We start from the raw sequence: 56,340 nt of genomic DNA, 5'->3' as shown, positions 1-56,340 counted from the left end.
CATGTGGTAGAGAGGTTTCTCCACATATGTTCCCCTTGTGGCTTACAAGACTGTGGTGGCTTGGAAGCACAAGCACCCAACTGCCTTTCTATAGAGCCAGGAAGCCAGGGCACTGTGACCTGGAAGAAGCCTAGAAAACAATAGCCAGACTTATGCCAGAGCTGAAATCCCCTGCAACCTCTTTTCAACATTGCCTTTGCTTGAGAACATTAACACCTACCCTGAAGTGGAAGCCAAAGGCACTTCATCTGTAGCATTGACAGTTCCTACAGGGTAAACACTCCCCCATGAGGAAACTGATCATTCAGGGAGGGTGAATGCTGGTTTTGAGTTATCAGTTGTTTAAAACAGCTAGTAAGGTTCCTGAGAGACTGGATATTGGCTCCGTTGGTAGAGTGCTTGCCTGGCATTCGTAAAACCCTGGCAGCACATAAACTGGGCATGGGGGCACATTCCTGTAGACGTTTATTTTCCCCAACCAGCTCTTTGTGAAACTCACAACACAAACAGAAAAAGACCCACTGTCTAGAACTGTAGTCAGGATAAGCTAGGTTGTGCTTTGATAACAAACAACCCCTTCAGTGGGAGTCAGGAAGCTAAATGAACATGCCGATGTTGGGGCATGGTTTCTGGACACATGTCCCTTGTTGCATTTGGCATTTGTAAAGATGTGAAAAGCCCACAGACACAGATTTGGGGCTTTGCCTGTATTTATAGGGTACAAACCAAAGTGATGATGAGGTCTGGACTAGGGTAACATTGATATCTGTGCAGTCCTTTCAGTCACGCCCACAAAGAAGGCAGTTTCCCTCAGAAGCCGGCTCCAGCAATGTGCTGTCCACTGAGCCCAAGACTGAGACCTGCGAAATATGACATCCATTCTGAATTCTGAGAGGGAGGGAACACTATAGCTGCAAACTGAGCTCTGACAAGTAGGTGAGATAAAGGACATGCCGCTCAGCCGGATCCAGCCATTCTCTGGACGCGTATTTCAAAGTACGTTGTACACCACGTTTTTGCCGAGCAAAAATAATTACCTAATTAAAAAGCTCATCTGGAGACTGTACATCTCTTTGCAAGCAATGGCTGCTTATTTGCAGTGAACACAGAGGAAAGATAGATTTCCTTTTGGAAAGATTACAGTGAGGTCAGATCCTACCCTGCCACATTGCTTACTGGTTTCCATTTGATGCCAAATTTGATCTCTCCAGCAATCCTAAAGGAATCGTTTTTGCTTCATGACTGTAAATATGGCAAATCCCATGATAATCTGACAACTGGTTATCTACCCAGGCCTGTCTGACTCCAAGTCCTGCATTTCATCCAGAGTCCTGTCTTCATGATCATTGGGATCGAAATTTATACAATTGTCTGCCAAGCATCCCACTATTATTATTATTATTCTTTCTCTTCCTCCTCCTCTTCCACCTCCCTTCTCTTTCTTGCTCTCTCTCGATGTGTATGTGCATGTGTGAGCAGGTGCATATATAGATCAGAGGTCAAGGTCAGTATCTTCCTTGATTGCTCTTCACCTTATTTTTGAGACAGTTTCAGACGCTGCATCTGAAGCTTGCCGTTTCAGCTAAACTGTTAATCCTCCCATCGCCGCATCCCCAGTGCCGGGGTGACAGGAGCAAACAGACATGCCCAGCTTTTTCCGTGACTGCTAGGGATCAGAACTCGGGAAGTCATGCTTGCCCAGCAAGCAATTTACCAACCAAGCCATCACCCCGGTCCTCCCCTTCTTTTCAAGGTAGCCATGTCAGAATGTGGTACCCCTGTCTGCTCCATCAATAGTTGTGATGCTCGATGTCATCGGCTATTACCAGCCCAAGCCCTTGGTGTCCTGAGTGTGTGGAGCTGTAATGCTGTTCTAGGAAGCTGAAATTCCCTTGCTTGGCCAAGTGTATTGTTCTGGTCACAACTTTACAAGTCAGCCCATAGTTGACCACAATCTTTCCAAAGCACTGAAGACATAAACTGCTTCTCCATCATGGACTCCCAAGTGATATTACCGATATGAAGCCAATACACAACCAACCCATCATGGATGTATAGCCTGGAGTCACGGATGGATAACTGTTTCCAGATGCTGAGAACTAGGGGCTGTTTGTTATACAGTACATGTAACCACCTAGTTGGTGCTCTACCCAGTGGGCATATGCTCTCCAGCTTGGGTTTGTAAAGCCAAACTATTTTGATATAGAAATCTTTAAAGTGGAACCCAACAGAATACATTTCTTAAAGGTGATTCTTACACAAAGCTCTGGGGGCTGCCCGTTTTTATAAGCTGGAGAGGAATTTAAAAGAAAGCCACTGAAAATAGACAGGAGAGACAAGGAGTGGAGAGGGAAGCCTTAGACTTGACGGCAATAGCAACACCTTGAGCTAACGTACTGCTCAACTCTCTGTCCTGTTTTCTGGAAAAACGGAGGCGCTAGCTATATAATTCTTTCTACTCGCCGAGGAATTCTTTATTGTTTTGATGAGCAAACTCCCAGGAAGGGCTTAAAATCATCCTGTATGAGTTTAAAGTCTCAACATATACTACCTTTGAATTTTCTTAACTCGTTCTTGTATCTAGGCATTTAGATTGTGCCCATTTTTTTCACTATTTTAAATTATTTTTGTAAAATAACGAACATTTGTAGTATTTGCTTTATCCCGAGGTCAGTGATTTCTTCTTTTGATTAACTCATGTATATTTTATGCATATGAGTGTTCTCCTTGCATGTGTACCCTGTACACAAAAGGCTCACAGGGGCCAGAAAAGGGCACCGCATCCCTTAGACCTGGAGCTGTTGACAGGAGCCACCATGTAGGTGCTGAGAACCACGGTCCTCTTCAAGAGCAGCAAATGCTCTTAATTCCCTGAGCTACATCTCCAGATCACTCCAAGGGTTTCCTTAGAAAAACTCCTGAAAATGTATTTGATTTATTATTATGAACAATGAGTACACAACTTGGCATTTGCTCAAAAACAGCTTTCTAGAAGTCCTGCACTAATTTACATTTTCATAAATGTATTCTCATTTATCTAAACCCTTTGTTAGCCCTGGATGTTGTCGATATTTTTAATTTTTCCAGCTTTACTTAAGCTTATTTTTCTATTTGTATTTCTTGCATCACCAGAGAGAATGATGGGTTGGACTTGTTGTGTAAGTTCTTTTGTTGCTAATTGCTTCCAGCTCTCTTCTACCCCTTTTCTGGCTGTGTGTGTGTGTTGGGGGTGGTCTTCTCTTTGTTTAATGATTAGATGACCTTTGAGAATTACGTTAAGATGTTATCCTATTAGGGCTGTCAGAGAAGATATAGGACCACCACCTTGACTTTTGAATACCCAGTGAGCCAAATTATTCACACTAAAAAGTAACTCATGGGAGGCAGGTGGTGGTGGCACACGTCTTTAATCCCAGCACTCGGGAGGCAGAGGCAGGTGGATCTCTGTGAGTTCGAGGCCAGCCTGGTCTACAAGAGCTAGTTCCAGGACAGGCTCCAAAGCTGCAGAGAAACCCTGTCTCGAAAACCAAAACCAAACAAACAAAAAAGTTTGTAATCCGAGCAAGCTGGAGGCTGAAACAGGAGGGTCATGATTTCAAGAAGAGCCTTAGGTAGCCAAGAAGTTCCAAGCCAGCCTGGGTCACCCACTGACGTCATGGGGCAAACAAATGAAAGTGGGGGACAGTTGTGAGGCTTGGGCAGTCTGTGGGGCCACTGGCAGTGGGAGCAGGATTTATCCCTAGTGCTTGAACTGACATCTTGGAGCACATTCTCTTTGCTCAGCCTAGATATGGCGGGGGTTGGGGGGGGGGGGCTTGCTCCTGCCTCAAAGTGAAGTGCCAGACTTTGTTGATTCCCCAACAAAGCCTTACCCTTTCTGAGGCGTGGATGGGGGTGGGGGAGAAAGGTATGACAGGGGGAGTGGGAATGGGGATAGCTATGTAGAATGAGAAAAGATTGTATTAAAAAAATTCTTAATAAAAAAATTAATGAATTATGGTATATCTGAACATCAAAATGAGCCAACGGTTTGCTTTTAAAATTAAATTTAGCAGCCCCCTACCACATGTATCGTAAATATTTTCCAGCTTATTCACTTTCCAATTCTGTTTACTATGTCTGTTTATATAGAAATCATTTGCACTCTGATGCTCATATCTATCGGCATTTTTCTTAATGGCTTTATGATGTATCAGAAAGGCTTTCAGAACCTCACATTTACGGTAAATACCAATATATTCATCACTTGGCTTCATGATTTTTCATTCATCATTTGAGTCATCTGTAACTTACTCTGCTCTAGGAACCACGTAGAAAGTCTATTCTTGCCCCGATTACGACTACAGTCATTCCTATATAATTTACTTTAAAGCCTACGTGTTCCACTCACAGTGCTACCTGAAACCCTGCATTTTCCCTGCTCTTCTCCTTGGGGCAGTGGATCTTGCCATGACATTGCAGTCACTGTTGCTCTGTGATGGTGACACAGAGGTTGAGATTCCACAGGCGTCAAATCCCTGGCTTCTCTTTTCTACCTGTGCGACCTCGGGCATACACTTCCGCTGCTTATCTACCTGGCTTCTCTTTTCTACCTGTGCGACCTCGGGCAAACACTTCCGCTGCTTACCTGTGAGTGGCGGCAGTGCTATTATCTGCTTCCTAGACGTGTGCGCTAATGCCTGTAAAGCCCTCCCGAGGCAGTAACACACATACCTCTTTGCTGTAACACCCTGCAGGGCTGCGTTCCCATCCTCTTCTGCACCCCCAGTGCGTTGATTGCTCCCCTTTCCCAACTGGGCCCTAAAATCACTGAGTCAATTTACAACAGCAAAACATTATTTGGAATTTGACGATAATTATGTTGGAAATGCAAACATGGAGGATATGACTGGGTGATAAGGTTTCTTTTTCTTGTCGAAGAATAAGGCTTGTATCTTAATAGAATCCAATACCTCTGTTCCTCCAATCAAAAATAGAAGGGTCCCCAGTATGAGGTATGTTCCCAGATAATGTTACTGAGGAAAGATGGGCCCTCTCTCAAGGTTCTTAGTACCATCTAAAAAAAAAAGAATTTTACGAATGCTTAGAGGAAAATGTGGGGACAACTTCATGGAGTTTAAAAGAAAAACCCCAGCGCAAGTCGGCTATAAATACCGTCAGCTGCCTTAGAGAAGGAAGATGGAGATGAGGAAGAGAGAAAGTCGTGTTATTTGTTAGAGGCCAAATGGCGGACAAGCAGCCGCATGGAAAGGGGTTACAACATGTCCCAGCTTTGTCCAGTACCAAGTAGAAAGAGTTAGAGAGAGGACATGTAAGAAATGAGGGTTTCTGAGTTCTGACTCAGAAAGGCAGACCTTAGCAGAGCCACAGGGCACATCTATGACTGTGAGCAACTCCCAGGGAATGCTCTCTGGGAAGGAAAAGCATACTATCTCCTTAAAGGGATGATTATTCCTCCCATGTCTTTAGCATGCCTTAAGGCGAGTTAGCCTTCCTGAGTGTGGTCCTTCTACCAGGCAACTGACTGATACTGCCTCTGGATCAACTCTCCTGTTTTGGATAGCTTGGAATGTAAGGTCTCCACCCAAAGCCATAGGCAGAGTCCATCCTTTTACCAGAGGGAAATAGCTTTCACTCAATAGGTCTCAACAGAGCCCTGAGCAAGACTACTATAGCAGGGAATTCCCATCTCCAGATATTTACGATTACTCTATTAGTGAAAAGAGGATTTATTATCCCTACTACTGACAATAACGCTATGTGTTTATGTCATGACCTGCCTGCTCATTTTTGTCTTTATTTTGAATTTACCTAAAGCAATCATGTCCCTGCAAACCGCAATTGTTTTCCACCTGGCTCCCAGCTTAAACTCATGGCACCCACAAAGACACGGTAATTTATACTTCATTGCTTTCTTTCTTCTTCTTTCTTGTGCCCAATTGCATCCAGCAGACTTCCTAAACAGGCCTCCCAATCTCATCCCTAACTTTAATGGGCATGTCTGTGTAGGTACTGAGAATAAGGCAGAGAGAGATCCTCACAGAAAAGCTTCACAGTTTGGAGTTCTGGTTTTTGCTTTTTCTCCTTAGAAAGGAGGGACTTTTGCAAAACCGGTACGCCCTCCCCTAGTCGAGGCGCTGCACTGGGGGCCGAAGTTTCTCCCTGCGTTTCCGCTTGAACAGCGTCCAAGCCTCGCCTTTAAAATGCCAGGGCAGCCTCAGCTGGGCTCACAGCCGCTCTCGGCGGCTGCCCGGGGCTCACCGCGCCGCCGCTGGGCGCTGACTCAGCCGCAGTCGGGCTGCTCCGCGGATCAGGACCTGGAGAGCGCGAGCCCTGGAGCCGCCGGGGAAGCACCGCAGCGCTTAAGACTCAGGTTTCCGGAGCTGGGGGGCTGACCCATTTGGGTCCCCGTGCGCACGGGACTCGCCTGGCCAGGTAGGACTGCGGGAACATTGCCCTGAGCATCCTTCCAGCGGGGAGGGCGAACAGCACCGTCCGCCCTGCGGGAGATCAGTACCAGTCCCAGGTAGCAGGAGCGGGATCTTGCTAATGCAGTGGGGCCTGGCCAAGCACTGGAGACCAGGAGACCTGACAGGACTAAACAACAGGACCCCTTGGCAGTCCAATGCCTATTACCTTAGCCATCGTCAACCTGGGGAGGGCCAGTCCGGAGCAGCCCTTAAGTGCAGAGCTTGGGGTGAAATGGCTCAGGGCTATGCTTAGCAGCAGACAGCTGCCTTGTGGGGCTTGGGTCTCAACACCCAGAGAGCTGATAATGCTGGGTTCAGACTCATCTCCCAGCGGGAAGACCTCCACTCTGGGCCTTTAAGAAATTCAAAGAGTGTGTGTTGAAACTGAATCAAAGTTACCAATTCCCTCTGGTCAAGTTCAGCGCCTAAAATTCTGTGTGCTTGTGACTGCCAGCAGCAGAGAGAACAGATTCTCATCAGTGTAGTTGATGAAGGTCATGATTGACGGGACTTCTGGGGAAAGTTCTGTCGGTGACAGTCTTTCTAAAGAAATGTCAAGTCTCAGGATTTTTGTGGTGATCTGTGTGAAAAGCCCAACCCAAGTTTTCAATATTTTCCCCCATGTCAGTGAAGGATGGTTTGTGTAGTGCTGCGAAAAGTCTGTTATGGTGCTAAATTTGATAGTAGTGTCTTTGATTGCCCGTGGGAAAAGTTCTGGAATGGGAACTCTGAGTCCACGGCTATGCATCTTCTCACTGGATGCACCCTGGGGTCCCAGTGTCATGGATCTGTCAAGACAGGGCTGTGTACCCAGAAAAGAAGCCTCACGCAGCCTCCCTGCCGCCTTCCTGGGAGAGGCTCCTTGTAATCATTTCCGTATCAGCTTGGAGGTTCTGTCCCCACATCCTCTGAGATTTCTCTGGTCTCCCAAATCTCATCTTCTGGTCTGACACTAGAAACACATGCAGTCTTGCTATTTCCCTCCAAGCATGCTGTCTAGTGAATCCTGGGTCCAGCACCACAGCCCCTAGGTTTCCCTCGGCCTCAGTAAGCTGCTTTCTGAGCAGGGCTATAATAATCTGATTCGTTGTAGTTAATGGTCTTCTTCTGCAAAGTGGGTTTAGGTGATCAGAAAGCCAAACACCAAGCCTTGGTGTGATTTGTACATTGGGCTTTGGTTATGGTTATATTTTTGGAGGTAGCTCATGGTATGATATTGCGCCAACTTTGAGAACACATGGAGGGTGTCGTGCAAGCAAACCCCCTCTTTAGGAAAGTACCCCGAAGCAAATGGCCTTACATTTACTCCGACAAGGAACATGAGTTAGCTAGTCATCTATTTCTCTGTACCGTTGCATTAAGAAACTCTGGTTCCCGGGAGTTAATTCCCTAATCACTCTTCCAGTTACGCCATTTATCATTTCTGAGCAAAGTGTAGATAACGCATGCGCTACAATATGTTTCTGAGACCCACCTACATGTGGAAAGTCGTGGCAACTTTCAGGCTGTGAAAGGACAAACATAAGTCTGCAATGAAACGAGGTCAGGGTGCAAAGGGGAGATATATACACATTGGTGAAAAGCAGCCATGTATGTGCCTGGGGAAAAAAAAATAACCAGAAATTCACTGGCTGCTGATAAACTGACTTAGTGAATGGTGTATCTTTCCAGTCTGTTTCCTGGCTGAGTTAATGAAAGATGCAGTCACTCTGAATCTAGTGCCTCCCTAGTTAATCTTCTCTTTGACAAATATTTACACAATGCGGGCCCCATATCATAGCACAGCCTCGCAATCGGCAGCGCCGTGGCGATCCACAGACGGTATGGCTCCGGCTCAACACTATTTCCAAGACTTAAATGGAAGCTGAAATGACATGAAGGAAAATGTCCTTACATTATCCCGCCTGGCCACAGGGGGAGGGACAGGGTTCCAAGTCTCTGAGGTTAATGCTTCTAATAAGTTCAGATGCGAAAGAGTGGTATAATGGCTCTGGACTCAGGCCCCGAAGGCTCTGGAACTACTCCATGCCTGGGAGGGTTTTGGGACACTGGAGTTTGCTTTTGGAAGTGACATTTTTGAGCGTTAGTTTTTGGAAGGAAATATTCCCAATGTGCCGTACTTGCCTCCTCCCGTCAGAGGGCTGGGGTTCCTGCTGACTCAGAGTGGCTGTCGTGAAAATCAGTCATCCCGGGCCCCTTGGGGAGAAAGCTCATGGGTGTGTGTATCAGAAAGAGTGGCCAGAGTTTTGTTTGGGGGTCTCTAACTAATCACACGACCTCAAACAAGTGACCTTTCTGGTTCCCTTGTTTATTAAGCCCTAGGATAATCAATATCAAGTCAGGTGCTCTTACTAAGGACCTGCCGCACACTAAGTATTTTGTCTATGTGTTCATGTAACTCTCACGGTCCCATTTTTATGTCTGTGTATGAGTAGCGTAGCAATATGTGTGCATGTGTCCGTGTGTGTGCAGGTGCGCCCATACATCGTGGAGTGCATACAGAGCCCAGAACTCCGCATCAGGTGTCTTCCGCCACCACTCCCCACCTCGCTTACTGGGGCAGAATCCTTCACCGAACCTGGCGTTCATTGATTTTGCGACCAGAAGGCCAGTGAGACCCAGAGATTCTCCTGCCTCTGCCTCACATCCTAGGATGAGCTCTTATATAGGTTCTTTACCAACAGATCCATCTCCCTGGCCCTTGGCATCAGATATTTAGCTCCATTTTCTGATGAGGGTTCCAATCTGGGATGCCTTCCTCCCTGAACTGGACTCATTGCATGAAGTTGCTTAAAGGGGGAAAAAAAAACCCTCTGATAAAAAAAAAAAAATCAGCACTCAAAAATGATGGAGCTACTGTTAGTGGTGATAACCAGTTCCACTTTCTGAAGACTGAATTGCATGAGATTTTCAGGTTTGGGTCCTATGGACGAGTCCTTTGTTACGGACTGTGACTTAGCCATTGTCTCCTGAGCTGCGCTCTGCCGCTAGGGTTCAGTTTCTATATTTACAGACTACTGGGGAAATGTGGGAACTGGAACTGGTGATTTATGTGAGTCTAGCACACAGCAGGTGTTTAACACACAGTGTTTGGAACCGGTTCTTCCTGGCAGGTCCCTCCCATAGTCTGCTCCTATCACTGCACAATGTCCTTCAACAGAGACTTGTGTAGATAGACGTTCCTCGGAGGGTCCCCTGATGTGCTCCCTGTTTACAGTGCGTCAAGCCTTCGCAGATAAAGTGTCCTTGTCAAGTTCATCCCTAGAGTCATGCAGGGAAGTAGTGTCACTGACTAGAAGGACTAAGGTTGGGATACCTAGTCCCAGAATCCCCCTAGAGCCCCAGGTTTAGAAGAGGTCCCTATAGCTCACAGAGACTGCGCAAACAAGCATCCTCCAGAGCTCATGTAACGTTGGACTGCGCCCCCTTTCATGGTACCCCCATCTGGTTGCTTGCCTAGGATTGCTTTTGAACCGCACTCCGGAGTGGAGAGCAGAGGAAGCCCTGAGTGGGTGTGAGATATTGACATAGGCGGGGCATCAGACCCGTGGGAAAACGGCAAAGCTTCCCAGCCCCTGGGATGAGGTCCATAGAGAAACCGCAAAGCTTTCCTCCGATCCACGTGTGAATGCTACTAATGGGTGCAGAAAATGGCCACCATAGCTTCCCCGCCACCACCACACCCCAGCTGGATGTTTATAGCCCGAAGACTGCTTCTCTACGGAGACTGCTCCTACCAAAAATAGTTAAACCTGTCTCCTTGGTCCAATTGTATACCATAAGCCCTGCCTCCTTGTTCAGTCTGGATCATAAAGATGCTGAATATCTGTAGTGCCACAGTGTCTCTAGCACAGAGCTGAGACCACCTCCCCCACGAAGCCCACTGTCTGTGTCTGTCTGTCTGTTCTTCCTTCATTCCCTCGACAACCCAGTCAGGTCAAATCCTGGTTGCGTAATGCTAACCTAAGTAAGACACCCCAGGTCTAGATTAAGAACTGTCCAAGTGCCTCCCTGGCCCTCTCTTCCGGGTCGAACCCCAACCTTGGCACTCAAGACTTTTTTAGAATTTTTAAAGTCTATTCTTTTGTTTTGCTTTTAAGTGACTCATAATAGCTCCACATATTTATAGAGAGACTTCCTAATGTTTACCATTGATGTGGCAAGGACAGGCCCAGGCAGAAGAACGAAAGGAAAGGGCACCTTAACCACTTAGACTCGAACCTGTCAGATGTCTCTACTGAAACCTACTCGTGACAGGAGACGCGAGCCTGGGTAGTCGGAAAATGGCCTCAACAGCATTTTGCTCCCGTGTGGAGCTTTGGCTCTGGCCTTTGGGAAATTGTGTATTCTGTCTCTAGCAGAGCTGACTCCTAGGGCTTGGCCCCATTAGAATCCCAAGGACTTCATCCCTGCCCTTGGGACAGAATGATGGGAGGTTGAAACAAGTCAGGATTGTGCCCCTGCTCCTGCAGTCCCGGCCGGAACAGACAAGGTGAATGAAGTGGGCAATCCTTCCCATGGGCGTGAATTTCCCTGCTCTGTAGGCATGATGTCGTGTGTTTGTCATCTGGAGATTGACAGCTGCCAAGTGACCTGATCCTGCATGTAACCATCACACCTCTCTCCTTCTGACAATGTGGGTTCTCCTTGGCACAAGTAGAACTTCTGGCATTCTAGAAGACCGTAAATAAATGGCTTGTGTTTGCCACACCTCCATGTGCCCAGAGCAAACATTGCTGGTTGATCGTGGTGCCGAATAACACCTTGGCATCCTTCTTAAGAGTTACTTAGAGTTGACTTGAGAAATGATCCCTAGTGGGGTTCCATGGCTGATGGGAAGCTGTGAGGAGTTTGAAGCCAGGGGAGCACCATGAAAGTGAAATTTCTGAAATGTTTTGCCCTTCCTGACATCCTTGCCTCTTCCAAGCCAAATGAGCATCCTACAAAATCTGCCCCTCCACAGTCCAGCATGTCCCAAGTGTCCACAGACAGACACATCCCTGCTAGGTTATTTGATGCTTTTCTGCTTGGCTTGATAGGCGACTGTGTCTGCCATGAGCTGTTTTAAATTACATGTGACTTATCTATCTAAGATATCTGAGAGGATGAGACTTAAGGCTCAGAATGTTTACCCTTGTGAGGAGGTCTGTATGCAGGCATAACAAGAAGGCTTCATGTACGAGAACAGGGACTTCTGGATCTCTGAAAGGCTAGGTGGTCCTGCCAGCCAGACCCTCATTAGCAGCATGGCCCTTATCTTCCAAGATGACCCCACTCCTGGAAAACTGTGTTGCCCTCTCTTATTAACTGAAGTCTCAGAGGGGCCCTTGTCTTCCCCGGGCCAATTGATTTGACAAATAGATATTCTGGGCCCAACTCCCAGGAAGGGAGTTCAATTCTATTGGCACCAACCCGATAGCAGCGTTGTTCAGTCGGCAGCAAAGCCTATGTCCCCTTCCCTGTGTCCCAGTTACAATATTAACATATTCATTCTCAGCTCTGCGGAAGAATGGAGGGAAGCTGCCACTTTTAGCAAGCAGAGCAATGAAAGCCGTGCTCTCCCCGGCGGCCACATCTTCAAGTGAACAAGGACATTATTGTTAATCAATATACACGCCCAGTGAAAGCCAGCACTCTGAGAATTCATGTTCTTCTTTAGCAATTCCCCTGATTTCCAGGAGAGCTAGAAGATTTTTACGCCATTGTGGAAAGGGGGGATGTGAGTACTGCTACTCCCACACTGTCCCCAGGATCCCTGTACTTCAACAAGTCAAAGGATGTCTTCCAAACCGTGATGCCAGCCTCCCTGAGAAACCAGCAGTCAAAGCCTAACTTAACTTAACCCTTTTTCTCTTCCAAAAGAGATGAGGTGTGCTTCTTAGAGGTCCCTCATGAGTTCCAGTCGCGAGGGGATAAGGGAGGGTCTAAGAGAATGTCCTACATGGGCACTGCTCTAAGATGGAAGGATCTATTGCAAAGACCCATCTTGGCATATTGCCCAAGTTCAGACTCCTGTGAGTAATTATCTTGGAGATGCCCGGGAACCTCTGTCGTCAAACTCTCCTGCTGTGACTTCAAGTCCTAACTCCACTTCCAAGTGAGTGGCCACACACACATCCCCCCTGATGCTCTGAGCACCTCTTCCCCCAGGATGAAATGGAGGTAAGGATATGGTCTCCTAAGCTTTAAGAGAAGCTTACAGAGAACAATGCCTGGCTAATCTAGCACCATGCCCAAGGAAATGTGTTTGGCAAACTAGCTTGATCGTAAGATAAGGCAGGAGAAGTGGTACCCAAAGAACCACCCAGAAGGCTCATTGTAGAATACAGTGAGGAGCCCAATCCCTATTCCCTAGACCAGAACTTCCTGGTACAGAAGCAGCAATGCACTTTTTTAACAAACTGATAGAATTTAAGAGTCAAGTACAAGAGTCACTGACCCAGCTTGGGCACCTGCATCAGGATGTCACGCTCTTGATGTCTGCAATTCAACATCTGGACAGAAAATCAAGTGCCCCATTCCCCCCTTCTACATGCACACATGCACATTAGTTCCCACCGCGGGCTTTGAAAGGGCATTTGTTAATTTTCCACTTTCTACAGAAGTCACGACACCATCAGTTGTCAGCTGTGCCGGGACTCAGAGTTTCCCGCTCCAGCGGATGCAGCCCCAATCTTCATTGCCCCTGCCTGGAAACAAAATCACAGGACCAAGACAAGACCTGGATCTGGAGAGAAACCACGGGGCTCTTAGCTTTGATGCTATTGTCTCTTTTAACAGTAGCTACTGTGCAAAAGCCCAGGGTTGCTCCAGATTCAATGTCCGAGTAGGGAGTCTGTCTTCATTGTAGGACTGGGGTGTGTGTGTGTGTGTGTGTGTGTGTGTTTTCATCTTTATATAAAATGAATTTTGGAGTTATAGACAGACAGCATTGCTTCTTTGGGAGAACAGGTATTCGAGTAGCTGAGTTCTGTGGATTCACATAGGAAGCATTTACCAGTTATATTTTGTGGCAGTCACGGTTAGGTTATGATGCTGGGGACTGAGCCCAGCGTCTTGTGAGGCTAAATGTGTACTCTATCCCTAAGTACATAACCAGTTCCCCGCTAGAATATTTTCTGAATTTTTTTTGGGAATATACAAGATGAGCCATGTGGTGCCTTCAAAATATTCTGGAGACTCTAAAAAGAGGAAATGACTACCTGTTATCCCAGACCCATGATTAGTATCTCAGTATTTCCTTTTTGCCTTCTTGCCTTTCTGTATCTTTGTGATGCTTTCATATTAAAAAGATCATATGATTGGGTTATGTAAAAAGGAAGCAGAGTAGACTGTGTTCCTAAGTGCTAAGACCCATGCGTCCTGCAGCAACATTGGGCAAGGACAGGCAGGACCCTGGAGAAGGGTCTATGCAGGGGGTGGGATATGGGTCCCAGGGCCGGGCACAGTGTTTCAGGTGGAGAGACCAGGGGTGAAAGGAACTAAGCTGAGTGCGGCTTCTTTTCAGTCACTCACCATGAGGTAGAGGAGTCTATCCCTCTCCCCCAGACACTGGGAGGATCACTGAGGCCGCCTCAATGGGCAAACAGGAATGAAAAAAATGCTACATGACTTTCAGGGCTGCGGAGGCAAAGGCCATGCCACTGTTTTGCGGGTCTCTCTTGGGACATCCACTCTGTGATCTTTGATCTGCCGTATCAGCTGCCCTGAACTCCCCAGGTGGGGCCACATAGAGAAAGTGAAACCTGAAAGACCCCAGCTATGAATGTCCCCAGGACAGGGACTGACACTGTGAGTAAAGACCCTAACCTCAACCACCATGTGACAAAACACAAATAACCACCCCCCAGCAGAGTCCAGTCACCTTCCAGATTCATGAGCAAAGTAATGATTGCCACTATTTTTAAAAATAAATAGCCAGGACAACGTCTTTGGAAATGGCTCTTATTTTAGACTTGAGGTAAACAGATTGCCAAGGACAACAGGCCTGGCGAGGCTGTCTGGGGACAGGGTAGAGTGGCCTTGGGGCTGTAGCATGGCAAGGTGACAGTGGCTCTCCTGTGGAGGTAGTTTAATGACAGCTGGCAGGAAGAATCCTCTCTGGTGGGTTCTGTCCAGTGCCACCATGCCATCCCTGTCATCCTGACTTTAGGAGGTGGACATTCGGATCACCCACCCATGAACATCCTGGAATCCGAAGGCAAATATACAAAAGGAGCCACTTAGGTCCTGCTGCTGCTCATACATGGTGGGACCATTTCTTAAAACCCAAGACGCGGCTCTGTCTCCACTACCCACTTTTATATTTGTTTCAAGTTGGGTAGAGGCTTTTCTGGTACACTGATGGAGCACCACGTGAGAGTCTTGATAAAGTATAAGGTGTCTGGATGACTTGGGGGCTGAACTTTTTCTTCCCCTTGGGAAAGATCCAACTGACAGGCTTTGGGACCCATGGCCACAGCACTGCCAGGAAACTGAGTTCTCAGAGAGCAATTTCTAGGCATTTGAATTTCCTTGGCTCCAGCCTCAGAGAGTGGCATCTGGGCTGGACCCATGCCTGCTGCCGGAACTGGCCAAATCCCGGTCCCGCACTTTTGATTTGGTCAGAACAGCTGACTATAAGGAAAAACTACCACCAGCTTTGCCATTCCCGAAACTAAGGCCTCTCCAACGCCCGCAAGCATGTGCAGTCTCCTGGATTGCCTGACTAGTGACTTTCCTGAGAAATAAGTGGTTACTGACCCAGGCTTCTTCGACCAACCTGGATTCAGTGTGGATCCCTACGGCTCCTGCCGATTCTGACCCATCCTGCCACTACACAGCCCTCACTGCCGTGAGCCTGGATATTCCATATGTTCTCGGACGTCCTCTGGCCCTCGGCTTGCTTGCTGGGCTCAAAAGGAAGAAAGCATGGTAGAGGCTGAGCACAAGTACTTGATGTTCATCCACAACGAGGCAGGCGTCTCCAAGGACTCCCGGCAGCGGACGGGCACAAGTACTCGATGTTCATCCACAACGAGGCAGGCGTCTCCAAGGACTCCCGGCAGCGGACGGGAAATAAGTAGACGCTGGATTGATCTTTCCATGTCTCACACCCTCAGTGACTAAGAGGTGGAAGCAGAGATGGATGAGGATCAGATAGCTGGATGCAGACACGGGGGAACCTTGGCAAAGCCACACTCCTTTACCCTCTGGATGGCACTTGAGTGTTAGGCTCCTCTGCCAGCCACTACTCTGCCCCTGGACGCTGGCAAACAGCCCTTTCCACTTAGACAAGACACACATTGGGCTACGTATTCCCATCAGGCTGTCAGTGGCAGAGATGGAGTGTCACAATATTCATAAGAAGGTTTGAGAGGACTCTCTGACCAGCGATGGGTGGGCCCAGCCTCCAGCCCTCCGTCCCCAGCCCAATACAGGGCAGTGTCAACAGCAAAAGGGAAGAGGGCTCTGTTTCTAAATTTTGCAGAAAAGCTGGTAAGGAAGATGAGAATGGCAAAGAACCCCACTGAGTTACCCCATTATTTGCCCTGGAGAGTAACTCTGACCACGTGTGTAAGGCGTGTGTGTGTGTGTGTGTGTGCGCACATCCTGGGCATACCAGCCTGTGAAAGACACTGCCTGTTGCAGGACTCAACCCCACACCCCTCACCCCTCACCTCAAATGGTCACCCATCTTCGCCTTCAAGAGTTCTTTGGCTTATGCTAAGCTGAAAGTTGGCAAATGGAATCCCCAGGTTTCCCTGCACACATCGGCATCTTTACCATCTGATGTGCGCCTTGAACCCCAGGCTCAGGAATCATAACTTCAGCTTGCCAACCTGGAGTGGTTTCTAACATCCCCCCTTCTGTAGGCCACATAGGAGTTCCTGGAACCCCTTCCCCACAGACAGGCCTTGCTGGCAGTACTGACTGGCATCTGTTCTGGGTGTCAGGTGAGGGGAGAACGGCAGGCATCCTTGGCATCACCTTCCTGAGTGAAGAGGACTCTGGCAAGTGGCAGGTGGAAGCCACTATGCCTGTGGCTGTCCAATAAATCTCTTATGAATCCAAAATTCCTGAGCTCTCAGAACAGCAAAGCTTGAAGGCTCTCATTCCAAGGTTGCTCCTTGATGTCAACACATTCCTGAGATGGCAAGACCAGATGCCTGTGGAAGCCAGGCAGATGCCATGAGGACTAAAGCAGACGAGTCTAAGGGACAGGGAATGGATAATCTTGGAGAAGTCTGAAGGGTGCTGGTGACTCAGCTTCAGCCTTGTGTTGCTGCTTCAAACTGTAGCCCAAGCATAGCCGGACTATCATCCAAAAAACGAGTATCATGTGACATCTCCCAGGGGTCAGCACTTCAAATGAAAACACTACCTAACTTTGTTCAAAGCAACGTGACGGCCGCCATGTTGCGGCCTTTGGTTTAAGTGCTCTGTGGAAATTGGCTAGTGAGCTGCAGTGGCTGCAGAGTTTTGATCTCGGGGGTACCCCCATACAGAGACAAACCAGAACTGTTCTGGTGGGTGAGGACTCAGACGGAGCTTTAGGTTGGCTTCTCAGGCCTCTCCATTAGCCTCTGCTCTCAGACGGAGATGGTACATGCCTGTATTCACAACACTTCAGAGGTAAAGGCGGGAAAAATACGTAGTTAAAGGCCAGCCTGGGATACTTGCCACATTCAAAGCCAGTTTAAAGGGTCTAGCAAGACCCAGTCTACCTTCAAAACGGAGGGTTGAGGATGTAGCTCGGTTGTGATTGTGTAGCATACACAAGGCCTAGATTCAATCCACTGCACCATGAGGAGGAAAAAAATAGAGAAAGAAAAATCTGATTGTCGTGGCTCAGTGAACCCTCCTTCCCATTGTGGACCAGGAGTTGCTGCAGGCTTCAGAGATTCGAAATCGCTGCCAAGTCCTGTAAGCACAAGGAAGGACCCCTGGGTTGCAGCAACTCCTTTTAGACAATCTCTCGGAGCTGCCATCATGCAGGTACAGGGGCATTGCCTGTTTCTTTACATGCCCGCACAGCATAAAACACAAATAGATGTGGTGACCCGCCCCTGTCTCGTTCCTGCCCTGCTCACCTTACTAGAGTGCTTCTGAAGTGAGAAAGTGAGATATGGACTGTCTTCATTAAGGTTTCAATTGCTGAGATGAAACACCATGACCAAAAAGCAGGTTGTGTAGAAAGAGGTTTATCTGGCTTCCACTTCCACATTGCTGTTCATCACTGAAGGAAGTCGGGACAGGAATTCAAACAGCAGGATCCTGGAGGCAGACACTGGTGCAGAGACCGTGGAGGGGAGCTGCTTACTGACTTGCTCATGGGTTGCCCAGCCTGCTTTCTTATAGAACCCAGGACCAGGGATGACATCACCCACCATGGACTGGGCTCTCCCCCATTGATTACTAATTGAGAACATGCCTTATAGCTGAGCTAGCTCTCATAGGGGCGTTTCCTCAACTGAGGTGCCTTCCTCTCTGATGACTCTAGCTTGTGTCAAGTTAACACACAAAATCAGCCAGCACATGGACATCATAGTGTTTCCAACAGGGAAGCCTGGCAGGACAAAGGACATGCTATCATTCTGCTCACTTATCTTCCTTACTTGTGGGAAGAGAAGACAGTGACTTTGACATTTCTGCTCCTCCTTCTCCAATCTACTTTAGACAGATTTCCTGGAGGAGGCCTGGCCTCCTTGTTCAGAGTGCACTGACCATCAGAACTCACAGCCTTGGCTCACAGTGTGTTACCATTGTGGTGTGGGTGGGTACAAGGGGAAAGACGGCAAGCTCTCCTTCGAGACATGTACACCCAGGACCAGCAGGGCTGGGCACCTGTGACTCTACAGCCGCTTCGGCCCTGCCATGGGGGAGGGTGGGAGGCAGAATGTCCTTATCCCGCATAGTGACAAGAACCCATTAATACCAAAGTGGAGAGGATGAAGTGCAGGGTCCCTGCCCTCACAGCTATCAAAGCCTTTACGTGTTTGATCATGAGTAACCCAAGAGGGAGCCTTCTGTTTTGGCTTCTGCTCATCAAGATTTCCTGAGGTCTTTAGCCAGAATGGTCTGTTGAGCAAGACATAAAAGTGGGAAAACCCATATTGTAAACATTTAGACATGTAGGGGTTAGAGAATATCATGTGAGAAGAAGAGGTGGAGGAGGGAGGAGTGGGGCAAAGATAAGGCAGATCTCCACACCTAGAGGCACACTGCTCTTAGGAAATTTCGATTTGGAAAACTGGGATGCATCTTCTTCCACCTCCTTTCATGAACAGCACTCATTCTCAAGAGTGGGGTCACTTTTTCGTGGGTTGCCTCCTCCAGTGATGGCCTTCTGGAGTTCCTCTGTCCCCGACTCTGGGGTGGGGCCAAGATTATCAGTCACCCCATAGGAATGTTTGGCCCTAGCTCCATCTCCTAATCCTTGGTAGCTAGCACTGGCCTTCTTCCTCTCTTTCTGCATGAGGACCACACAGCTTTCTTCCTAAGTCTTCTCCAGAAAGACTTGGTGAGAGCAGTTATACAGGAGTTGCAGCGAACAGGTCACAGCCAGGTTTTGGGGTTCCGCATCTTTGGGGTATCTAGTTGTCTCTGTAGGATGTGTGTCCCTCGTGGACTACTTCAAAGCCTGATAGAACAAGATGAGAAGACAAAGGAAGCCAAGCTTGTTCAGGGGAAGCTCTGGACCCCTAGAGACCCAAGAGCCTGGAAGGAGAGTCACATCGCTACCCTGTTATCTCCAAGTGACAGCAACTGTTGTGTGTGCCTTTATTAATCGTGCTTATTTTCCTGAAGTGGCATTTGCTCCTGATCTTGGTGTCTTGTACAGAGTGTCCCCAATAAGCAGATGCATCTTCAAGGGTGCTTATCAATGAATCAGCGAGATGAATTAGCTTCGAAGATCCTGTTCCCCTTAACAGCATGTCTGGAAAGTTCTCAGGACTTCCAGATGGGAGAGACTCGACTTTACAGGATGGATTAGAATTGGCACAGCGACTAAGAGTTGGGGTTTGGGGAAGGGGTGGAGCACCAGCAGTAATGAGACGAAGTAATGAGCACTGAACAAGTAGTGCGTTCTTGCATAGCAGGTGTGAGCCATGTCCCCAAACGGTGCACTGATTAAGACAGGCAAATGAGAGATCAAGGGAGATGAAGGGGGGGGAGGGGGAGAGAAAGAGAGAGAGAGGATCTCTCTAGGACACAAAGGACAGAGGCAGATGCAGGGTTTATGACTCCTGAAGGTTAAGCAATTTGGGAAGTCCTTTATAATAACTGAACAACAACAACAAAAAGCAAACATTTGGAATGAGAAAAATCACAGCAAATTGCAAATAATAAAATGATTTATTTTTATTCTTTTCTGTAAAAGGAAAAGACTATCTATGAAAATGAATAGTCACAACAGAATCTATGAAAAATGAACACCCTTTTTAATGTCTCATTATCTATGTGTGTGTGTGTCTGCACGTGCGTGTGCATGCATGCTAGTGGGTGCCTGTGGAAGCCAGTTAGAGGGTTTCAGATATCCTGGAAGTGGAGTTACAGATGGTTGTGAGCTGCCTGACATGGGTTCTGCGAACTTACAAACTTTACAAAATCAGGACACACTCGTAACCCCTGAGCCATCACTCCAGCGCCTAAGAATCTTTTTTTAAACAGGTAGCTGTTGAATAGTTCTATGATATTGTCAGAATCTCACGCTCTATATACACTTCACTTCCATGGCCTTTAAAAGCATGTTTTGGCTGATCTTTGTTCTACTATTTATATTTTAATAATTTTATATAACCATTTCTGTAGAAAATATAAATATTGCCAGTCTTCCTAAAGAGTTGATCATATTTTATTGGCTTAGCTCAGAAAAAAATAAGTTCATAGCTCACAATGCCAGATGGAAACCCCTATTAATGTTCTTTCATGATCAAACTGAGCCTTTTAGGCATTTCCAATTTTCTCAGGCACGGGAAATCTTGGCGACTCTGAACTGGTGCAATTCATTAGCGGGTCATCTTCAGTGTCCACACTAGTGTGAGATTGGGTGAACTGTATCTTGTCTTCCTGGGAGTCAGTATTTCATGTCAAATAAACATGAAGTTCCTAAAAGTTCACAGATGACTGAGCCACTTCAGCTCAAGGGACGAGAGTGGGGAGAGGTGATGTGTCCATGCGGGGCATCCCGGCAAACATGGGGATGCGGGCACGGGGGAGGGAATACGTGGGAACAGGTGAGGGTGGGAAACCTCGTTAGACACTGGCAAGCCTCTAAACCCAAACTAGCCTGCCTTTAATTAAGGAACCAGGGCCTGTCGATAAGCTGCTGAGCATGCAACAGCAACGAAAATGTTTTCCTGAAAGAGTTAGCTAGCAGAAATGCCAGAGCTCAAATCCTCCTTGCCACCAAATACCCTTTGAAACCTTGCTACGTATGAGCTCATTATGCAAAGTCCATCTTGAACTAAATATGTGGCTTTAGGTCAACGTGAAGTACAGTCCAAACTCAACTTCTCCACACGCAGATCCCAATACTGTAGATTCTCAAGGGTCTGCAGATTGGAGCCCAGAGTTCCGGCACAAGGACTGTGCTTCTCATCAGTTGCAGTCACTGTATCTAACTTCAGGAAATTTTGCTAAAACGGGATCACGTGAATGTACTCTTTCAGCGTGTGGCTCCTCAGCCTTTATGAAAGACTCATGCGTGTGGGGACTCTGGGTTTTAAGCTCCGCTACCCCAACAGTAAAGTGTACCTCTCTAGGGGAATCCAGAGAGGAAGGCTTTGGAAGGCAAGAGGCCTGAGGCCTGGCATGAGGATGGATAATCCAGGAACAGAGAGTGGTAAGAAAGAGGGTCCAACATGCTCAAGCAGGCATGAGGGCAGTGACCCGCAGTGGATTTGACATGGACAGAAGTCAGAAGGCTCAGTCAGAGAGCCCCAGACCGGGCTCTGTGAAGAAAGCTGCCGGTAATTCTGCCACGTGAGATATTTGTCTGGTAGTGGACACAGGATAGAGAAGCGAGCAAGAAGAGCACAAAGAGGAAGCCCAGGTACAGAGGACTCTAGGCTCGGGAGAGACGTGGAACACAAAAGCTGATCCGGAAGGCAGAGCACAGGGCTTGGAGGCAGAGGTGATGAGGGTTAAGTGAGAGATGGCGGAGGAACCTCGGCAGCTTTCCCTGGCACCGCTGTCTGTGCAGAGTGCCAACTTAGGACTTGGAAGATAAGAAAGGTGCGCTCACTCGTTAGGAAATGCTTATTGTAACACGCTATATTGGATCTCTCAGAACCTATCAGAGGAATCGGCGTAGTGCGCTATAAAGGACCAGAATGGGAATTCTTACTGCCTTTTTCGCAGCTACTCAGCAGTTGAGAGCATCCCAGATGTGTGTGGGTGTAGATATACGGCTGTAGCCAACCACCTATGGACATAGAAATGGAATTTTTTAATATTCATATGTTTCCTGGCTTTCATTTTCTAATCGTTTCTGTTTGTTTTAAAATGCAGAAGCGGTTCCTAGATTGTAAATCAGACTTGGCTGCCAGCAGTTCTCTATGATATTACCATGTTTTGGGGATCCCCACTGCCGAGGGCATGATCTAAGTGACTCCTTACTCAGGGAGCAGCCCTCACAGGGCTCTCCATGCCCCACCATTGAGCATGCGTGCTGTTGTAAGGCACGTATCTAAACCTGTGGAATTCTAGACAGTTAGTTCCCAGCCAGAAGTAGGCCGCTGCCTGAGTGTGCAGGGCCGTGTTCGCTCTAAGCCAGGTACCCAGCTACCGGCCCGAGAAAGCGTCAACCCAGACCGCTCCATCTCATGAGCACGTTACGGCGTGTTCCATTTTTCAGAAAAGCAAACTGAGGTTCAGAGGAGCCAGGGGATGTGCTCCAGGCTGCCCAGTTGGCAAGGAGCAGAGCCGCACACGAGCCAGTTGGAGAGAGGAAATGGGAGAAGGCAGGGGTAGGGTCCTTGACTTGGCCACACAGCAAGGAGTTTGCGGAGCCAGGGCAATACCCAGGAACACCCCACTGAAGACCCGCAGCTGCTGAGCCTCCTCAGGAGGGAGGCCAGGCTGAAAATGGAAACTGGGACTCGATTTCCCCTGAAGCTTTCCACAGTCTGGTTAGGCCACTCCCAGCATGCCTTCTGCCCCAGTCAGTCAAACCCACAACTAGGTTATGCAAATGAGTGTGATGTAGGGTAAGTGTCTGCTGTGACGCTGAACCGAGGAGGTCAGCCTCCTGACCAGTAGCTTCACTGAGGACCAGGAGCGCTTTAGCCCTCGGCTCGGGGGACACTCTTTCCACAGTTTGCTTAAATGGTGCTTTGCCTATTAAGAGGAAGAAATTTGTTACCTAGGCTTGTGGGTCTTGGGACCCTCCCGGGTGCTAGCACCCAGTGGGGTGAGGAGATCCACACACCGGCTCTTTATCTATTTAGCCAAGCTCAGAGAGGTACCTTGTGCCAACCTGGCCAACCAGTTCAATAGCTTCTTCCTTTTCTCCAGTTGGAATCCAAGAGCAGCCGGGCATAGGAGAAGAGCCCCATCAGAGTAGCACAGAGAGATCATGAAATCTATCCAAAGTCACACAGCCACCCAAGGGCAGAGCCATTGCTCACACCCTGAGGACTGACCCCATCCTCCCTCTTGGTCCATGGCTAAGAAGGAAAGGGCCTTAGCAAGTGTGTGCTCAGAAGTGGCCAGAGCAAAGGGGCACTGTGGAGCACCGAGGAGCAGCCCTGGCTTTATGTGATATGGGGACATTTGACATCAGGGATTTTCCAAAGCATCCCAGGGTGGATTTTTTTTTTTTTTTTTTTGCTTTTCAATATTGTTTGTGAAGCACAGCCCCTTCTCCCTGTATCCCTGGCTCTGCTTCCACTCCGAGTCTCTGCACCCTTGACTCAACTGTCTCGCTGACCGAGTGCCTTTCTCAGATTAAGACAGAGCATGAGTAATTTGTTCTCAAAGCCTCTTCTTAAATGCTCCTATCTCAGAGGAGCAGCCGCTCAAATGTCAGTTTTCCATAATCCATATACGCGTCCCCAAAGCCTCCCCGCGTGAGGTGTGCAGGCACACTCCAATGAGCTGTGTTCTTTGTTTCTCGGCTTCTGCCTCCACCCTGTATACAAGGACCCTGCCCCCCATATTAGACCGCAGCTGATACCGGAGAGGATCTGGTCCATGACTTGGGGTCACTCGGCGTGTCCCCAGAAAGACCACCATGTTCTGAAGATGTGTTTTCCTCTGTTGGTGGGGATGGAGGAGGTGGCAAGAAGCTGTGATGGAGACTTGATTGCTGGCCACTTAGAAGCTGTGAACTAGCCGCGTGGGTGGGCAAAAAAAAAAAAAAAAACCTCTACAGATGCAATGAATCCTGCTTTATGGATGCTCACAGCCTCTGTGGCTGCTGCCTTTAAGGGACCATTGATTGCAGGGAGATTAATCATTGCCTGAGACAGCCGAGCTGGTGGGTTGCAGCTCCCTACAGTTGCTGTGAGCCATTGTGCAGGGTGTGGATTTGAGACCTTTTTCCCAGAATCTTCACCACCATCGTCTGAGCTGGCACCCTCTGGGCCTTTCCACCTCCATGCAGCCCCAGCTCCAAGCTCACTTTGAGCAGGGTGGATGTGTCTTAGAGGACTTGGTCCTTGTGCGAAGTTGCCTCGTTAGAGGAGAGCAGTGGCCATGCTGTGAGCAAGCCTCCATAGCTTGGAAGATGGGGACATCTGGTATACCTGCAACCTGCTTGGATAACTGGACATCTATAGAAGGAGACAATTAAAACACACACACACACACAAACTGCAGATTTATATTGTCTTTTTCAGACACCACTTCTTCCAGTTTAGTAGCTTGCGTTTATTATGATTTTTCTTGTTGAGCATGGCTGGATTTTTACGGAAGTGCTTTAGAGCTATGTTTTCATCTGTTCTTCTCAGAGACCCAGCAATCCAGGGGGCTATCACTAGCTCATTGTGAAGGTAAGGAAGCTGAGACTTAGCATTGCATGGCTGGTCTAAGGCCACGTGGCTGGTAGTCAGGCAGCCGGTCGGAGCTGAGACTTTGCGTCACAGGACATGTCTACGAGGGCCTGGTTTCCAGCTTCCCTTGCAAAGGCCTTTGGGGTTTCAACTGCGGTGCTGAGACTTTACTGCTGAGTGTCTCTGGCTGTCTTTAGGGAGAGAGAAATTCACTGCTGCAGCATGGCTGGGGATGGGGATGTTACTTTGGAGCGCTGTGCTTGAAGTGTTTGGAAATTTTTCATGAAGGGAAACCTCGGTCAAGAGCTGCTACGTCATGCTGCCAAGAGGATTCTCACCGCCCATCCATGCCATCCAATTCAGTTTCTTGGTTTGAAGAAAAAAGCTGATTTTTTAAAATCCATCATGGCCAAGTATGGTCACTCACACCTGTCATCCCAGCACTCAGAAGACCGAGACAGGAGGATTGCAAGTTAGAGTCCAGACTGGGCTGCCAAGTGAGACAGTCTCATGAAGAAGAAAAATCAATTGAGAGCTCGTTGCCAGGGTTTAGCAATGCAAATGGTAAATAACCACATAAAGGGCAGCAGATTAAATGGCAATCAGATTAGAAATGGAAATCCAATTTCCTCAAGATGCTTTTGGCCACTGGTTTAACGGGCAACTCCTCGGAGACTCAAAGGGGAGGCAGCTACAGAAGCCAGGGCTGTTATTCCTGGGTTCCCATTCCTGCAATACCGTGCTGCCTCGCCTGGTTCTCAGCCCACTATCTTTCCTGCCGCATAGCCTTCAGGGCTCCCCACAGCCAGGGTTCACCTTATCCTGGCAACCATGTTCCCCTTCATTCATCCACCTTTCTTTCCAGTCACAACTGGGGCTACTGCTGATCCCCATAGCCCATCCTGACCTCAGAAGCTCCATGCCACCCAAGGTGCATGAGCTTCCCACAGTGATGGCTGAAAAACCACAAGACCTCACTTGCTTGATGCTTGATAACATCATGACTGGAAATCCTATTCCAAAATGTCAATGTAATTTTTCTGTGTGCTAAGACAGCATCGCAAAAGCTAATGTGCTCTTTATCAATACACGATGTTAGGTACAGGCCTTGCAGGGAGGTGATGAGAATGTGACAGAGGTATTCAGGGAAAAAAAACCACAGGGATAGTTAGGGACCAACAATCAAAATACCATGATGCAGCAGAAAAGCCACCCTGGCTGTCAGGCTTTCTCCTGGGGAATCAATCTTCCAAACTCCTGTATTTCCTCCCTGGTTTAGCAGATCACAGAACAATGGATAGCACGTGGCTCACAAATCTCTCGCACGGTGCTCACCATCTTCACGCTCTTAACAAGGTGGCTTGTGTTCAGGAAGGGGACACTGACAGGGGAAATGGCACTGAAATGTAGCAGGGCAAAGCAAGATGTGCTGGGGGAGTGGGGAGAGGAGGTCAGAGGACTGTCTCCTAGTCTTTCTTATTAGTCCGATGTGCAGGGCACCGTGTGGGGGTGGGGGGATGAGAAGAGAAGTCAGGAATAGTGAGTTCTTTGGCCATTGGGACTACTGGAAAGACATCTTTAAATTCCACCTCCCCATATAAACGGGGAGCAAGAGGACAGGCAAAGCAGAAGCAGGAAGAGAGCTAGAAAAGTTCTAACTGGCAGGGGAGGGGGGCTGGAGAGATGGCTCAGCGGTTAAGAGCACTGACTCTTCTTCCAGAGGTCCTGAGTTCAATTCCCAACAACTACATGGTAGTTCAGAACCATCTGTGATGAGATCTGGTACCCTCTTCAGGGGTGCAGGTACACATGCAGGCGGAGTATTGTATTCATAATAAATGAATGAATAAATCTTTAAAAAAGTTCTGTTTGAATATCAAGCAACACCCTTCAGCAACTTACCCATTGAAGAAAATAATTGAGAGCAGAAAACATTTGAAGTTTGTGGGTTACTGCTAAGTCATTGCTTAGAGAAACGTTTACAACTCCAAATGAGGACTTAAAAAAACAGAGAAAAAGTCAAAAATCAATAACGAAAGTTCTCAACTCAGCAAGGTAGAAAAAGAAAAGTAAATTAGACTCAAAGAAAATCAAAGGCGGGAGATAAAATAATGAAAAGAACTAAGCCAACGAAACAGAAAGCAAAAAGCCAAGAGCTTCTGACCCAGGGACTAGAAAAGCTATCAACTGATAGGAGAGCCAGGAGGAAGGTGTGAACGGGCAGTATCGGGGATGCAAAAGAGGCATCGCTGTAGATGCGACTAACATCTTAAAACAGCAAGAGGGTTTATGAATAACTTCATAGCACTAATGATTTAGGAAAATGGACATATTTCTTCTAAAACACAAGATATTGAAAGCAGTGGTTAAAATGGCTGCAACCCAGGTCTACCTCCTCTAGCGAATGCGTAAACCAGAAATGGGGAGAAAGTCCATTATGGACCTGGGGTCAGGCACTGGGTGTAGAAGAGACAAGGGCTCAGGTTCTAAGCACACAAGAGCTGCTGAGAATCTACTTCAGTCAAGCAGCAGACAGCAAGGCCTGAGTTGCTACAGCCGATGGATAAAGCAATGGAAGCCTACAGGGCAAAATTCAGACAGACCGGAACTGTATCCAGAACCCCCATGGGCACAGCCCACAAGCACTGAAGGACACCGTCCTCAAGTGTCACAGGCCACCACGCTCTTGCTCTCTCTAGTCCTCACCGCTAGACCCCAAGTAGGCAGACCACCTGCAAGGCTTCTCACTTTCCCAGGAGATCATGGAAGCTGCCTTCAGCTACCAAGCATCGTACCATTGTCTGCTAGGAAGAACGTGAAACCGGGTTACCCACCTGGAAAGAGTCTACCTCCTTTACAGGCAAAATAAAGCCGTTACGTTGTCTGTGTGTATGATAAAATGAGTCTCAGTTTTGACACAGTCTTGTTTCCCAGGACACAATATGTAGTAATAAGGGCGGCGGGGCTGCATTCCCAGCACCCCGGCCGCCTGCATGGCTAGCTTATGCCCCAAAATAATTACACAGACACTGTATTCTTTTAAGCACTGCTTGGCCCATTCTCTTCTAGGCTAATTCTCACATATTAATTTAGCCCATTTCTAATCATCTGTGTATGGCGCCCCAAGGTGCGCTTACCAGGAAAATTCTAGCCTATGTCCATCCTGGGTCGGAGCTTCATCCCGGGAGCGGGGCATGGCGTCTCTCTCAGGCGTCTCCTCCCGAGCGGAGAGCTGTCGAGTCTGAGCTCACTTCCTCTTCCTCCCAGCGTTCTGTTCTGTTTCCACCTCCCACCTATCTTCTAACCAATAAAATGGGCCAGGGCAGTTCCTTTATTAGCCAATGACCTTCCTCCATCAACAATAGAAGGATCAAAGCCTAATTTTTGACAACCTTAAATTACAACTCTCACTCAAGTGTGGAACGAGCAATTGACAGTGATTAATTTAGTTCATTAATGAGAGAACAACAAGACTGTAGATCTGGAACTGTGAGCTGAAGGTGTCCTGTGAAATCTGGAGACTGACAAGTAAGCTCAAAAACAATAGCATTAAGAACCGCTGCTGGGACTGGGTAGACCATGAGGTGGAGCTCAGAGAAATGGGATTAGTGGCCCGCTAAAAGACTAGTGGTCTCTCATCACAGCTACTTGGGATGCTGAGGCAAGAGGATTACAAGTTAAAGACCTGCCTGGGATATAAAGCAAGATCAAGGTCAGTCCAGGAAATTTAGCACATATCACATGACCCTCCTTGTATTAAGGTTGGGCAAGGCATCCCAATTATGAAGAATAGATTCCCCAAAGCCTGCCAAAGCATTAGAGAGATCCCCTGTGCCCACTGTTGAAGTCCCACAAGCAGACCAAGCTACACAACTGTCCCACATGTGTAGAGGGCCTAGGTCAGTTCCATGCAGGCCTCCTGGCTGTCAGTTCAGACTTTGTGAGCTCCTATGAGCCCAGGTTAGTTGTTTCTGTGGATTTTTCTTGTGATGTCCTTGAACCCTCTGGCTCCTACAATCCTTCCTCCCCCTCTTGAACAGTTCTTGAGCTATGCCCAATGCTTGGCTGTGGATCTCTGCATCTATTTCAGTTACTAGATGAAGCCTCTCTGATGGCTTTTAGGGTAGGCACCAATCTATGTGTATAGCAGAATATCATTGGGCATTATTACATTGATATCCCCTCCCCATCATGTTTAGTTCTATCCTACATCTCTGAGTCACACAGCCTCCGTGTCCTGGTACTCCAGACAATAAGGGGTGGGCTCACTCTCATGGCATGGGTCTCAGGCTAGGCCAATCATTGGTTGGCCACTCCCATAATCTGCACCATCCTTGCCCAGCACATCCTATAGCAAGAACAGAATGCAGGGCGAAGGTTATGTGGCTGGGTGGGTGCCCCAATCCCTCCCTGCACTGAAAATCTTTCTTGACCACAGGAGATGGCCAGTTCAGGCTATGTTTCCTCTATTGCTAGACTTCTTAGCTGGAGTCATTCTTGGAGATTTCTGGGAGTTTCTCTTGCATCCGATTTCTGCTTAAATGCAACCCCTTTCCAGTCATCTCTTTCAATACTTTCTCCCCCATCCACCCCTCAACCTGGTCCTTCATGTTCCCATTCCCACCCGCCCCCAGTCCACCCATGAGGTGTCTTCTAATTTCCCCTTCCCATGGAAATCCATGCTTCTCCCCCACCCCCAAGTCCTCCTTGTTACCAAGTCTCTCTGGGGCTGTGGATTGCAGCATGGTTACCCTTTATCTAAGACCCACTTAGAAGTGAGTACCTACTATGTTTGTCTTTCCGGGTCTGGGTTAATTCACACAAGATTTTTTTTCTAGTTCCTTCCATTAATGCCTTCAGATTTCATGATGTCACTGTTTTTATCAGCTTAGTCTTATTCCATTGCATAAATGTATCACATTTTCTTCACCTAGTCTTTGGTTAGGGGACATTCAGGTTATTTGCAGGTTCTAGATATGGTGAATAAAGCTTTTATGAGCACAACTAAGCAAGTGTCCTTGGGGTATGATTGAACATCTTTTAGGTAGATGCCCAAAAGTGGTATAACTGGGACTTATTTTTGTCCTTTTTCATTATTAAGTTTATTAATTTATTTTTACATCCCAACCCCAGTTTTGCCTTTCTCCTCTTCTTCCATTCCCTCCCCATCAAGACATCTCTTTCATTATCCCCACCCTCACCCATGTCCCCAACCCAATCCCTCATGTTCCCATCCCCCCAGTCTACCCAGGAGATCAGTTTCTCCTTCCCAGGGAAATCCATGTGCTCTCAACCCTCCTTGGTCCCTCCTTATTACCTAGCCTCTCCGGAACTATAGACTGTAACATGGTTACCCTTTACTTTACAGCTAATATTCACTTAGAAGTGAAAACCTACTATGTTTATCTTTCTGGGTCCGGGTTACCTAGCACAGGATGATTTTTTTTCTAGTTCCATCCACTTGCTTGCAAATTTCATATTGTTTTTAACAGCTGAGTAATACTCCACTGTGTAAGTGTACCACATTTTCTTTATCCATCCTACACTTGAGGGGCATCTAGGTTGTTTCCAGGTTCTGCCTGTTATGAATAATGCTGCTAGGAACATAGATACCATTCTTAGGCATATACCCTAAGGATGCTCAGTCATCCCACAAGGACACTTGCTCAACAATGCTCAAAACTGAGTCCCGGGTAGATCAATTCCTAATTTTCTGAGAAACTGCCATATTGATTTTCAAAGCGGTTGAACAATTTGCACTCCCACCAGCAGTGGAGGAGAGGTCCTCTTACTCCACAACCTTTCCAGCATAAGCTGTCCTTAGAGGACTTTATCTTAGCCATTCTGACAGGTATATGATGGGATCTCAGAGTCGTTTTTATTCGCATTTCCTGATGGCTAAGGATGCTGAACATTGTTTTAAGTGTTTTGGCCATTTGAGATTCTTCTGTTGAAAATTCTGTTACGATCTGTACCCCATTTTTAATTGGATTATTTGTTTTGTTTTGCTTTGGGTTTTTTGATGTCTAGTTTCTTGAGTTCCTTATATGTTTGGAAATCAGTCCTTTATCTGGTGTTGGTTTGGTGAATATATTTTCCCCTTCTGTAGGCTGCCGTTATATCCTATTGATAGTGTCCTTTGCCTTACAGAAGTTTTTCAGTTTCATGAGGTGCCATTTATTAATTGTTGATCTCAGTGTCTGGGCTACTGGTATTCTCCTCAGGAAGTTGTCCCTTGTGCCAATATGTTCAAGGCTATTCCCCACTTCCTCTTCTGTCAGGTTCAGTGTAACTGGATTTATGTTGAGGTCTTTGATCCACTTGGACTTGAGTTTTGTGCAGGGAGATAGATGTGGGTCTATTTGCATTCTTCTACATGCTAATATCCACTTAGGCCAGTATCATTTGTTAAAGATATTTTCTTTTTTCCATTGTATAATTTTGGCTTTGTAAAAAATCAGGGGTCCATAGGTGTGTTGCTTTATATCTGGGTTTTTTATTCCATCCCATCGGTCTACCTGTCTATTTTTATGCCAGTACCATGCTGTTTTTATTACTACAGCTCTGTAGTACCACTAGAAATTAGGGATGGTAATACCTCCGGAAGTACACCTTTTATTGTAGAGAATTGTTTTAGCTATTCTGGGTTTTTGTTTGTTTGCTTGTTTATCCATGTTGAGTTGACTATTGTTCTTTCAAGGTCTGTACATACTTGTATTGGGATTTTAATGGGGTTTGTGTTAAATGTGTAGATTGCATTTGGTAAGATGACCATTTCTTTTTACTATCTTAATCCTACCGACCCACATTCTGATGCAGTCCAGTAAAGAGCTCTTACCTATGTTGCATAGGCCCTAGGTTCATCCCCAGGAAAGAAAAAAAGAAAGAAAGAGAGAGAGAGAGAGAGAGAGAGAGAGAGAGAAAGGAAGGAAGGAAGATAGAAAGGAGGGAAGGAGGATGGGAAAGAAAGTAAGAGAGAGAGAGAGAAAAGAACCCAGAAAGCTTTGTTTCTGTTTCCTTTACACAAGGTGACAGCGAAAATTCCTGCCTGTGAACAACAACAGGTCCTCATCAGACAACAAACCTGTCTTTTCTGACCTTGGATTTCCCAGCCTCCAGAACAGGAAGCTCTACGTGGTGGTTGTTTACACACTACTCATTATGTCTTTGTTCCAGCAACTCAGATTGACCAAAACAGTGGCCAACAAAAGGTGCAGAAAGTGAGTCTGTACAAATACTGAAAGAAAGGCCAATCAGATCTGTAATTTACATTGCGACTGCATTCCTGTCCCAAGGATAACAATAGCCAGACAAAATTCTTTGGGTTGTGCTCAGGTGATAATCACGTGATGCCTATAAGCATTCTCCAAGTTACCTCTTCCCCTCAGAGTTATGTAATATTCTAATCAATAATGAATAGCAAGTTAAAGGAACAGGACAGAAACTCAAATGACCTCAAAGCCACCAGTCACAGCAGCACCCAGCTAGTCACAGGAAGACCTGTAGGGACCCTTTGGTTCCATTAAAAACTTGGACATCTTTTTCTCAGCAGAAGTGTGTGAGCATGTGTTCACGCCTGTGACATTTAAGAGGTTATGAATATTTAAGAAATAGGAACTGAAAGTCCTCCTGCTTGCTAATAGAGGCGACACCCACATCAAGAGAGGCTTTTAGCGACACTCATCAGGCCCGCCAGCCCAGCAGGATACAATCTGCAATTACTTCCCCGCAGATCTGGAAACAGAATTGATTTTGCCTTACGTAATCCTACTGACCCTACAGCTCTAGAAAGCCATTGTGGAAATGAGTCAACAGATTTGGGGCCTATTCAGGAAATAACTCCCAAGCCCAAAAGTTCAAGTTCTTAAAACAATTCTAAATATGATTGTGCACTTCTAACGTGCTTTGGCGGGATTGGCCTCACAAAAATGCATAAGATACATGCCACAGAGTTTCTAAAATATCCACCTTCACTTACGTCAAACAAAAATTCTATATTTCTATCTATGTCAGCAGTATTTTCTTACTACGTGAAGGTTTGCAGTCAAGACAAAATATTGCCTTTAAAATCCCAAATAAAGAGAACTAATGATGCTTTTACATCCATGAGTTGCCACTGCAGTATCTAGACTGCAGTTTCTTCGTTCACTCTAGTCCTCGCTAAGGACTTTTGAAACACCTAGGCTCATATGGAGAGTTCAAGGGCATAAGACCAGGGCTCATTCACTGAGCATGACCCAACCATAGTTAGCATGTATGTATGAGAAGAATGGAATGGAGGGAATGAGTCAAACACACACGAACTCATGTTCTTAGTTCCATCTGCCTGTTTATAGTAGGCAGGGCACCCTGATATCTCATGCAGTCATCCTCCAACAAGCAGGACAGCAAATCTTCAATGTTAGACGAAAGGGAGAGCATTATTGAGGACTTAGCTACAGAGGCAATTGTTCCACTTCTCCCAAAAGGCCGGATGGACCAGGCACATCCAACAGTCCCCCTACCAGGGAGCAGAAGCCAGCACGGGTCCAGAACACTCTGTATGAATCTCAAAATCCTCAGCACCCCACCACAGGGGCATAATGACCCTCTATACACCCACATGTCAGCTGGAGGAGAAGTAAAGAGAGGAGGCAGGGCTTAGAATGCCCGAAAAATGGAACCCTGAACTCTTCCTGGGTCAAAAACAAAATAATAATAATAACAACAACAACATCATCAACAACAACCTGAAAAGGGCATTTAGATTAATGCAGGAAGTACAGGCACATTTTCCTCATGCATCACAGGACCATGGACATACTTCTTGCACACCAGTTTCTTGCTTTTTTGCTTCATAACATTAAAGAAGAAACAAGAATTTAGGAGTCAAAAAAAACACTGAGAAAATGATGGATTTCCCCAAACTGAAGTAAAAATTTAAAAGCATCTGCTGTGCGCATGCAATGAAACTCAGTAAGCTCCATGAATAAGATATGAGGAGCAGGCTAGTTAGCAGGCAGAGGAGCCAAAAGAGGGGGGCATCCTGCTTATCACAAAAGGGTGATTGATTACTCGTTCCTCTCTCTTTCTTTACATCCCGGGGAAACTGGCAAATTAAGAAAATAATAGATGAAAACGCTGGAGCAATATTGGCAAACAAGTTAGGATGTTCTCTGAGAAGCTGCAGAGTCAGGGGAGCAGATGGGGGCACCCCCATATCAAAGGGAGACCTCCATCAGGAGAAGAGCAGAGTTCTGTCCCCAGTAGACGAGCCACTGAGCCTTGGGTCAGAGTGAAAGATATTTCAGTAAAGAGGACCAGGAGCACTCTGCCCTGGCGATAGGAGAAACGGAGGCAGTCCAGAGTTGGAACTGGTTCCTCTCATACACAAAAGTCTTACTATGCACTCTAGGCTCATGTGTCATGCTGCTTCCCATCTGAACTAAGGAGCATGCTCTAGGAGTCTCCTAACACAGCCAGGAGAACTGCAGGATAGGAAGGACAGTGGTTTGAGTGACCACAGGAAACATGGCATGGGGAGTCATTTATCAGAAAGAAAATGTCCAGGACTTATCTTATTTCCTGCTAAAATATATGTCCTAGTTAATATTAGATCCCTCTCCAGACTTCAACATCTGGGTCTAGGGAAGAACAGGCACAGGAGCGGATGCACACCAGAGAAGACCTAAGAAAGTTGACGAAGCTCTGCCCTGAGCCAACCAGGCTGCTAACATGTCAAGGAATCACTCTCATCTCTTTTCTAAAGTAATTTTTATTGCACATGTGCTCGCGTGGACATGCATGCGTGGGGCATGAGTGCACCCATACCAAGGTGCATGTCTGGAGGTCAGAGGAAAACTTGGGAGAGCTGAGTTTCTCCTTCCATCATATAAACTCTAGGGATTGAATTTGGGTTGCTAAGCTTGATGACAAGCTCCCTTCCCCATTGAGCCATCTAGCAAGCCCCATCTTTCTACTTAATAAATCTGTATTGTTCTACATACCAAAACAGTCTGAAGATATAAAGAGAAAAGGATATTACTGATTATATCAATGCTAAAAACACAAAATATCTTGAAATAAACAGAAAAATAGCTTTCTTATTAATAAAATTATAGAACACAACTAATTGACTTGATTGAGAGTCTAAATAACTTCCCACGAATACAAAGGCTTGATATATTGTACATAATAATTCAGCACAAATTCAATTATAGTTTCAATGCAAATCCAGTCAACATCTCTATAGAGTTCTTCATTGACTTAACAAGATCCCCCTAGCCTGTATGCAGTGAGGACTTAGGATATTCTTGAATGGAAATTACAAGGGGAACCAGCAGCAGCATCCTGCAAGATGCATGATAATGCTATTTTAATGCAACTCCAGACAGTGTGGAATTGGCTCAGATATGGACAGTAAACAAATTCAAAGTGATAAAGCATCCAGAAATGGACGCCTGTGGAGATATGCGTTGGGAATGGCATTATAAATCCTGAAGGAAAGGACAGAGTAGTCAATAACCAGAATAGGAAATTGCTGATGTATATAGGAAGATGCATAGCTAAAGTTCTACATGGAAATCAATTTCAGATGCACTATAAACCTGAATGTAAAAGATCATTCTAGAATATGCAAGTAGAACACGCAAAATATCAGGGCAAGAAAGAAGCTTAAGAGTCACACAAAGCACAAACAATTTATAAAGGAATAGGTTAATTAAGCTTGTTGCATAAAAGCTGTGAATAGAAGCAACCGTAACTTTACCAAAATTATTTACAGAAACAGACACACAACATCATGAATTTAACAAGGATTCTCCATGGGCTTTGTCTGGGCCTGATCTTGGGAGACTTGTTTCAATTTCATAGACTTTTCTTTCATGGTAGAAGCTTGATTTGTTGCTATTCTACCCACAATGATAGAGAGTCTCAGATTTTGACTGATGTGCAGGTGGGGGGGGGGAGGGAGAGAGAGAGAGGGAGGGAGAGAGAGAGAGGTGGGGGGAAGAAGAAGGATGAGGAGGAGGGAGGACACGTTTTGTCTGTTGTGTCCTAGTGGTACAAACTACCTTCTGTGCAGCTGGAACCAAGTCAAGGAAACAAAACATTGACTGAGTTGTCAATGTTGTGGAGAGCTGCTGCATCAGCAACCAGAGTCCCAGGGTTCTGTTCCCTGTGGGGGACATATGGGGATCTCTCGCCCTGCCTGAGCCTGGTTCTCTTAAACTCTGAGACGGCATCCCTAGGTTGAATGATCTCACTGCTTCCAGCTCTATGGGAAAAGATGGATGATCCACTGTCAAGGCCCACATCCTTCTGGGATGACAGTGCAGGATTGCTCACCTGGTTTCCCCCGCTGCCATTTAGCAGCTGTGAAGTTTCTAAGAAGGAATGTGAAGAACTCAGTGCATGGAGGCACGAGAGAGATGAAACAGCTCTTCCCTAATCTGCAGAACTCGGGGCTTTTGTCCACGTACAGGAATTCAGAATCTCAATTTAGTTCTGCAGAGGGAAATCTGCATCAGTTTAAGGAAAGTACTACTGAAAGACAGTGTGCTTTTGCCCTGTGTCTATTAGGAGCAAAACCAGAAAATACATGCTCAAGAATGGAGACACTGTACTAAGAATTTTTTTTCAATGAAGCCTAAGATAAAGACAGACTTTTAAAAAATCACCTTGGTTCTACGTTGCTGAATATACAAAGAGATAGAATTTATCATTTCTTTCTGAGACATAAACTTTACTGATCAGACCTTGGAAGATGCCAGAAAGATCCAGACACATACACCAAAGGTGCCAAGGACCCTTGAAAGTGAAGACTTAACTAATGGTCCTCTCCTTTCTCTGAAGGACTGGAGATATAAAAGTTTGCTTCTATATCTTTGGTAGCCAACAGTTCCTTAAACAAACAAACAAAAAATCCAGAGGGAGGAAAGAGCCATGAAACCCCAGAAATGAAGTCACTACAGGGAGAAGAGGCGCTCTTCGCGTTAGGTTACGGAGAACTAATTCTGAGTTCCTAATGCTATGGATTCTGTGGCAGGTCTGAATTCAGCCGTCCTGAAAGCCAGCTACTGCTGCAGCAATGTAGCCCAACTGGGAAAACAGATTGATGGTACCATGGCATTAGGACTTCTGGAAGAGGGTTAAAGAAAACCAAGAGCTCAAATCACACACTGTGTAAAACTACGGGGATGAGACTGGAGACAACTCTTCCTAGCTGTTTCGTGATTTTTTTCAAGCCAGCCTTTGACTGTAGGGTTACTCCATTCGGAAGTGTCCTGTCTTTTGTTTATAAACAAGCATGTTTGTGGTGCTTTAATCATAAGCCAAATATGCAAAATGGGAGCCCTAGCAGAGCCACTCTGGGATTACTAACAGGAAATACGTTGCTGGTGCTTTAGAATCCACAATGGTGAGAAGGAGCGTGTGGATATACAATTCCAGTGTTATCAGAACAAGAATGAGTGACCTTGATCCAGGTTGCTCCAAGGGCAGCCTATGATCCTTGCAGGATGATGGTCAGCTTTGTGGACTTGGACTTGACTCACCTGCTGAGACCTGATTCATTTCAAGAAAACACTCAAGCATTCCATATAGTTGTTTAATTTGGGATTTTCATTCGATTTTGACCATTTAGGCGTTTTGTTTTGTTTTGTTTTGTTTTTTAAAAAAAGCATCATCGTTGAAGTTTTCCTAAGTCTTGGTGGGGTTTTACAGAGAATCAGCTCATTAAGGTTTCTGTCACCCCAGTATCTATGGTCCTAGCTCACTTCCTTCCTAAGGGTATGCATTTGTTTTTTCTCTTCTAGAGTTAATGTAGTCTGTCTAGGGCAAGCTTTAAGCAAGAGCCTGCTCTAGGGCTTGTTTTTAATTCTGCTGGTTTGCTTTGTCAATTATTAACTACCACTCTTAACTCGGCTAACCTCCTCCTCCAGCTGTCCTTGATGCTGACTCACAACTTCTTTGCCTGGGTCTTTGTTTCCCTGCGTTTGCTTCCTCTTGCTCTGTGACAAGCAACATGGTTTTGCCTCTGGGTATAGTCAACAGCTGCCACCCATAGGTTTTAGTATATCCTATTCTCATAGGAAGTTTTTCTAAACATTCTATAATTGCACTTTGCCATTAACGCAATCATTATTTTAATGCTATTTAAATCACAAAGCTGTTGGTTTGTTCTGTTGTTTAATCCTTTGTGCTTAGAATGGCTGCCATAAAATTTCAACTTCTTAGAATTTATGGGTAGTTTTATGTATATTCCTATATTAAATCATTGCTCTTTGGGCATCTAAGCAGAATAAGTAATATCTCCCGGCAATGAGAATGTCCTTTAGAGAGAAAAGATGGCCCAGTAGACAACCAGCACATTTCTCCATCTCTAAGGGACTAAGAAAAGGCACAGATATGGGCAGAAAGAGGTGGTGTGGAAAGACGCTGGGGAGCAGTTGATAGACAAAGATCAGGTGAACCCCAGAGCAGGCATTCAAGTTTTCAAAGACACAATCAACTCTAACACAGAGCGTTTGGCAACACTCAGGGAAAGGATGAGATCCCCTCAATAGGACTTTAAGCCAAAGAGCGTCCCAAGGTATGCAGCCCTGCACGCTGCAAAAATAGTTTAATACAAGAGACCAGGTAGCTGCACAGCAGGCAGATGCAAACGGGATAATTGCCCTTATCTTCTGGTTTGTTCAGTGATTCTGGAGCAAAGAACCATCCTAAGAGGGTCTTACCATCAAACCGAGTCCGCTGAAATGAGCAATGACCCCCGTGTCTCTGATATTTAAATGCATGGTCCTCTGCGTGGTTGGTAGCACAGTTTGGGTAAGTTATAGGAATTTTAGTCAATGGAGCCTCGTTGGAGGAATAGGTCACTGAGGATGGGCTTTGGGAATGTACATCCTCACCCACTCCCAGCTCATTCTCTCTGCCTCACATTTCTTGCTAAAAGTGTGATCTCTCTGCTGCCAGCTCCAGCTGCCTGCTGCCGTATCTATTCAACCATTACAGACTCTCCCCCTGGAAACAGAAGCCGAAATAAACTCTTGCTGCTCAAGTTGCCAAAGTCATGGTATTTGATCACAAAACCAAGGAGTAACTAACACAACCTAATAGAGATGACACCTAACAAACTGGCCAGTAACATTAAATGGAGTAGGAGTGAATTGAGGGGTGGGGACAGAGGGAGGGAGGGAGGGACGGGGAGAGGGACTGGGAGGAGGGGCAAGAGGGAAAATTGTGGCCAGAATATAAAATTTATTAATTAATTTTTAAAAGCCATTGTACTCAGCAGGGAGAAAACAGAAAACACTTCTTCTAAAACTGGAAATAATACAAGAATGTTCACTGCTGCCGCTCCTAGAAGTGCTTGAAATCTTGGCCAGAACAACACAGGAAAGAGAAACAACTAAATGGAACACATTAAGGAAAAGGACCCCTGAGTATCCCTGTGTGCCAATTATATGATTCTCTACCCTATAGAGCCCACCTGAAAATGCCAGCATTGGAATACAATGTTTCAGCAGAGTGTCAGAATAAAAGTGACCATCCCAGCAGCAGTGGCTTTCCAACAACCACAGCTGCCTTACTAAAACAGAAAGAGGGGAAGCAACTGTAGCCACAGCAGTCACAACAAATGAGAGGCCTAGCAATTACTACCATCAACGAGTGATGGAGGAAGGTCATTGGCTAATAAAGGAACTGCCCTGGCCCATTTTATTGGTTAGAGGATAGGTGGGAGGAGTAAACAGAACAGAACTTCTGGGAGGAAGAGGAAGTGAGCTCAGAGACTCCACAGCTCGCTCGGGAGCAGATGCCTCAGAGACAGACGCAATGCCCCGCTCCCGGGATGAAGCTCCGACCCAGGATGAACTAGGCTAGAATCTCCCCGGTAAGCGCACCTTGGGGTGCTACACACAGATGATTAGAAATGGGCTAAATTAATATGTGAGAATTAGCCTAGAAGAGAATGGGCCAAGCAGTGATTAAATGAATACAGTTTGTGTGTTGTTATTTCGGGGCATAAGCTAGCCGGGCAGGTGGCTGGGGTGTTGGGGACGCAGCCCCGCCACCGCCCTTATTACTTCAAATGGGGATAAAGACTACCGCAACAATGGAAACTTGACTGGAGGAAGAAGCTGGTAAAGACTCTAGAACAATGGTTCTCAACCGCCCTAATAATGTTTCGACCCTTTCATAGTTTCTCAGGTTGTGGTGACTCCCCCCAACCATAAAATTATTTTTGTCTCCACTTTATAACTGTAATTTCATTACTGTTAAGAATAGTAATGTAAATATTTTTTGGAGAGAGGTTTGCCAAAGGGGTCACGACCCACAGGTTGAAAACCACTGCTCTAGAAGCTCAAAATAGACTACAGTGAAATTAATACCATTAAAACGGCCACATCACTGAAAGAGATTTAGGGCTTCATTACAACCTCTTAAAATCCCAATGACATGCAGGGCTGGGGAGATGGCTCAGAATAAAAGATTATGAACTGCTCTTCCCAACACCCTCTGCAGGTGGCTCACAACTACCTGCACCTCCAGTTACAGGGGACCTGACACCCCCGTTTTTTGCCTCCAAAGCACCTGAATGCACAGACACTTTCTTCAACTCAGGGAACCATTCACTTACTTTTTAATGTCCCTTCTATTTTTCTTTCTCTTTTTACCATAATTGAATTATTGGGCAGCATTTGCATTGGGTTTTCTCAACTTCAGGGGCAGCAAAGCTCTCCTTGATATTAAAGGTTGACAATATCAGACAGGAGCCAATCATGGACAGGAGTCAGCCTCCTCCTGTGTCATCAAAGGCTAGATATAGAGTGTGGTTTTGTGGTGTCCTCTCCCTTTCAGTGGGTAACACCAGAGGGAGTCACTATGGGCCAGATACCAGAAGGATGTTCTTAGTAAGGCAACGTGTAGGCCAAGCTGGAGCCAAGACTGAGTATCAAACAAGACAAAACGGCATAGGGCTCTAGCCATATGTGGCCAGAGCCAACAGAGAATCCAGATCCGTGGTTATGTGAACCAAGTAGAGCAAGGGGGCCCCACAACAAAGCAAATCTAAGAAACAGAGATCCATACTTGGTGTCAGCCCAGCTCAAAAGGAAAGCAGGCTCAGAGGCGGCCAGCATGGGTGTTGAGCCCAAAGTCACCAGAATTTGCCAGGGGCATCCTGTTCCCATGCTAGTGGAAGACTGAGAAATGTAGGCTCCGGAAAGATAGCTCTTGCCTTCTGTCTATGTGAAAACCCCTTAAAGTAGACCCGCCTTATTTGACAGACAGGGAGAGATTCAGTCTCGCTCAAAGCCCTCCAGTGATGCACACAAGATTCGCACTCACACAGAGGTGTCTCCACAGTGTGTGTTTATCTCACGTGACACTCTGGTACAATTGTGGAGAATACTCTTTCCATTGGTTTATGCCCTTCGCAAACAATGCAAGGCAGTGTCCACCTGTGGGTCGTGCCCCATCAATTACAAATGAATGTGTTATATGTGAGAGAGATTGTACAAGGGACAAGAACTCTCCAAAGCTGCTTGGAGGAGAGGGTCTTTTAGCGCAAGGCCAAGCAAGATCATTGCCTCGCTTTTCTCTCATAGCCTTTCAGGGCTGTTCCCGGTGTTCTTTCTTTAGCATGCCAATGTAAGGTAGAAGAACACCGCCGCACCCTGATGGGTCAGCGGGTCAGAAGACAGGCCGTGTAAAGCTGCACTAGTAAGCATCCCTACCTTCACCTTGGTGCTACAGCCTCTGGATACCATAGTGAAGGCTCTCCTTGGCTTTGCGTAACTTCTTTCTCCCCCTTTCTCCAGTTGTATGACTGACGTTGTCTCATGTGGTCCATGCCCAAAGTTGGTGCGCACTTCCCTCCCTCATTTTGGTCCTTGGTTCGATTTTAAGGTGCGGTGTTTCTGACAACATGCCAGTGTGTTGTGCTTCATCTGGTCGGTAAACACCATGCTTTTGTGTGCCCTTGGCTGATTTGTTCCCATTCCTCTGAGCTTAGGGGAATAGTGCAACGAAGCTTGTGTCTTTTATAGACTGGACATAAAGAGCTAAGGGATTAGCCAGGCTTAGTTGCGTGGTGAGACCCTGTCCCGAAACAAAGCAGAACCAAAGCAGATAGTGGTTGCTTATGGTAACCAAACAAAAACAGTGGCAAATGGGCAGGGATGTCCTTAAAACTGCTGACAAATGACTGCCACTTCCATAAGGAAAAAGATCTCAAAGACAAATTATTAAGGATTATGAATAAAAGTGCATTATTCTGAAAAATTTAAAGATTCCCTTATGAGTTTCCCATTGACCCTATGATAAGTTAGCATGAGTCTGGTGACTTAAAATACTATGAAAGTATTTATTGTTATGGGAATGAAGCTTCTAGAATGCACTTTAAGGGATAAAATTCAAAGTATTAAATTAGTTCTGGAGGCTCCAGGGAAAAAAATCCATCCCTTTTCTCTTCCACTTCTAGAAGCTGCCAGGATTTATTGGCTCCTGGCCACATCAGTCCTAGCTTGTGATCACCTTGCCTTCTCCCCTACTATAGCAAAACTCCCCCTGCCTCCTATTTATCAGGATAGTTGTGATTACTTAGAGCAAAGATAACTCAGAATAATACATCCTCGATACGATCAAATCTTCAAAACCCCCTTCATCCATCCTAAAACATCCACGCCTTCCAAGGATTATGGTGTGCATTTGTGGTAAGTAATTTTCAACCTACCATAGCCCACTCTCTAGCCCCAAAGACTCATGCTGTTCCTACTTACTTCCATTTCCATTCCAACATCTCCCAAACTTTCAGCTCATTACAGAAGCAAACGCAGGTCCTAGAGCTCATCATCCCGGTGAAACAAGGGTGAGGCATGAGTATGAGTCACCCCAGGGAAAATTCCTCTATACCTACAGACCTGGAAAACAAATTATCTCCTGCAAAAATACAGCGGTGCAACGGGCACCAAACAGCTATCCAATGCTTTCTCATTTCAAAAGAGGAAGCACAGAGGGGAGGAGGACAGGAGTCCCAAGAAATTTCGAAACCGAATCAGAAACTCCAAAGTCTGAAAGTCTGCTCCTGTCTAGCGAGGGTGCTCCTGGGCCCATCCTTTTCCTCTTGGCAGTAGCAAATCTCTCATCAGAACGAGCCTTCCAGGAGCCAACAGCCTCTTCTCATTCTATTCTGTCCAGTTTGGTCTAAGCTGGCTATGCGTCTGTTGCCATGGTGACTGTCATGACTGTCATGGGGATTCACTCCACTAGACCAAAGGGTCTGCCAAGCCTCTATTCTAGACACTCTCCTCTCTAACCCTGACTCCTGCTGAGACGACTCTGGGGACCCACGAGTGGCACGTCTATCAAAAGGTTGTCTAATCCCATCCTTGGCCTTTTCTCTAGAGCATGATTTCCTGGTGTCAGTGTCGTAATTCTTGCATTTTCTGCGACTTGATGCGGTAGGCTGAAATATGTCGGGACAAGGACGAGGTCTGATTAAAACCTGATATCACAAACGCACCATGTTCCTCCTCTGGCTTTCCGTGGGCATTTGACATCTCAGTACAGGACAAATACAAGAAATGGATGCCTGTCTGTTTGGGGTTGGCTGACTGCCAAAGCAGGCTCTGAGATGATAACTATTGTGCAGGGATTAATCTGAGAGTGCTCCAGGAGAAACCATGATGGGGTCAGGGGAAGCTGAGCTTGCCCAGTAAACATGCAGTTTTCGGGAAAAAGGCGTTCTCGCTTCCTGGTGCCAAGATGCTCTGGTGTCTAGATTATATAACAAAATTTGTTTCCACCTAAGACTAGCAATCTGGATTCCCCAAATTTACAGCATCCATCTTTAGCCATGGGCCACCCCAGGGTGACTCCCAGGTACTCTCAGCTCTGTACATGGAGTATGTACATTATGTCTTAGAAGCCCAATGGTAGGGGCTGGAGAGATGGCTCAGAGGTTAAGAGCATTGCCTGCTCTTCCAAAGGTCCTGAGTTCAATTCCCAGCAACCACATGGTGGCTCACAACCATCTGTAATGGGGTCTGGTGCCCTCTTCTGGCCTGCAGGTATACACACAGACAGAATATTGTATACATAATAAATAAATTAAAAAAAGAAGCCCAATGGTAAGAGTCTAGGAAGTTGTGGTAGTGAGCTGTTAGGAGAGAACGGCACAGGGGCTGGAGGTGCTATATATGAAATGACAAGGGGGAATCTGGACGACCAACAACACAAGCACCATGTTATAAAATCACACAGTGAACTTGTGTAGTAGTTAAAAACGTGGTACAATGACTGACTACATGTGCTCCTAGCAGAAATACTGTTTTCTTTTACCTGAAGCAGTGCTATGACATGTTGCATTCTTGCCTGGGAAGCTTCTAAACAAGAAATGCTCAGATGTTAGAAGTTAAGTCCTGACCACAGTACTGAGTTCCCCTAGCTCCTCTGCCAATGCTCCACCTGGTCCTAACGGTCGTCATGGTTTCCATCATCAGTTACCATGCACTCATCACCTTCCTCTGAGAGAACAACTAGGTGCCCTGACAGAAGAGTGAAGGGGCCAGGTACCCTCCCACCAGGCGTGTGATGGGTTCCCTATGACCTGAGAGAGTGTCATCCGCTTAACCATTTTCTTCAGCTGGGGAGGTGATGCAGACAGGTCACCTTCTATAATGGCTCTGCTTCTATTTATAGAACAAACTGATGGATGCTTATGGTCAGCCCCGATTCGTGTTCCCCTGCATGAATTCACAATGCCACTGCAGCCTGCTGCTGGTGCCTTCGGTGGCATGTTCCCCCAACACCTTCACTTTCTGCCCTTGGTGTCTGGAGGGAAGATGCCAGACATGAGTTCTCCTGGTCTAAGGTGACTCAGGAGAGGTAGGCAGATCTCTGTGAGTTTGAGGCCAGCCTGGTCTAGAAGAGCTAGTTCCAGGACAACTAGGGCTGTTACACAGAGAAACCCTGTCTCGAAAAACCAATGAACCAAACAAACGAAAGAATAAGAAGGCTGACAAGAGAGGATCAGAAGCAGTCAGAAATACAGATGGCACATGATTAAAAAAAAAGATGCTGGGGGAGGAGCTACAAGGAGGAATCGGGTATCAGGGGTGGGAGAGATGGGGAGGAGAATCACTGAAACACACTTGGTTTGAAAATGTCATAATGACAACTAATAACCTTATATGCTAATTTTCTTTCTTTTTCTTTTTTGGTTTTTTGAGACAGGTTTTGTTTCTCTGTGTTATAGTCCTAACTGTCCTGGAACTAGCTCTTGTAGACCAGGCTGGCCTCAAACTCACAGAGATCCACCTGCCTCTGCCTCCCGAGTGCTGGCATTAAAGGTGTGCACCAACACTGCCCAGATTATAGGCTAATTTTAAAAATAAAAAATATACAGAAATATTAACTATGCCACAGTAGTGGAATCTCAATCTAACAATAGCATTAGTGGCCTTGTGAGGAGGTACACATACCAGTTATGCCTGGTGGTTCGTGTGTGTAATCCCAGTTAAGGAGCGGAACAAACTCCATTTTGAGAAAGAATTCCCATTTTAGACAGGACCTAACTAGAGGAGTGAATCCAGCCCAGAAAAGTCATAAACACTTCTAAGGAACTGTGCCTACCTTGGTCAAAGTGACCCACCAGGGTGTCCAAACAACATCTGCTTGCTTCAAACATCCTTGTAGGTATCTGATTAACCGCTGCTTTGAAATTCTTGTCTGCTGACAGTCACTATTTTGAAATTTCTCTATACCCCAACCAACGAATTCAAAAGTTGTATAAGTTTTACCCAGTGTCGAAACGCCAAGGCTTGTGTCAACCTGCTTTGCGGTTTCTTTCTTTAAAAACCCCTTCCCTGAAGGCTCAGGGCTGTTGTCCCACGCGCTGCATTGGGTATGTTGAATTATAGTCTAAGCTGTCCTGTATTCAATAAACCCCAGTGTGTCTGCATTGGATAGTGGCTCTGGGGTGGTCTCATTTGGGGGTTCCGTGTGATGCGGGCACAGCACCAGCACTCAGAGGGTAGAGATAGAAGAGCAGCCTGAGGTAGTGAGTGAGACCCCGCCTCGCAAAGAAATGAAAATCCAAACAAGACCCACAAAACCACTTCTGGCTCATTGTGTCTAAGTAGGGTAGAAGGAAGTTGGAGCAAGTTTTGCTCACAACACTTCCTGATACTAATATGTGCGGTCATCTCAAGGTAATTTACAATAACTCTTAGTACACTACCTGGAAAAAGTCTGGCTTTGTCTTGTGACCACTTAGCTCCCGGAGAACAAGAGCAACCATCAGGGAGCAGCAAACAAACACAACCAAGGACACTCCTCAAATGTTTGCCGCGACAGACCTGTACTGATGTGGACACAATTGGAGAGGGAATTCCAGAAATGTATTCTAAATTCTGAGGATGTTTTAATGTGTCTGCACAAGCAGATTCCCAGCCCTTCTGTAGCAGACTATACACACACACACACAGAGAGAGAGAGAGCGAGAGAGAGAGAGAGAGAGAGAGAGAGAAAATATATGCATGCGGAGGCCAGAGGACATCAGGTGTCATTTCTCAAGACCTGTCTCCCTTTTATTTCTTCTCTTCTCCTTCATTGTTCTGGAACTCAAATAGGCTGGCATGCCACCAAGCTTCACATCTGGGTCTTCCTAAAGTGGGGTTCTGGAGATGAAACTCAGACCCTTCCTTGTGCTTCTGGGGACCTTACTGACTGAGCCATCTTTATAACCCCTCAATCAAGCATGTTTTGACTCTCCAACTTTTCGCTGAGTTTGGATTCATACTTACATGACTAAATACAAATAAACAGATAAGGTCTCACTTTGGGGGTATAAATGGCTGTGGTTGGCATGTTAGCAAATATTACCAATGCTGTTATGAGTTCAACTGAGGTTCCTCCAAGGCAAAGTCAAAGAGACGAGGATGGGCCGACAGCCTGCCCTGGGCATCTCCAATTTGGCCTGGTGTGGTACACAAATTTGCACATAAACCCTGTGTCTGTTCACTAACTCAGTTGGGATTACCTTATCCCTAGGTTTTTCTACACTTCTGACTCAGACTTTGGTCCCAGATGCTACATTTTGGTTTATCTCACCCCCTAGCTTTCCATAGCATGTGGCAGGACTCTTTCCTGCTTGGCTCTTCTTCGCCCCAACCACGCATGACACTACAGACTTTGACCAGTATGCAGGGTCAACCCAGAAGACACTTCTCACCTAAATGTCACTTGTTCACCATGGTCAGAATCACCAACACTGACCCTTTTGTCCCTACAGCTAGAGGGTGGAGGACAAGCACTGGCCTAGAACACACAGTGAGAGAAGAGGGTGCGGTTGTGTCAGCACCAACTGAGCAGGTGACTGTGACGGCCTCCAGATCAGTCCCCAGGATACAGCAGCTGAGTGCCAAGTGGAGTTCCCTCCCAGGTGTCATGTCCTCACTTTGAAACAGAGCTGGCTGGGTCAGGTGCCCTTCTAGTAATTAAGGCTAATGATATTTCCCCTCTGGGAGCAGTGTGGGGGAGTCTGCTCTTGGAGGCCACATTCCTGATTGACACGTGCCCCTGGGCCAGGAGACACTAATCATATTCCCCTGGGGTGAATCTCCAAGATCTAGAGCCAGACAAGATAGGAGAGGGCCACAGGTGAGTCTGCTGAGGTCTGACCCACACAATGTACAAATTATCTGATACTAACCTGAGGCCACTTGCCTAGAACGTTGTCAGTCGGCTCTTGAAAGACCAGGAGCAGAAAGCTCAGCGTTTCTTCCTCTCAGAAAGGCACTCGGTGACCACGTGGAGACGACACTGGCTGCAGGACCTGAAGCCTAGGGAGGGGTGACAGAATCCTGGGCTTGCCACAAGTGCCACTGTGGCAACATTCTGCATTCCGAAACCACAAACAAGCCCTGTCCTTTCCTCGCCTCCCAAGTCTCTTCATCTCTGAAATTCTCAACTTATAAAAACAGCATACTTTTTTTTAAAAAAGAAAACTCTAATGGGGCCCAGTGAGATGACTGCCCAGCCTGATGATCTGAAATAAGGCACACACTCACATGGCGGAGAGATAAGCTTACACAGGTTGTCCTCTGACCTGCACCATACCTGAGCCATGGGATGTGTGAGTGAGGGGACACACTCGCACCGAAAGTGTGATTTGAAAAAAAAAAAAAAAGAGAGAGAGACAAGGAACAAAGAGTGAGTTCCAGTTACCGGTGTGAATGCTGCAGTCTCTGGTGGGAGATGCGCCTATGTCTGCATCTTACCTAACACACACTCGACAGAGAGAAAGCAGACAGGCAGCTCACTGGCTCTGAGTGTTACAACTCATTCAGCTTTCCTGCATGTTTGAGAATACTGATAAATATACCTCTAGATGATGTCATCCCCCAAATTGGCAAAAAAAATTAAAAGTTTAAAAAGCCTGGGGCATGTAAGGAAGGATGCCACAAAGACTTGTGCATCCATATTTATTATTATGCCATTCGCAATAGCTAAGAAATGGGACCAACTTAGATGTCCATCAACAAATGAAGGAACAACAAAAAAGGGACACATATGTAGTGATATCTTATTTGTATTTTTAATAAATAAAGCTTGCCTGAACTTCAGAGAGTAAAACAGCTGCACTGATCATCCTTACAGACCAGGCAGTGGTGGCACACACCTTTAATCCCAGTAGAAACCGGGCAGTAGTGATACATGCCTTTAATCCCAGCCCTAGAGAGCAATAGGAGATAGGAGGAGACAGCTCTCAGACTCAGTCTCATTCTGAGATTCCTGGAGGCAGGATCTCCATTTCAGACTGAGGTAGAGGTAAGAATCAATGGTTGGCTCTTTTGCTTTTCTGACTTTCAGATTTTTGTCTCTGGGTTTTTATTAAATCGTGCTACACACGTACACAAAGGATTTTATGTGGCCATAAAGAAAAATGAAATCATCATCTTTGCAGGAAAATGGATATGACTGGAAGCCATTATGTTAAGTGAAGTAGCTCAGATGTCTCTCCTCTGAGAACTTTAATTTCATAACTGTGTATAGACAGAGGGAGCTTTGGGTATAGGGCTTGAAACTAAGAGGGGGCAATGGGAAGGGGAGGCGAGAGATCATAAAGAAGGGCTGGGGAGGGGAAGGGAAAAAGGAGATAGTATGAATGTGACATCAAATCACGATAGGAGCATCTCACCAGGGATCAGCGAAGCGGGAGGGGATGGGGAAAATCAGTGAAACAAAATAAAGCGTGTATGAAAATTCCATAACGAAACCCATTTCTTTGTATGCAATTTTTTTTTGTTTCTTTGTTTTTCGAGACAGGGTTTCTCTGTGTAACAGTCCTGGCTGTCCTGGAACTTGCTTTGTAGCTCAGTCTAGCCTCTAACTCACTGAGATCCACCTGCCTCTGCCTCCCAAGTGCTGAAATTAAAGGTGTGCGCCTCCACCGCCCAACTTTGTATGCAATGTTTAAAAACTAAAACTAATTGGAACAAAAAAAAAAAAGAAAGAAAATCCATCACGAGCCGGAAAGTGTGTGGAGGGGCTGCAGGGCACCCTTCCTTCCTGTCCAGTCATGGTCTCACTTGGGGTAGAAGTCTCCAGAAGCAACCACTCCTCTGTTCTGTTCCAGTCACCTACGGCTCTGCTCTCTGAGAAGTCACGCTGACTCGTTGGCTCTGGCTGTGATGTTTTGCTGTCCATTTTGGCTGCCGGAACAGCTCAACCCAGGGACTTCCTGAAGTGGTGACCACTCCAGCTGGCAGGTCAGTGGTCCAGGAATGGTTGAGGATAAAGGGGGCCTAAGGGGAAATGAGGATGCTTTGAGGTTGGGGTTGGGACGTTGGCTGTCAATTACCTGCTTTGTAGCTAAGCTTCCGTATTTACCAAACGATCCTCTGTGAAGTGCTGGGCAGGCCTCTCATTCTTGCTGTGCACTGCGCCCCCGTGTCTGCGCTCTGTGCGCTTGCACCCCCCGTGTCTGCGCTCTGTGCGCTGGCACCCAGTTCGCGAGCTTTGGGCAAGGGGGCCGGAGGTTAAAATACAGACTGACACAAACAGAGAGACAGCGACACGGGCCATCCTTGAATTCCCCAAGAATGCCCCCTTTACTGTGTTCAGAGGCAGATTATATAGAGATAGCCACGCCACAGCCAAACCCACCAGAAACCACTCTCCTGCCATCAGGAACTCCTGAAGGTCTCGTGCTCAGAGCAGCTGTAGGCACTCAGATCAGGGGAAAACAAGTTGTTTACAAGAAATCCAGGATCTGGGGGCTCACTGCTCCCAACACATTCTCATGTTCTTTGCCCTGCCATTGGCCTCTCTGGGAACAAGCTAAACCTCCTCTCCTGTCCCGCCCCAGTCCTATGTCAACCCACCTATTTGTCAACTGGCCAATCCCAGGGCCAAAGGCTGTGCTGGACTTTTGAACATGGGATCAACTTTACTTAACGCACAGGTCCCCATAAGGCAGGTAGGGTTGGTTGTCTGCACTCAGCAGGGACAGCATTGGGCCTGAAAGTCTGGAAGGCACCCCCAGGTGTTTGAGGGATGGCCCAGACCCGTTACAACAGCAGAACTGCAGACCAGGGCTGGGGTCTGCCTGACAGCTCCAACCTTGCACCTTTTCTCTCCCCAACACATCTTTCAAGACAGGCTGAGCCCCTGATAGTCCTGGGGAGCCCGGGAAGAATGTGCTTCCCACTCCTCTAAGGCAGCAGCTCTTATCTGCCTCGGAATACTGGTTGGTTGGCCCTCCACTTCTTTAGAAGTGTTCTATTGAATACTTTAAAAATATTCTCCGCCCATTTTTTTAAAAGTCTTTTGATTATGGTCTGCCCTTGCATTTGCTGAGTGGAGCGTGTTGCCCTCATGACTTCCTAAAGGGCTTTAGAATTGGAGGTAACCACAGGGCACTGCCCTCAAGGTGGTCCCTCAGCCCATTCCACCATGTCCTGCTGAGAGTCACTGGCACTTCACCACCACCACCACCCTGGGTGTGTAATGCTGGAAATAAAGATTGCCTACAAGGTAGAGGGCTGTGACCATCAGCGGCCCTAAATGGGGGTATCTTTAGCAGTAAGCTTTTGACCTTGGGGATGAATTACACAGACAAGTGAGCCTGACTTCCTCACTGACTGGTTCTCTCTACAGGGGTAGAAAATGGTTCCAGTCAGGCCGGAGCCCTGGGAGCCCACAGTCACAGCTGCAGGATGGAGGAACCCACTCCTGAGCCAGTCTATGTGGATGTGGACAAGGGGCTGACCTTGGCTTGCTTCGTTTTCCTCTGCCTCTTCCTCGTCGTCATGATCATCCGCTGTGCCAAGGTCATTATGGATCCTTACAGTGCCATTCCCACGTCTACCTGGGAGGAGCAACACCTGGATGACTGAGGCACAGGACGTGTCATGGGACCCTGGGATGCGCCTCTTTCTACCCTGGCCGAGACCCGACAAGCACTTGGAGGCTGGGAGTGACGATGACCACTCAGAGATGGAGAAGGCTTGCCTTCACCTTATTGGTTCTCGCATGACCGCCGGAGGGAAATGCCAGCATGTTGGAGGCGAGGCAGTTTGGGGAAACCTGGGAAGTATGCTTAGCCATGACTTGGGCAGGTGGGGTCTATTCTGGGACTCCACTGGGAGACTGCAGGGTGATGGCCCCCTGTCTAGGCTCCTGCGCATCTTTGGGAAATGAACAAAGAACAGATATTCTGGTCTGCAAACAGTGAAGGGCAGGGGGAGACTGCCCTTCAAATACACAGCACAGAGAGGCTGCTGAGAGCCCAGGATCTTATCCACAACCTAGCAGCAGAGGGGCAGGAAGAACGGAAAATTCAGGGGGCTTCTCCTGCAAATTCTCACAAGGCACACAGCTACTTCCAAACAGTGTTTCTTTTTTTTAACTAAAATAGAGAGGGGATATATTTTTCCTGTTAAGAATGAGATGTGCATTTTAGACACTTGGGAAAATATAGAAGAAATATAAATATAATAAAACTACAACTAGAAGGAAGGGATGTGAAAAGCACTTATAACCCAACTTCCCAGAAGCCATCATTTTGATATACTTCTCCAAGTCTTTTTTACAAGAAATTTTTTTAGTAATTCACACCGTATGCATGATGCTGCATTGATCCATTCGACAGCTCAAATACCTTCTGCCTCTCAAGATACCATGGCTGGTTTCACTCACTGAAGAGTGTACTGTCTAGGTCATGACTGAGTATAGTCTTTTTCTTTCTCTTTAACATTTGCACAATGTTCTCACCCAAATTGCTTCACCCAGCAACCTTCAGAAGCTCTGCATCCCTGGAGCTCCAGGCAAGATCTGGGTTCTAGCCCTGCTTCAGCTACTCAAAGGTTGTACGATCTTGAGAAAGTCACCTCCTTCCAGGTACTTCAGTTTCACCATTGTAAGATGAGAAGGGGGAGTCTGCCTGTATGTCAGGGAAAGCAGCCATGCTACTGTGGGAGCTGAGCTAGGCTGCTGGTGATCACTCTTCTCTGGTCTTTCCTTCACCCTCTTCTCCCACACACTGTCACCAACATCTATGACCTTGCTGCAAGGGTTCTAGGTCAGAGCCCACATCCCCTTCCCAGCCTCCAATCCCTTGTTTTTGTTATATGACCCCTCAATAAATCAGTACCTGTGAGCGCCAATTTCCTCATCTATAAAACAGGGGATCACATCTACCTCACACAGTTGTTGTGGAGAGAGAGAAGATAGAGAACGTGAGCAAACAGGGGTATCCTTTCCTGAATCTCTCACTCTAGGGAAAGAACCCAGCCTTCCAAGAGCTAGAGCTCCCAGCCAGTGCCACTGGCCTGCAGGACATTCATAGCCACCTCCTCAACACATGACACCCCCGGGGATCTCCCGACTCACATAGTTGTCGCTACTGTCAGTGTTATTGCATATGTGAGGTGCGTCTATTGTGTCCTATCAAAAGAGACCTGTGCTGTGGACCTTAGACCTCCCCCATCACCTACACTCAAGCCATGGATCTCCATGCACCTCAGGCTATCCGGAAAAAGGTTTCCAAAGCACCATCACTGCTAGGTGATCCCTAAAGGTGGACAGATGCTGTTGAGGTGGCTTTCCAGGGCATGCCCAGTGTCTCTCTCTCCCTCTCTCTCTCTCTCTCTCTCCCTCTCCCTCTCTCTCCCTCCCTTTCTCACACACACACACACAATGGGATGCACAAAGAGACAGCTGGCACAGGCTCCAAACATGGCTATGGGGCATCACCTTCAGCCAAGCCCTTCCTCAGAAACCTACCTCACAGATGGGCAGGCATTTCTGCAGGAACCTGTTAGGATGGGTTTGCAAAGTCAGCCAAGGCCTGTTCCCAGCTATTAATGACAGAGCAGCAGGAATTGAGAAGACATCTGAAGAGAGCTGTGAAAACTTGCTTCTGGACCTTTTCCTTTCGGAGGGAAAAAAACGGGATGCCCCAGGCTGTGTTCCTCAGACTGCCTGCTGAGGGAAAACCACACCTTCTCAGGAGGAGCCTGCTAGAAGCCCCTCTTTCCTCCTCAGGCCTACAGACTTGGTAGACTAGAATCAGACTAGGCAGCCTGGGCCAGACCCCAGGATGACAGCACATTCCTGTTTGAGAAGCACTGCCAGGACCCCTGGTTTCTGACAACGTCCCAAACCTAGACGTCCTAGTACTTTTCACCTTATCTCTTTGTGCTGTTTTCACGGCGGCACGGGGAAAGAACGTTTGAGAAAAGAGGTGATTTTAAAATCCACTCTGCCCCTCCAGAAGCTTCTGACAAGCCAACAAAGCACTCTCCCATCTCCTGTCCATCCTCTTGCCATCTGTCCCTTGTTCGAGACAGTCTCTTCTTTGTTCACCACTTTAGAGCCCAGGTTAGGCAGCCCACGAGCTTTCAGGGATTCTCCTTTCTCCACCTGCCACCCCACCACGGGAGTACTGAAATCACAGCTGTGCACTGCTGGCCCCACCCACTTTTGCACATACGTTCTGGGGATTCAAACTCAGGCCCTCACACTTACACAGCAAGCACTTCGCTTCCTGAGCCAATCTCCCAGCTTCCCCGGCTTTCATCATGTTTAAGGTCTGTTTTTAAATGGATCCCCTTGTGTATGTGCTTAGCAGTGCAGACCATGACAGCAAATACGCTGCTTTCCTTTTTCTCATTGTACGTGTGCTGAGAAGGATAGATAGAAGTGGCTGGGCTGAGCCTGGGGTTGGCTCAGGAAGACTGAGAGCCCACTTCGGGCAAGAGCAAAAGGGAGGTCCCTATCTCTGTCGCTGGGTCACGCGCAGGCAAGAGAGAGGTGGAGAATTTCAAGGTTTTCTTCTCCTGTGCTTTCTGTTCTGAAGGATAGAGGAAGTGGTCCTTTAGTGACCAGAGCACCTGCATCTGTTTCTGCTAGCTGAACAAAAGTCTGTAGCTGTGGGTAGAGAAGGACACACTGCAGCAAACTATCAGGCTGCAGGCTGGAAGCTGGCAGAAAGGAAATGAAGAGAGGCTGGGGAAAGGGATAACTGTGGAGTCAGCTACAAGCCAGAGAAGAAGGCAAACTCTCTGGCAGGGAATGGATGACAACATCTCCCGACAAAGGCATCTCGAGGCTGGGTTCTGGTTGTTGCCTGTGATGTGCTGTGTGGAAGTCCCTAGGTGTCACCTCAAGCTCTCGGCAAAGGCAGGCACATGGTCCTTTCACACCCGTGTAACCTCAACAGTGGGTCCATCTCCGTAGACGGCCACAGAAAGGGTCCAGGTGGCCCAGAGACAAATGGGGTAATAAAAATATTCAGAAGCAGGAAATCCAGTTGATAGGCACCAGAAGGAAGTTGGTCCCTGGGCATGCTCAGAGGATGGGTGTGCTGGATGTGAGTGGTGGGACCCAGCTGCCCGAGCATGGCATATAAATTGCCATCAGGCCATTTTACTTTTCCAATTAATTTTTTTTCCTTTTTTTGTTTATTTATTTAAAAAAAAACAAACATCTTTTTTTTTATTATACATACCAATCCAAGTTCTCACTCTCCCCCTTCCTCCCACTCCCTCCACATACCTCCCACCCCACTAATGAATTTTCAAATGTCTACATTTGTTTTGTTTCGGTGGAGTGGTTGCATCGTTGGGTATGGAACTCACGGCCTTGTACTTATAAGGCCAGTGTTGTTAGTATTTGCCCCTAGCCCCACATGTCCTTGCTGGAATGAAAACAAACGGCTCTTTGCCCCCATAACTGCCTTCCAAGACCCCAGAGGTTCTCAAAAGAGGCCAGTCCTGCTTTCAAGCACCAAGTGGAGATAATTGCAAAGTCTTTTGTCCATGAGACCGGGTCCCTGTCCCATGGTCTTGTTGTTGAGGATTGGACCTGCTGTGTAGGATGGATAATGGCCATAGTAGTCCCTGCAGCTGATGGCCCAGGCTACTGGGAAGTGATCACGCCGAACCTCCAACATCAGTTCTGGCACAGATATAGACAGGCAGCCTCGGTTAGATACCTGCTCCTGTCCTTCGGCACTGACTCCATAAGTCCTTGACAGTCATCTCCAGAGACCACAGAACTAATTAGGAATTTGAACCCTAGACTTACAGATGTATCAAGTGTCCCAGTGACCCCTTGGGCTCTAGCGGGAGCTCCTTTGCCCCTGTGGGATATCAGTAATCCCATAGCTTGTAGGCTATGGGAAAATGTTGCCGGACAGTGTGGCCATCCCCTTTTCTGTACACTGGTTCACCCTAATAAGCCCCAAATGGCACAAAAGCCATCTTCCAAGTTACCAGACTCCCACCACGTTCGCTGGTGGAAGCATTCATCTGAGTCACCACAGATTCCCAACCCAGAACATCTACGGTTATTATAAGGGTGGAAAAGTCAATTTCATGAGTCACAACCCCCCTAGCTGGAAGATACGTTAACATAGCCATGATAGAAACAGCATGGGGTTCCTTATGATCTTAAAACTAGGCATGCCACATGATCCCCCATTGGGGTTTATCTAAAGGAAATGAAACCAGAGTTTCTAAGGACTCCAATCCCACATTGATGGCAGCACCAATCACAAGAGCCAAGAGCTGGGAAGCTTATAAATATCCATCAGTGGATGAGCGGATGAAGAAAATGTGGTACCTAAGCACAGTGGGATCTGATTCATCCATAGGAAGGATGAAGTCTTGTCATTGGGACATGGATGGAACCGGAGCCAAGTACAGAAAAGCAAGCACTCGTGATGTCACGGATGGAGTCAAAACTGTTGTTTACCCAGAAACTGGGAGGAAAATGGTGGTTACCAGAAACTGGGGGAGGAGTGGGGACCCTGGTCACTGGGTCCTAAGGAAATAAGTTCTATTGTATTTCTATGCTGTGGATTCGAAGGAGCTGGGAGAAAGGATTTTGAATGTTTCTACCACAATGAAGGAATGCTTGGGGTGATATATAGGGTTGCCCGGACTTGGCTCTGCACAATATACACACATATCAACACACCCTATGATATGCTATAAATATGTACAATTTGTGTATCAGTTTTAAAAAATAAATAAAATATAAAAGGCGTAGATATTGCTCTTTTTGTATGTCAGTCACTGAAATGAAGTCTTTCAAAAAAAAAAACCCATTCTATACTAGTTTTGCCAGCCGTTTCTGGGGGTGGGAAGCAAGGTAGATGGAGAAACAGTGTCCCCTGGTTCCCCTGGGGGGGAAGGCTGCAGCTTCTGCACTCCCTACACATTGCTGCCCCAAGCGGTGACTAGGGCACTGTAACCCATAAAATCTATTGCCTCTGGGTAGGTTGCATGCTGGAAGTAGACGTTCAGTCTGTATTTCTGAAAGCACACATGCTTTGGCTAAAGGACCTGTAGGAATCAAGCTGAGACTGACCTGGAGGCTCCCTCTCTGAGTGGGTTCTG

At 46.8% G+C, this 56,340-nt stretch overlaps 1 protein-coding gene across 1 annotated transcript; it reads left to right on the top strand.

The window, feature by feature from the left end:
* Positions 1-6,320: 6,320 nt before the first annotated feature.
* On the top strand, positions 6,321-55,981 carry Ctxnd1 (cortexin domain containing 1). The gene is made up of 3 exons (XM_041650472.1): positions 6,321-6,435; positions 49,071-49,203; positions 50,594-55,981. Exon 3 carries the CDS (start codon positions 50,653-50,655, stop codon positions 50,830-50,832), a length of 180 nt encoding a protein of 59 aa, XP_041506406.1. The 5' UTR covers positions 6,321-6,435; positions 49,071-49,203; positions 50,594-50,652; the 3' UTR covers positions 50,833-55,981.
* Positions 55,982-56,340: the final 359 nt, after the last annotated feature.

Source organism: Microtus oregoni, unplaced genomic scaffold (genome assembly GCF_018167655.1).
Source record: "Microtus oregoni isolate MIOR12 unplaced genomic scaffold, Mior012 000000F_ref0000247, whole genome shotgun sequence".
Classification (NCBI taxonomy): Eukaryota; Metazoa; Chordata; class Mammalia; order Rodentia; family Cricetidae; genus Microtus; species Microtus oregoni.
This window is presented reverse-complemented; position numbering and strand designations above follow the sequence as displayed.

Bases quoted from the DNA above. Each gene is read 5' to 3' on its own strand.
- Ctxnd1 (XM_041650472.1), top strand. From the start codon at position 50,653: ATGGAGGAACCCACTCCTGAGCCAGTCTATGTGGATGTGGACAAGGGG.